This window comes from Pelophylax lessonae (assembly GCF_965119305.1).
Source record: "Pelophylax lessonae genome assembly, chromosome: 11".
NCBI lineage: Eukaryota > Metazoa > Chordata > Amphibia > Anura > Ranidae > Pelophylax > Pelophylax lessonae.
Window position 1 is genome coordinate 38,116,279 of NC_138778.1, and position 72,089 is coordinate 38,188,367.

General features: G+C 44.4%; 1 protein-coding gene across 1 annotated transcript; it reads right to left on the reverse strand.

Annotated features, from left to right (window-relative positions):
* Window positions 1-30,054: 30,054 nt before the first annotated feature.
* On the reverse strand, window positions 30,055-52,281 carry AAR2 (AAR2 splicing factor). Its single transcript, XM_082272323.1, has 5 exons — window positions 52,244-52,281; window positions 45,705-46,248; window positions 42,356-42,573; window positions 32,473-32,702; window positions 30,055-30,447 (listed from the first exon to the last, which is right to left on the reverse strand). The coding sequence occupies exons 1-5, from the start codon at window positions 52,275-52,277 to the stop codon at window positions 30,226-30,228; spliced, it is 1,248 nt and encodes a 415-aa protein (XP_082128449.1). The 5' UTR covers window positions 52,278-52,281; the 3' UTR covers window positions 30,055-30,225.
* Window positions 52,282-72,089: the final 19,808 nt, after the last annotated feature.

A 72,089-nucleotide genomic window follows, 5' to 3' on the forward strand; every position in this document is an offset into this window, starting at 1 on the left:
CGAGTGCAGGAGACAGGGGTGTGTAACTCAGTGTAGGGGTAAGGAAAGGGCAAAATTCCTCCCACATACAAGAGATGGTCAGAGACTACAGACATGATAAAGGAGATGGTCAGAGACCGTGGAAATAATACAAGAGATGGTCAGAGACTACAGACATGATACAAGATATGGTCAGAGACTGCAGACATAGTACAAGATATGGTCAGAGACTGCAGACATGATACAAGAGATGGTCAGAGACTGCAGACATGATACAGGAGATGGTCAGAGACTGCAGACATGGTACAAGAGACTGCGGACATGATACAAGAGACTATCAGAGACTGTGGACATGATACAAGAGACTGTCAGAGACTGAGGACAAGATACAAGAGACTGTCAGAGACTGTGGACATGATACAAGAGACTGTCAGAGACTGAGGACATGATACAAGAGACTGTGGACATGATACAAGAGACTGTCAGAGACTGCGGACATGATACAAGAGACTTTCAGAGACTGCGGAAATGATACAAGAGAATTTTAGAGACTGCGGACATTATACAAGAGACTTTTAGAAACTGCGGACATTATACAGGAGATGGTCAGAGACTGCAGACATAGTACAGGAGATGGTCCGACACTGCAGACATAGTACAGGAGATGGTCAGACACTGCAGACCTAGTACAGGAGATGGTCAGAGACTGTGGAAATAATACAGGAGATGGTCAGAGACTGTGGAAATAATACAGGAGATGGTTAGAGACTGTGGACATAGTACAGGGGTAGTCGGAGACTGCGGACATAGTACAGGGGTTGTTGGAGACTGCGGACATAGTACAGGGGTGGTCGGAGACTGTGGACATAGTACAGGGGTGGTCGGAGACTGCGGACATAGTACAGGGGTTGTCAGAGACTGCGGACATAGTACAGGGGTTGTCAGAGACTGCGGACATAGTACAGGGGTTGAAAAAAGTCTGGTGCGCTAAATTGTTACTATCAAGTGTTATGTGATACCAAAACTTGACCTTATTAAACAATTGTGATGATTACAAAAAATAAAATACAGAGTGAATAAATATTCCTTGAAAGAATATTACTTAAAACAAAATTATGCAATTGTCACACAGAATAAAAAGTCCAAATGTGAAAAGTGACGACAATCGCGATACAAATGGGATATGAAGGTTTCCCACCACCTCACAGATTTGCTTCTTACCAGAATTGGGTTGGTAAAGGGCAGATAGCAGAAAAATTGGTCCAAATGCAGGGGGTGGGAATGCCACTTACCTCTCTGCACATGGACAGGATTAAGATATGACGGTCAACTTCCAACTACCTACACTTCTCATTGTCTCCTATGTACCAGATCTCCGTCTACCGCTGGTATTTGACATTTCTAGGTAATTCAAATACTGACTTCCCCACCAGGCAAAATGGCTCCTTCCACTGATCCTACATCAAGAAGTAAAAGGACCTCGGATTGAGCTATATGCCAGGAGCGCCAGGCTTTCAATACACCATTTTTTTTTATCCTGATCCCTACATATGAAGATTTTATTACCAAGCATGTGGCCCCTGTACATGTTACATTTATTGATATTGCTCCCTCAGTTCCCGGTTGGACAATTTTTGGACATCTTCAGATACCGTGAAACCTTCACATCCCATTCAATTTCCTGAGCTGGCACTGCAAGGTAAACCTTTAGTAAGGGTTCAGACTGATCTGGTCGGGCTTGTCCCTCCTGGACCTCCCCTCCCTCCCCCTACTTATGCATGAGTCCTCTATCACACACATTTTTAGCAACATTGTTTATTGTTAACATGCTTTTATACTTCTTACAGACCCCTGTTGACATTTGCTCTTGAAAAAGTGGAAAGTGTCCAATGAAACGCGTCGAGCACACAGAATGCAACCCCCTACTCAGTGTCATGCTAGCATGTGTTGTCATTCATTATGTGATCTTGCCGCCTCCAGTTCTTCATTATAAAGCCCATGCTGTTCATGTACTATTGTTATGACTTCTTTTATTGTGATGTATGACTTTGTATTTATCATCATGCAATTTGCAAGTTTTACACTGATGTGATGTTGTTTGTAATAAACACTGTTGGTATTATCCATCATCTTTTGTTGCCTCAATTGGGGTGGTTACCCACCACACCCTGCTCTGGTTCACTAACACACCTCATCTAAAGTCCCAACTACCCTCTTTTTATTTTTACAGATGCTCAATAGGGTTTAGGTCTGGAGACATGCTTGGCCAGTCCATCACCTTTGCCCTCAGCTTCTTTAGCAAGGCAGTGGTTGTCTTGGTGGTTGTGTTTGGGGTTGTAATCATGTTGGAATACTGCCCTGTGGCCCAGTCTCCAAAGTGAGGGGATCATGCTCTGCTTCAGTATGTCACAGTACATGTTGGCATTCATGGTTCTCTCAATGAACTATAGCTCCCCAGTGCCGGCAGCACTAATGCAGCCCCAGACCATGACACTCCCACCACCATGCTTGACTGTAGGCAAGACACACTTGTCCTTGTACTTCTCACCTGGTTGCTACCACACACGCTTGACACCATATAAACCAAATAATGTCTTTGTCAGACCACAGGAGATGGTTCCAGTTATCCATGTTCTTAGTCTGCTTGTCTTCAGAAAACTGTTTGTGGCCTTTAATGTGCATCATCTTTAGAAGAGGCTTCCATCTGGGACGACAGCCATGCAGACCAATTTGATGCAGTTTGCGGCTTATGGTCTGAGCACTGACAAGCTGACCCCCCACCCCCTCAACCTCTGAAGCAATGCTGGCAGCACTCATACCTCTATTTTCCAAAGACAATCTCTGGATATGACGCTGAGCACGTGCACTCAACTTCTTCGGTCGACCATGGCGAGACCTGTTCTGAGTGGAACCTGTCCTGTTAAACCGCTGTATGGTCTTGGCCACCGTACTGCAGCTCAGTTTCAGGGTCTTGTCAATCTTCTTATAGCCTAGGCCATCTTTATGTAGAGCAACAATGTTTTTTTCAGATCCTCAGAGAGTTCTTTGGCATGAGGTGCCATGTTGAACTTTCACTGACCAGTATGAGAGAGTGAGAGCTATAACACCAAATTTAACACACCTGCTCCCCATTCACACCTGAGGCCTTGTAACACTAACGAGTCACTTGACACCGGGGAGGGAAAATGGCTAATTGGGCCCAATTTGGACATTTTTACTCACTTTTCTGAGATACTGTGTACAAATATATATAAATATATAGTGTGGTGACCTGCGATGCGTACATGCCCCCCAATGACGTCAGTTACCTGGTTCTAGGAATAGAAGGGAAGCCTTCCAAAGGGAACACCTGTCCAGTAACAGGGATTTTGCCTGTTGTTGGAGAGATTTCCTCTCACTTCCTGTTTCGTATTCAGACAGGAAATAAGCAAAATCTTCCCAACAGCACACAGACCAGAAAAAAAAAAAACTGCCGGGTGTTTCAACCAATACCTACACTAAATTAGGCCTTTTGCCTTTTGCAATCCAACTCATCAGAATGGCGGTGTTATACTTTGGGATTCATTTACATGTGTCAAACTAGAAGCGAGTTTGCAGCACAGAGCACTGGCTGGAGTACAGTTTCAGTATACTGCATGTCATTGTAGAGACAGCCTCTTCTAAAGGGATTTTCACTTGCCAATTTCAAACTCTCCCAAGAGAAACCTAATGCTTGTTGGTTAAGCCTTGAAGACAGATAGCCTGTTTAAAATTAGATTAGACAGATTGACATATTAAAATTAGATGAGATCAAGCCGGAAAGCTGGGTGGACATGTTACACCAGTATTTCTGAACTTTATTACAGCATGTACCCCCATATTACAACAAATAATACCACGTTCCCCTATAGTGTGTGCATGGGTTGCCAATACCACATCAGGGGGGCTCACTGATTTCCAGGCAATCACTTCTACTTCTAAGATAATAAAAAATAGTCATCCAGTTTATTTTGGGTAAAAATGAATTCACTAGATTTTAAAATGAGTATATTACATTAAATATAATAAGCATGTTATACTCAGGATAATCTTGCAACATTTTCAGAGATAGATAGCGTGACATGGGGTAGTTAGCTGTCATGGAACTATATTTAACTGCCTGCCGAACCACATAACCCCGTTATATGGCAGCAAAATGGCTCTCTTGTGCTGGATCTCGTACTGTATCTAGTACATGATCCGGATTTCCCGGGTAGGGGGTGCACCACTTGTGCTGTAATTAGTCATAGCACAAGCCGATCAGCAGATGCCGGCCAATGGATAACCGCCAGCACCCACTGATCGGTGAGGAGAAAGACAGAACAGAGCTCTGACTATGTAAACAAGGTAGGGCTCTGTCATGTCATCGGAGATGTTCTGGATTTTGTTTCCCTGGAAAGCAGGGAATAAAATCCAGTGCATCCCTTAGTGAAAACACCATATAGTAAACACAAAACCACTGGTTAGGCACACATTTAACCCTTAACCCTTAATTTAGTACAGTCACAGTGTATATTTTTTAGCACTGATCACCAGTGGCGGCCCGTTCATTTGGGGCGCAGGGGCACCGCCCCCTATCCATGCATCCGGCCCCCTAATCTACATGCAGGGTGTCAGATGCATGGATTGCAGAGGCTCTAATAGGCTTCAAAAAAGAGTGGGCTCGGGGCGCAGTACTGCGCCCTGAGCCCACCCAGTTGTATGACAATAGCGAATAAATATTCACTATTATCACACTGATTCTCCTCCCAGCCAATCAGAAAGCGGGTCTTGAGACCCCTTTCCTGATTGGCTGAAAAGAGAAGCGATTTTACTGGCCATTGGCCAGGGAGAGGGAGGAGACGCATGGACAGAGGAAGTAAGAATGCTGGCTGTCCGGCCGGCCAGCCGTCCGTCCCGCTGGGGGGAGGGGTGATGTATTAGCCTGCCGGCCAGCCCTTCGGGTCTGGTATGGAATTTGAGGGTAGCCCCACGCCGAAAAAACGGCGTGGGGTCCCCCCCAAAATCCATACCAGACCCTTATCCGAGCATGCAGCCCGGCAGGCCAGGAAAGGGGAGGGGACGAGCGAGCGGCCCCACCCCCCCTGGACCACACCAGGCCACATGCCCTCAACATGGGGGGTGTTGGTGCTTTGGGGCAGGGGGAGCTCTGCACCCCCCACCTCAAAGCACCTTGCCCCCATGTTGATGAGGACAAGGGCCTCATCCCCACAACCCTGGCCGGTGGTTGTGGGGGTCTGCGGGCAGGGGGCTCATTGGAATCTGGAAGCCTCCTTTAACAAGGGGGCCCACCAGATCCCGGACCCCTCCCTATGTGTATGGGTATGGGGTACACTGTACCCCTACTTATTCACCACATAAAAGGCAGTGTATGGAAATAACGACAGGAGACGTTTTGGAAAGTTTATTAAAAATCTTCATCCGGCTCTTCGGGGTCTTCTCCTCTCCGGGGGTCTTCTGCTCTTTTGCTGTCCGCTCTTCTTGTGTTCTCCTCTCCGGGGTCTTCTGCTGTCCTCTCTTCTTCTCTTCTTCTCTCCGATCTTCTGCTCTTCTTCCTCCGGTCCTCCTCCGACATCGTCTCCGGTAATTATGTCGGTCTCCGGTCTCTGCAGCTTATTATATAGCCATTAGGGGGCGTGGCCCCGATGATGTAATCGGGAGGCCCCGCCCCCTCGTGTCACAGATTACGTCATCTGTGACACGAGGGGGCGGGGCCTCCGATGACGTCATCGGGGCCACGCCCCTAATGGCTATATAATAAGCTGCAGAGACCGGAGACTGGCATAATTACCGGAGACGTCGTCGGAGGAGGACCGGAGGAAGAAGAAGAGCCGACAGCAAAAGAGCAGAAGACCGGAGAGGAGAAGAAAAGAAGAGAGGACAGCAGAAGACCCCGGAGAGCAAAAGAGCAGAAGACCCCGGAGAGGAGAAGATTGCGCTCCCGCTTGGTCCTGACGATGTGGGGTCCCCTCACAGTGGGTGCTCTGGTGCATTTGGGTGCTCCACACTTGCATGCATTGATGCATATGTATGTATAAATTTGTACTAATGACTGTTTGTTGTATTACACAGGCTAACTAAGGCATATCCTGTGCATAACGTGCTTTACACCCCTGAAGAAGCGGACCCTTAGTGCCCGCGAAACATGTCGGGAATTGTCTGATGTTTCACATTGGACTTGATTCATTATACATTATTGCCTTATGCCTACATGTCTCTCACACATCTAGTTTTTTATATGGGTTATTTGTCATGTAATGTGTATCTATAATTTTTGTATTGCCTACCCTGCTTTTAACATGTATTAATAAATATTTCATGTTTTTACAAATTAGGTTTTTCATTTTTCAAACATGGTACCTTAAAAATCCCACCAGCCCTCAATATTTCTCTGACTGCTTCTCTTCTTTTTTTCTTTCTGTTTTTCCCCTTTCTTTTCCCCACTTTCCCTTTTCTTTGCTTTTCTTTCTTCCCTCCCTTTCCGCCCTTCTTCTGCGTCCTCTCCGTCTCTTTTCTTTTCTATTCTGTTTATTTGTTCTTGTCCTCTCTCCCTCCCTTTCCCCTCCCGGTTCCCCCAATTGTTTGTCTTCTTCCCTTTTTCCCCTTTCTCCGTCTTTTCCTCCTCCCTCCTTTTCCTCCCCTCCCCTTCCCCTATTATATTTCCTTCTCTCTTTTTTTCTTCTACCCAGGCCGAGGCCTTTACACCTTAGGCCCCGCCTTGGGTGTACTTTGGGATTATTTCCCATTTTTACATTATACATCCCCAGGGATGCGGTACCCTTCTTTAAGTCTATTACAAACATAATCTCTTGTATACGTTAGAATACAGATACTGTCAGTAATTTTTTATCTGGGACACCAATGTTCTATGATGAAGGACAGGTCCATAAAGGTAACACTATACTCCCTGTAAAGTCTTTCTAATTACATTTATCTAAATGGATCAGAAGACTGGAATCTAGGGCAATCAGCATTCTGGGTTAAGGAGGACCTGTCACGAGTACATAACTATGCACTAGATTTTTTTTCCTATTCTCTAACCCAAGCTTTCTCAACGAGTATGCCATGACACCCTGGGGTGCCTCCTGCATTCATCAGAAGTGTTGTCTTTAATTATGTATGTGGCATCAAGATCTGTTTTCCGAGGTGCCACACAAGCGTTTGTGAAGTTAGCACGCTCAACTGAGCACCCATCGTACGGAGACTGACCTGTCACTGACAGGTTCTGATCTCAGAGAGCTGGCAAGCCTGGCTTTCGATCGCGAGATCACTTGTGGTAGATCCTGCCCCGTACTGTTTTTTCCTTTTTTGTAAAGAGAAAATGTAAAAAAAAAAAACTGTTAAAAAACCAGGGGTGAATTCCTCCACCCCAAACTCACTCATCCATGTCTTTATGGACCTTGCTTTTTGCACTGGTTCAAACATTTGGTGGAGGGGGGATAATGGTGTGGGGTTGTTTTTCCAGGGGTTGGGTTTGGCCCCCTAGTTCCAGTGAAAGGAACTCTTAGGCCCCTTTCACACAGGCGGATCTGAACGGTTGCCCCATGCATCTCTATGGGGCATCGGATGTCAGCGGAGACATGTCCGCTGACATCTGATCCGATCTGTCAAATCTGGATGGATGGAAACCCTATTTTCCATTTTCGTCCAGGGGATCGGATCGGATGAGAACGGACCGACGGTCCGTTCCCATCCGATTCCCCTATAGAGATGCATGGGGAACTGACAGCTGTGTCTGCGCACACACCACGGAGAACAGCTGTCATCCTCCTGCTCAGCGGGGGATCGGCGGATCGGCGGATTGATCACCTGCTGATATAAACGGAGTCCGTTTGACAGACTCCTAGTGTGAAAGAGCCCTTAAGGCATCAGCATACCAAGACATTTTGGACAATTTCATGCTCCCAACTTTGTGAGAACAGTTTGGGGATGGCCCCTTCCTGTTCCAACATGACTGCGCACCAGAGCACAAAGCAAGGTCCATAAAGACATGGATGAGGGAGTTTGGGGTGGAGGAACTTGACTGGCCTGCACAGAGTCCTGACCTCAACCCAATAGAACACCTTTGGGATGAATTATAGCGGAGACTGCGAGCCAGGCCTTCTCTCCAACATCAGTGCCTGACCTCACAAATGTGCTTCTGGAAAAATGCTCAAACATTCCCATAGACACACCTAAACCTTGTGGACAGTCTTCCCAGAGGCTGTTAGAGCTGCAAAGGGTGGGACAACTTAATATTACTAAAACTGAGATGCCCTTAAAGCTCATGTGCCTGTATAGGCAGGCGTCCTAATACTTTTGGTATTGTGGTGTACATCTAAGCTTAAAAAAAATTATATTTTGTTACTATTTCTATTTTGGGCTAGTTAATAACAAAATTCAAGCAATGTACATTAACAATAGCACCAATTGAAGACCCAATGGAGTTCATTTAATAAAACTGGAGCACCTAGAATCTGGTGCAGCTCTGCATAGTAGCCAATCAGCTTCTATTTTCAATTTGTTCAATTTAGGTTATAATAAAGTGTTTTTGTTTTTGTTTTTTTAAATAACAAACTTGTTATACTTACCTGCTCTGTGCAGTTGGTTTTGCACAGGGCAGCCCGGATCCTCCTCTTCTCGGGTCCCTTGCTGGCGCTCCTGGCCTCTCCTTCCTGCTGAGTGACCCCACAGCAAGCAGCTTGGTATGGGGGCACCCGAGCCGAGCCACAGCTCTCTGTGTCCATTCAGACATGGAGCTTTCGGTTTACCCCCTGCCCCTCTCTCTCCTCATTGGCTGTCTGACTGATTAGCAGCAGCGGGAGACAATGGCGCCAACTGCTGTCTAAGCCAATAAGGAGGGAGAGTCTTGAGCAGCCAAGACTAATGATGCAATATCACTGGATTGAGATAGAGATCAGGTAAGTATTAGGAGGGCTGAGAGGGGCTGCTGCACACAGAAGACTTTTTCTCTTACTGCATAGAATTCAGGAGGATAAAAAACATTCTGCCTTTAGAACCACTTTAAGCTTTGATAAGAGAACCTGGAAGCTGATTGGTTTCTCTTCACAGCTGCACCAGATTTTGCACTCTCCAGTTTTAGTAAATCACCCCCCTAATTGACCTGAAAAATAAGGTATTATTAACCTTGAGATTTTGCATACTTTTAAAGGTCAGTCGAAAAAAGCCAAAGTAATGCCACTCTAGCTGAGTGATCAACTTTCACATTCTGTAAACTGGAACCCAGGGTGCTGCACAGCTCGTCTGTGAGGTTCAGCAACATGTATAAGTCGGGAATCTTGCTGTACTCCTTGATTTATTTTTTGAAGCATTAAAATTACATCACAGGTATGACAGGAACATGTTCCTTTCATAGTTGTTATGTAATTTTAATGCTTCAATATTCCAGACTTATGATGGTCGAAAATAGACCAAGAAATGCAGCTCTAAGGCATCATGAAAACTGGACGTTTAGACCCGCTGCATGAGTCTCTGGTGGAAGGCACGGGCGCACTGTCCAGCCCCACTGCTGGCAGCCTGTAAATGTCTATGAGAGGCTGACAGATGTTGCAGCTGAACAGGGCACTACATTCTTCTACTGTTTAGGGCATTATGCACCTGGGACACATGCTTGACTGCTGACCTTCTAGGCATTTGTCCCTGGGCGCATACTAAACTTTAGTAGCACTCGGTGAACCATCCAGATGCAGCAGCTGTCAGCCTCTCATAGAGTTTTGTAGGCTGTCAGCCTTGGGGCTGTACAATCCATCCGCACCTAATCACTGCTGTCTCATGCATTGGGGCTAAACCTGGAACAAACCAGTACTGCCATGACCAATACAGGTATCATATCACTGACAGTCTAAAACAGTGGTCTCCAAACTATGGCCCGAGGGTTGCATGCAGGCGTTTGCTTGCCTTTATCCGGCCCTTGGGGCACTTTTCCTTCCACTGATAAAAGACACTATTCTTCTCAATGACACCATCATTTGGACACTATTCCACTGACACCAACAATGGGGTATTATTCCTGCTACTGACATTAACGATGGGACACTATTTCTCCCATTGACACCAACGATGGGGCACTATTCCACAAATTGACAACAACAATAGGGAACTATTTCTCCTACTGACACCAATGATGAGGCACCATTTCTCCTACTGACACCAATGATGGGGCACCATTTCTCCTCCTGACATCAATGATGGGGCACTATTCCTCACATTGACATCAATGATGGGGCACAATTCCTCAAACAGACAACAAAGATGGGGCACTATTCCTCAGACAACAACAATAGGGAACTATTTCTCCCACTGACACCAATGATGGGGCACCATTTCTCCCACTGACACCAATGATGGGGCAATTTGTAGAGTCCAAATAGGAAAAAGACCGCTCCAGGTGAGATGTTGTCAGGTGCTGGTCGGATCCGTAATCCAAGTACTATTTCATCAAAGGAAAGAAAGTGACAACACTCCGAGGTGAAATCAAAGCAGGAGTATATTTATTCGCAACTTGGTAATGAGTAAGCGACATTTCCAGTCGTGAAACGCGTCTACCTGCTGTCCTATGTCTCACAGTGTGGATTTTTGATGCCTATTTTTGGTGTGGAATAAATATACTCCTGTTTTGATTTCACCTCGGAGTGCGGTCACTTTCTTTCCTTTGATGAACCAATGATGGGGCACCATTTCTTCCACTGACACCAATGATGGGGCACCATTTCTCCTACTGACATCAATGATGGGGCACCATTTCTCCTACTGACATCAATGATGGGGCACTATTCCTCACATTGACATCAATGATGGGGCACAATTCCTCAAACAGACATCAAAGATGGGGCACTATTCCTCACATTGACATCAATGATGGGGCACAATTCCTCAAACAGACATCAAAGATGGGGCACTATTCCTCAAACAGACAACAACAATAGGGAACTATTTCTCCCACTGACACCAATGATGGGGCGCCATTTCTCCCACTGACACCAATGATGGGGCACCATTTCTCCTACTGACATCAATGATGGGGCACTATTCCTCACATTGACATCAATGATGGGGCACTATTCCTCAAACAGACAACAACAATGAGGCACTATTCCTCAAACAGACAACAATAGGGAACTATTTCTCCCACTGACACCAATGATGGGGCACCATTTCTCCTACTGACACCAATGATGGGGCACCATTTCTCCCACTGACACCAATGATGGGGCACCATTTCTCCCACTGACACCAATGATGGGGCATCATTTCTCCTACTGACACCAATGATGGGGCACTATTCCTCACATTGACACCAATTATGGTGCACTATTCCTCAAACAGACAACAACAATAGGGAACTATTTCTCCCACTGACACCAATGATGGTGCACCATTTCTCCTAATGACACCAATGATGGGGCACCATTTCTCCTACTGACACCAAAGATGGGGCACTATTCCTTACATTGACACCAATGATGGGGCACTATTATTCCCCCTAATACTAAAGATGCATTGTTTACTCCCACTGATGCCAGGACAATTTCTACTCACAGTGGCCATAGTCTGACCCCCTAAAGTCTAGAGGACAGTAAATTGGCTTTTTCTTTAGGAAGTTTGGAAACCCCTGGCCTAAAAAATAGCATGAGTGGAAGGTGAACTCCCCCCTCCCCATCAGCTCCTAGAAGGAGCTATATGTGTCTGTGTTACTATACCTCTGAAAAGCTGCCGTGAGAAGAGAGACAGAGCATCAGCTAGAAATCAAGGAGGGAGACGAGAACAGAGGCAAAGTATGGCAACTTCACATCAGTTACTTTCTCAGTGATATCTCTGCATCACACTAACAAGACCAGACACCATAGTCACACAATGCAGGCCAAGGCTGAAAGAGACTGTCTGCCTATTCTGCATCACTACTCCTAGAACTAATGAGTAGAAGAGCAAGGAAAATGTACCCGTCTTCTCTAGTTCCAGACATACAAACCCAGACTGAGTTAACTGTAATAGACATTAGACCAGGGGTCTCCAAACATTCCAAACAATGGGCCAGTTTATCGTCCTTCAGACTTTAGGGGGGGCAGACTGTGGCCAACAGGAATGGAAATTTTCCTGGCATCAGTGGGAGAAAACATCACCACATTTGTTACTATGGGGAGAAATAGATGCCCTATTGTTGGTATCATTGGGAGGAATAGAGCCCCATTGTGGGTGTCAGTAGGAGAAATGGTGCCCCATTGTTGATGTTTGTGGGCAGACTAGTTTAAAATTGTAGATGGGCTAACTTCATCAATATTTGACCAATTTTTTACATATTTGGTCAAATATTGGTGGAATTAGCGCATCTACAGTTTTAATCTGGTGTCAGTGTTTGTATTCAGGCACATTGTGGATAACTTTTTTAAAGAACATATAGTACATCCTCGTACTTTGTGGATTGTGGCTTTCTCATTTATTTTATTACATTTATTCTGGTCACTTTTATTTCAATTTATTAGTTCAAGCGGTAGTATCCCGCTTTTTTACACTTTTACCTACAGGTAAGCCTATAATAAGGCTTACCTGTAGGTACAAATAATATCTCCTAAACCGGCATGGTTTAGGAGATATTTACAGTGCATGCAGCCGCTCGCGCGAGCGGTGCATGCGCTCTGAAGGTCCGTGGGGACCTTCAAACTATTTGCCGGGAGCTTGCCGGAAAATCACTCCCACGTGCATGCGCGGGAGTGACGTCATCGCGGCTCCGGCCAATCATCGCGCCGGAGCCGTCTCTTCCAGCCAATCACCGCGCCGGAGCCGCCGAACCCGGAAGAGACGGCGAGGGATCATGGCAGCGCCCGCAGCGATGTCCGGGGGTCCGTGTCGGGGCTTCGTTCTAAGGTAAGTTACACATAATGGGCTAGTATGCATGCATACTAGCTCATTATGCCTTTGTCTTGCAGGTTTTTTTTTTTTTTTTTTTTTGTTCTTTGGGTTTACAACCGCTTTCAGAAATGGTTAAACTAATAAGTTGAAATAAAAGTGACCAGAATAAATAGAATAAAATAAATGAGAAAGCCACAATCCACAAAGTACGAGGATGTATGTTCTTTACAAAGTTATTTTCTGGACCGAAAGGCTTTCCCCCTTAATGACCAGGCCATTTTTTTTTTCGATTCGGCACTGCGTTATTTTACCTGACAATTGCGCAATCCTGCGATGCTGTACCCAAATAAATTTGATGTCCTTTTTTCCCACAAATAGAGCTTTCTTTTGGTGGTATTTGATCACCTCTGCAATTTGTATTTTTTGCGCTATAAACAAAAAAAGAGTGACAATTCTGGGGAAAAAAAACAATGTTTTTCACTTTCTGCTATAAAACAATCCCAAAAAAAAAAAAAAATGTAAAAATCAACTTTTTTCATCATTTTTGGCCAATTTGTATTCTACTACATATTTTTGGTAAAAAAAAATCTCAATAAGTATATATTGAATTGTTTGCGCAAAAGTTATCGTATCTACAAACTAGGGAAAAGATTTACGTCATTTTTATTTATTTATTACTAGTAATGGCGGCGATCAGTGATTTTTAGCGGGACTGCGACATTGCGGCAGACAGATCGGACACCTAACTGACATTTTTGGGGGGGACCAGTTTCATTACTACAGTAATCAGTGCTAAAAATATTCACTGTTACTGTACTGACACTGGCAGGGAAGGGGTTAACACCAGGGGCAATTAAAAGGGTTAAATGTGTCCCTAGGGGGTGCTTTCTAACTGTGATGTGGATGGGCTTATGGAACGATCACAGGGACCGGTGTTCCTAAATAGGATGAACACAGGATCCCTGTTTTCATTACTGACAGAACAGCGGTCTGCCGTGTTTACAATGGCAGACTGCCGTTCTGTCTCCACGGGGAGCGATCACGGGTGCCCTGTGGCATCGGGGCTGCTGGCCCCGCAGATCAGCTTCCCCTGTGGTGAATGGGGGCGCGCGCCGTCCCACAAAGCGACGTACAGGTACGTCATTTCATGGGACAGAGCCGACCTGCCGCAGTATATGTACTGCTGGCATTCGGCACCTGGTTAAATCAGTGGTCTCCAAACTGCAGGCCTTTTGCTAGCCTTTATTTGGCCTCTGGGGCACTATTGTTCCCACTGACACCAGTAGTGGAGCATAATTCCTGCCAATGACACCCTCAATGGGGCACTATTCTTCCAACAGGATATCAATGATGAGGCACTATTCCTTCTACTGACCACAGGCACTAAGTAATCTCTGCTACTCCCTCTGACTACAAAGCCTGTGTCATTGTTTATTCCCACTGAATCCAGGATAGTTTCTACCCCCACTGGTCACAATCAAGCCCCACTAAAGGATAGTAAACTGGCCCTTCATTTATAACGCTTGGATACCTCTGGTTTAAACACATATTTATGCATAAGAGTAGGCAGAATAGTGTCTCGAATAATAGGAAGAAATAGTGCACCAAGGGCTTGATAAAGGCAAACAAAGGGCCGAATTTTGAAGACCACTGCATTAGACTAATACACAAACAGGAACTCAAATTATGCAGGGTCAATGAGAACCCACACAGACTGCACTGGCAGGTAGGGAAGGTGTTTCAGCTCCAACATACAAAGACATTTTAGACATTTGTGCTCTCCCCCCCAGCCTTGCAGCAACAGTTTGTGGAAGGCCATTTCTGTTCCAGTATGAGCAAGCTTTTGTGCATACAGCCAGCTCCATAAAGACATGGTATGATGAGTCCAGTGTGGAAGAACTCGAGACACTTGCTCGAGAGATTTGCTTAGACTTCCTCCCACATAATTTGGCACATCATACAGTAAGTCCTTTCTATCGAACTCTGTCAGCTGTGGCCAATTCAATCTCGTACTTTGATGGCTTTCTGGTCTGTTTTAATGGTGGACTGCCAGGTTGTCGGTGGTCTTCCTCGTTTTGGCTTTCTTCGAGGTGGTGAAGTCCAGCAAATTTCAGTTTTGGATTTGCTTGATTGGGTAAACACAGGAAATCTCCGGCCAGCCATAGTCTCTGATCTGTGACAATATCGTCTAGTTTCTGCATACCACTGCATTTCAAAATTTGCTTATTTGTGATACAGTCACTATATGTGATGCTTAGAATTTTCTGTAGGCATCTCTAGTAAAATTTGTTCAGTTTTTGACAGATTTTTTGTGATCTTCTAAATTTTGCTGCTGTATAAGTCTGTGGAAATAACAATCATAGTGTACAGGCACACCGGTTGTAGCGAGAGAAGGTATAAATGGATTTTTGTAAAATCTTACCGTAAAATCCTTTTCTCTTAGCTCATCGACAGACGTAGTCCTCGGTGATACACCACCTTCGGGTTATGTTACCTCCGCAGGAGCAGGACTAGACAGGAAATTAAAAAGCTCTGGCCACACCCTAGGGGCAGTCCCAGAGGGTATATCCTCTCTCTCTCTGCCTCAGCAAATCAGTTATGTGAAAAAGCAGTGCTTAGAGAATTTAACCCAACCCAACTCCAAAACAGAGGGGCGGGGACTACGTCTGTCGATGAGCTAAGAGAAAAGGATTTTACGGTAAGATTTTACAAAAATCCATTTTTCTCTAGCGCTCATCGACAGACGTAGTCCTCGGTGATACACCACCTTCGGGACGTCCCAGAGCAGTATCACAACTGAGGGGTGGGAAAATGGAAATCAAATCCCAATCTAGAAGGCCCAACCGGTGCCAACTAGAAGTTTACAATGCTCATCCTTAATGATGAGACTCAACAAAAAAAATTTTCAAACAGAAAAAAAACCCTCGAGGTAGACCACCGGTCTCCTCAAATTGCGGCCTGCAAAACCTTGCGGCCAAATGAGGCATCCGCCGATGCCGTCACATCAATTTTATAGAATTTAGTAAAGGTATGTACCGACGACCAAGTGGCCGCCTTACATACCTGGACCACTGACGCCTGATGGCGAAAGGCCCAGGAAGTACTGAGCGCTCGAGTGGAGTGCGCCCTAACAGGGAACGGAGGACTCTGACCCTTAATAGAATAAGCCTGTACCACCGTTTGTCTAATCCATTTGGCAATGGTCGCGGCAGATGCAGGCAAACCCTTTCTGGGGCCATCCGTGATCACAAAAAGTGAATCCGTCTTACGGAATGATTCCGTAGCTTTCAGGTATACCCTGATTGCCCGAACCACATCCAAGGAATGCAACGCATGTTCCCGATGATGCTTGGGCTGAGGACACAAGGAAGGTAGTACAATATCTTCATTCAGATGAAAATCTGAAACCACCTTAGGAAGAAAAGATGGCTTAGGATGAAGTACTACCTTATCCCTATGAATCACTAGGTATGGGGACTGGCATGATAATGCAGCCAGTTCTGACACCCTGCGAGCAGAAGTAATAGCCACCAAGAAGACCACCTTCTGGGATAAAGTAAGCAAGGGAATCTCCCTGATGTTTTCAAAGGGAGGTTTCTGTAGAACCGACAAAACCAAATTAAGATCCCAGGGCGGTAAGGGCGCGCGGACTGGAGGAGCCAGGTGCCGCACCCCCTGGATGAAATTCCGCACCAAGGATTTGGTAGCTAAAGGTTTCTGAAAGAAGATTGCTAATGCTGAAACTTGACCCTTGATGGTGCTCAAGGCTAGCTTCTGCTCAACCCCTTGTTGCAAAAAGGCCAATATTCGAGACACCGAATAGGTACGTGGAGGAAATCCTAAAGATTCGCACCACGCAATATAAGTCTTCCATGTGTGATAATAGACTTTGCTGGAAGTCGCTTTCCTTGCTTTAATAAGGGTAGGAATGACTGAAGTAGACAAACCTCTGTCCTTCAGTACTTGGGTCTCAATGGCCAGGCCATTAAAACCAGCGACTGTAAAGCACGAAGGTAAATAGGTCCTTGAGACTACAGACACTCCCTGAGACGAAGTTCCCACGGAACGTCTGCGACTAACATGTCCAAGTCGGCCAGGCCGGCTTGAAGAGGCCAGCCTAGAATTTCTAGGACCACTGGCGCTGATTGGATCTGAACCAGGCGTCCCTAGAGCTATCTGGCCCCGACCATCCGAGAAAGTCTGGTCGTTTTCTGTTCCCACACATTTATCAGATACCTGATAGTTATCAGGAAAGGTGATCTTTTCTGGTTGAACCTCAGGGACCGAAGTCACCCGACTAGAGGCTACTTGGCCTATCTGGTCAATCAGATCCGATTCCTGTGAGGTATCGGGACTAATCTTAGGAAAAGGTAAAGGAAAAGATCTATACAGGGAACGGTAACTACCGCTTCCTGTACTTAAATGTTGGAAGGGAAGAATCGCACCGGTAGTAGTGGTTGATGCTCGATCTAATGTCCTGAATACCGGTGAAAACGTCCCCCCACCCTGAAATCGGGTGGGGGCGCACCTTCAGGCTGTGTACTCCTTTACTTCGGGTTTGGCTGGGTTGGTCCTCTGCTTGTCCGACCAGCCCTTCTTGAACCCTCCTGGAGGAGTCTTGCCTTTCCCGGAAGTACCAGCCGGGCGCCCTTTATGGGCGGTAAAGAAAGGTCCTCGCTTGTTGCGAGGTTCCTTAGCTTTTGCAGCCTGTGGCAAAAAAGTACTCTTGCCCCCGGTGGCATCCTTAATGATTTCATCTAGGTTGGCTCCAAATAGACGATTCCCCTGGAAAGGGAGATTGGTCAAAGTCTTTTTGGAACCTAGGTCAGCTGACCAGCATTTTAACCACAGCACACGTCTGAGGATCACTGCTAACTTAGATGCATGCCCTAACAAGGGAGTAGTGTCCAAGGCTGCGTCACAGATAAACCGTAGCCCTTGTATGATCTGTTCTATCAAATCAGATGTCTCCTGGGGAATATCTTTTCCCCTAAGATCTTGGCGTACCATTTTCGCCCATTCTGTAAGTGTCTGGGAAACTAGACCAATAACAATTACTGGTCTAAATGCTGACCCTATCAGAGAAAAGATAGTGCGGGACTCCGCTTCTATCTTTCGATCCACCGGATCCTTAAAGGACGAAGTGTCCTCCACTGGAATAACCGTGGCTTTATTCAGCCTGGAAATAGGCGGATCCACGACTGGTGGTACCGTCCATTTCTTAATGATGGATTCCTCAAACGGATAGCGTCTAGCAATACGCTTGGAAATAGTAAAGGTACGTTTAGAATGTTCCCATTCTCCTTTAATCTGATTTCCAAAACATTTAGGTACAGGAAAAGCCTTCGCCGTCTTGATGGGCTTATTAGTCCCAAAAGGCCTCTCTGTTTCAGTTGCCTCTGCCGGTAAAGCCTCAAGTTTTAAGGTTTCTTGCACTGCCACAACTAGTGCGTCCACCAATGCTTCTTCCTGAATTATAGCAGGAGAAGAAGCGTCCTCCTCACTGTCTGAGGGGGCTTTACCTGGGATAGCAGCCCTTGCAGAGGAACCTGCAACTGCAGTGACCATCTCTGAATCAGAGTCAGAGGTGTCAGATAGTATAGGGGTAGGCGGGGGTCGCTTCCTTGACCCCCGTCCCTGACAGGCCGCCTCCACCCGAGCCACCATAGACTCCAAAATTGCTGTAAATGACTCTATACTCTGTACACCGGCGGGTCCCGAGGCCCCCTCGAGGGAAACAGGTGGGGGAATATGTGTGGCAGGGTCCATAATAACTCCAGTTACTTCCTGGATGATATAATTCAAAGTAAAGAAAAAACTTTTTTTTTTTTTTTTTTTTTTTTTTTTTGACCCTCAGCGCCACAAAAAAAAACCCCTTAGTGTTACCTGCTAGGGATCCCTATCGATCGAGAGAGAGAGAGATAGACCCCCAGGCTCACCACTTGATGTTCAGAGTTGAACTGCAACAGCTTACAGCGCTGTCTTAGACAAACAGGAAGTCTTTTGGCTGGCTGCCCAGGAAGAAAGGAGGCGGCTCCGCCCCTCTGCACGCCTTCCGGCGCCTCCCCCAAGCTCCACGAGGTGTAGAATCACCTAAAACATGGCCGCCCCCATGCTGGAGACACAAGGCTACGCCAAAATGGCGGCTCGTGCGATCCAGCAAAAAAAATGGCGGCGGCCTGTGCTGACTAGCGGTGTGCTGCAGGCACACAACACTCTCTCTGCATGGGGATATGGCGTGGTTGGCGGTACCGGCCCTGGCGGACCGCATGGCCATTCGGGAGGCCTGCTATTAGCTGGAGATCTGACTTGGAAGGCAGTCTACATGTCCATGGCTTCTGACTGGTAGGTAGCTTATACTTAACCCATAAGATTCCCAGAATGCCACAGATTACATCTTTAAAAACATGTATACAATAGATTGTTAGCTCCCAAACCAAGCCTCCTGGCCTTTGCACACATAAAATCACACTCAAAGTAGGAGGATTTGTGACATGTTATAGGATAGAAAGAAACTCTTTCTTACCATACAGAGAGGGGCCCGCGTTCACCACAAAACCCGTCAGGGAAAAAGGGGGAACATACTACTCACCATACCGGAACCAGGCGGGCACCAACTCCTGACAGTACCCCTCTCCACCGGGGCGGGAGGGCTGTCGACCGATACGGACGCCGTGACTCATGGTCTTTGGCGTTTCAGCGAGACGTTTAACTCGCGGGTTCAGTCCTTTAAATGGGACTTTGACGCGGCCGACCCAGCGCGGAGCTATGGCCTGCACGCGCTCGTAGGCTGAACTGGGGTGACCACCGGATCTCAACATCCAGCCCGTCGCCCAGTTCAGCTTTCTTGCTTGAAGATCTCACAGGAACACTGGAGAAAAAAAGCTGTCCAAAAATCTTTTTAGAAAAAAATTCTTGCCAGGACCTAAGATCCCAGCAAGGTATCTAGGTCCTTACTCCTAACTAGACAGAAAATAACTGATTTGCTGAGGCAGAGAGAGAGAGGATATACCCTCTGGGACTGCCCCTAGGGTGTGGCCAGAGCTTTTTAATTTCCTGTCTAGTCCTGCTCCTGCGGAGGTAACATAACCCGAAGGTGGTGTATCACCGAGGACTACGTCTGTCGATGAACGCTAGAGAAAGACCACATTTGACATAAACTTTTGACATAAAAACAATACGCCACTGGACATCTTTCTCTATACATCCATTGCATCAAGATATAACATATCCAAGATAGGTGAAGCACAGAGCCCTGATCTCAACCCAACTGAACCCCGTTGGGATTAATGGAGGAATTGAGAGCAAAGTCTTCTCCTCCAACACAGTTGCAAACTACCTAAGGGGAACTCCATAAAAAAAGCCCATGGAATAGGATGTCCACCAAGCTCATCCAACCCTCAGTACCTGACCTCATAAAAGCTCTTCTGGCTGAATGGGCACACATTTCTACAAAAACACTCCAAAATCTTTTGGAACCCTTCCCAGTGGAGACGGTTATAGCTACAAGGGGTAAGCCAACTCTATAATAGAGGAGTCCAAAAAAGTTTGACCATATAGTGTATAAGCAGTAAAGTACATTATCATTTATTTACTGTTGTAGCCATATAAAAGGAAAGCGTGTATGGTCTCGTTTTCTACTCTTTATTCTCTTTAAGTTGATTTTATAATAAAAGCATAAAAAACAGCTGATCATAAAAAAAAAAGTCAAGCATGCAGCTTCCTGCTCATCGGCTGCCTGGTTACCCCGGGTACCACACTCCTGCATCTTGGACGTCTTTCTCCAAGCTGCAGATGTATCAGGGACCACTACCAACTCATGTTACACACGTGATATTCCACACACTTGAGTAAGTTGTCACTTTTCATGTGCTGAATCCACCTCTCCACCCTTACTGACCTTAGTTTGGCACCCTTGCTGTTTCTCTCAGCCACGACAGGTGTCACCAGGACTCTAGTACATTCATTGTGACAACTTCGTTGGTGCCCTCCCCAGCTGAGAATCCCATTCGAGAATGATGATAAGCAAATTATTTTTATTTTTTTATTCAAGGTGAGTTACCAAATGTCGCAATACCCACTACACTTAGTCCATGTTCACACTGGTGCGATGCGTGAAACCCTGCGATTCAGTGTCAGTTCCTGCATCACACCAGAATCGCACAGTGGTTCACCCTGAGATCTGCGAATTACGGGGGGTGTCAATGTAAATTTAACATCCCCCAGATTGGTTCGCAGATCGCAGTGCGAGCTATGAAATGGACCAACCAATGCGAACACCAATGCGATCCAATTCCAGTGCGAACTAAAAAAGGTCCTGCACCATTTTGGTGTGCATGCAATGTAATTTCAGCCATACATATTGTATGGCTGAAATCGCATTGCACCGACGTTGCATGTGATCTGCAATGCAGTGCAAATCACATGCGATGTCTGGCATCGCACTACTGTGAACTGGCACTAAGTCTGCACACTCTGCTCTCTCTATTTGTATGCCATTACAGAAATTCCTTGAGTCCCGGTTCACACTATAGCGATGACAGGCATCGCATGTGAATCGGAGCGCACTGCTCTGAAAATCACATGCGACATCTGTGTGATGAGAATTCAACCATACAGATTGCATGGCTGAATTCACATTGGATTCGGACAGAACACCAATGCGATCCAATTCATGTCCTAACTGTCCGAACTGTCAGTTCACACTGCGATATGCGAACTGATCTAGGGGTGTTGTTAACTTTGTATTGACACCCCCAGCGATTCACAGATGGCAGTGTGAACTGCCTGCGATTTGAATGCGATGCGGGAACCCGCAGTGGATTCGCAGGGTTCCGCGCATATATGTCAACCGGCACTAAGTCTCTTCAAAGTGCTGCGTAAAGTGTGCTGAATTGATTCATCAGTGGATCTAGGGTTATCACCTTTTCTTCAAGCCAACCCCGAACACTTTAGTGGCACACGGCACTTTTTTGTAGTAGTATACATTATAAAAGATTAAAACAAACTAATTCTCCTGCCCTCAAAAGGGATGTGGTGTCGGTGAACCTCTATGGCTCTGGGTATATGCACAGACTTTGCTGCCCTCCTAGGGTCAGGAGGAACCCAATGGAAACACTGTAAAAAGAACAAAAAGAGGGCGCACCAACCTTGTGCATTACCCAAGTGATGTTTTATTGAAAAAAGGGGAAAGGAAATATACTCACACACACAAGTCTTAAAAGTGTATCCAGTCCACAATGGGCACAAAGCAACCAGGTCACCGGGACAATGTCCAGCACGCCGGAGGACCTTCCAAATTACTGACGCGTTTCAAGGAGAGATTCCCCTTTTCCTCAGAGTGTCTATAATAATGATTATTTAGCTGCTGGTGGTCTGTCCTGACAGGTGCCTGCTGTTTTTGGGCTGTCTGAATAATGTGTCCAGGTGTCTGTCAGTCTGAAACCTGGACACATGATGCAAAAACCTGACTGTCTGGGTTAATCCTGGACAGGTGGCAACCCTAAGTGGATCCTAAAGCCAAAAGTCTTGTGCTAAGGTTTTTTTTACCATAACTGTCCCCCTCTCCCTCCATCCTTAGACACCTAGTTTGCTCTAACCAGGTTTAAACCCATCGCAACCATATTGATCATTATTTATCATAATAAAATATTGCTGGCATTTGCTTAAAAACTGCAGCTTTCTGGGCGCTTTAATCACGTAGCGCAGCGATTCGTGCCCTCTAAGCACACTATTTTCCATACTACATTGGAAACTGCCTGTCTTTTTATTGTTAATCCTTTTTTAATTGTACAAGAGCAATGGGGCCTAAATACACATTGGGTTTCATGATGCCACTTTATATTGTAAATAGGGCAAATATGTTTCTGCTGCCTTATACAGGTCATGAGAAAGTCTTTCACTTTCTAGGCACACCAGCGCCCTCTGGTGAATTGGAAAAGAAAAAGCATGTTTTTTTTTTTTTCCGACTATATATAATTCAGGAGCAAGGATTAAGAATTTCTGGAGCAGAGTCATAGCACATTCCCTGGCAGAATGAAGGTCAATACATGATGTGATTATGCTCTTGGTATAAAGCATAATGTCAGCTATACAAATTTTGGTACAAGAGTGTTCTGTGTAAGAGCAATAACATAAAAAGAAAATTTATACTGCTTACTGTATGTGCCAATTTTATTTTAGCTTTTATTTATTTAATCACTTGACCTCCGGAAGATTTATCCCCCTTTATGACCAGATAGTTTTTTGCGATACGGCACTGAGTTACTTTAACTTGACAATTTACCTTGGACAATTGCGCTGTCGTGCGACGCTGTACACAAATAAAACTTATGTCCTTTTTTTCCCACAAATAGAACTTTCCTTTGGTGGTATTTGATCACCTTTGCGTTTTTTTTATTTTTTGCACTATAAACAAAAAAAAGTAAATTTTGAAAAGAAACAAGAAAAAAACAATATTTTTTCAAATCTGTAATTTGAGGAATTTGTGATTATTTCAGGAAAACTAATATTTCGAGAAACTTGTACTTCATGCACACATGGCATCTATAAAACTTAAAAAAAAAAAAAAAAAAACTAGAAAAAAAAAACGAATTTCTTCATAAATTTAGGTCAATGTGTATTCTTCATATTTTTGGTAAAAAAAATCCCAATAGGCGTAAATTTATTGGTTTGCGCAGAAAGTTGTAGCTATGGGATATTTTTATTTTACTAGTATTGCCGGCGATCAGTGACTTATAGCGAGACTGCGATATTGCGGCAGACATTCTGACACTTTTTGGGAACCAGTTACACTAATACAGTGATCAGTGCTAAAAATATGCACTGTCACTGTACTAATGTCACTGGCTGGGAAGTGGTTTACATCAGGGGAAATCAAAGGGTTAGCTGTATGCCTAACCAGTGTTTTACTATACTGTGTGAGATGCTTTACTAGGGGAAGAGATTAAATGTATTCACTGCTTTGCAGGGACACAAATTCCACTCCTTCCCTACTGTCAGAACGGCAATGCTAAAGAAGTTGCAAAGCGAGTTGCCGGCAGCGCACATAAGAACCCCCACCTGGAAGTGTCAGATCACATATAGATTATATATATATCTATTATATATACACACATGATCTGGCGCAAAGGTGCCACCCTGTAGTGGTTAAAGGAGTGTAAACCTCAGACATGAAATACAAACAAAGCAGTGGCGGCTGGTCATACGGGGCGCAGGGGCCTGTGATTGACAGCCTCAGCCTTGTTCTTGTGTGCTGTGTGAAGGGAGTGTGTCCCATCCCTCCAATCAGCTCAAAGAACTCTTCTCACTTAGCTCTGTAGTGTGTGACTTCAGCTCTTCATTCCCCTTTTTTCTGACAGCTCAGACAAGCTTTATAACGTCTGAACTTTGAACAGATATAAAGGAGAAATGGATGCAGATAAACAGGTACAAGTTATGTAGGCGGATTCGTTTAATCTCTGTGTATCACCTGAGGCCAGTCACTTCACTGGGTATATGTAAGGGTTTTCAACCCCTTGAAGTGTATCACAAGCCAAAACTTAATTTTTTTTAACTTCGGATAGTGGAAAGGGTGAGAACCTCTGTCAGTATTTACTGCTTGGTTTCCTTTTGGAATTGTATCAACAAATGAGGGAAAACCTCAAATTGGGACGAAGACAGCAATGAAAAGCTTAAGGGGTGCCTTTCCTTGGCTACATTCACACCAGTAAAATTAGCCCGGTGGGAATTGTAGTGGCAGGAATCTTTTGATTCCTGCTGCTGCTGTGAGCTGGTAGATGAAGCTGCTGGACTGGTTCACTATAGTGACAGCTTTTCATAACTGTCCGCAGAGCCAGCGATTACCTGCCATGATTGCTGCTGGACATGTGTGTGCACCCAGCAGCGAGCACAACAGAGAGGTGGTGAATAGCTGCGGCTGCAGGAAACCTGTCATTGTCTTGGAAGGTCGAACCTAGCAACTCACAACAGCAGCACACTGTTGTGAGATTCCTGCTGCTGCAATTCACGCGAGCCTAAATTGCCAGCTTGAATGTACCCATATTCTAGTTGTAGTCTGTGTCACAGTTTTTCCTCCAAAACAAAACAAACATTTGGCTGGAGTTACATGTCTGGTTTAAAAAATAAACATTTTATACAGGATACAGAATTCCCAGAGCACTACAGATTAGCTGATGAGAGAGCAACAGAAGCAGGATTTGTCTGATTAAAACCTTGTACTAAGCTGTCTGATAAAGGATGCCTCGCCCCTCCCACTTATTTAGTTGGCAATAAAAAACAGACTTCTTGCAGCAGAACTGAAATAGATGGCCATATGAAGAGCAGAGCTCCACCTACTGGCTGGATACAAAATGACAAACTATTAATATACTATGTATACAAAACAATGTATGCTTGCTTATGTATACATTTGTCCTCCAAATGTGCACATCATCACTGGTCTTCATTAGCAGCATCAATGGGTATTTTGTGTGGCTTTGCAGAGGGGTCTGAGACAAAAATCAAAGAAAAGCTTTATACTGTTTGTCCTTTCGGACATCTATAGCAAAAAATTGTATTTTTAATGGTATTGTCTCTCAAAGAAATTTGTACAAACACAATCCAATTGGAAGAGGTTGCAGAGACATGTTGGCACTTCTATATTTTTCTGACGCTGGGTTTACACTAGCTGCGGTCACGGCTCACAGCAGGGGGTCTGGTGAGTCCCTGTTCTCCATTTCAGGTATAAATCAGTCCTGAATTATTGGCACCTGAAACGGACCAGAAGACGCACAAGACCCTTTTCCAGTGCAGACCGCAGCCACCCTTGGGCTGTGTGAACCTATTTAGTTGAGAGCTGGTACCACTCTCCTGTCATGTGAATTGAATGCAGGGAAACCCGCATCAGTGTGAATCCAGCCTAAAGGTTACATGGGGGACTGTATGTGTGTGCCACAGTGATCCCATTGACATTCCCCTTGGGGCTTGTTTGTCCTTTAGTACAGTGTTGGCTTGTAGAAGGGTCTCCATTTTAAATGAGCCTATGATTCATGTCTCGCCACTGCTCCTTACCTATCCTGGAGCAAATGTGTCACCAAAGACGTTCAGGTCACTTTTTTTTTAACATCTTGGGTACCCCACTTCCTGAACAAGTAACAAGCCAAAACAGGTTGAGAAAGGGGCCTCATCCATAACCTTAATACCTTTGAGCTATATATATATATACATATATATATATATTAGTTATCCCTATACTGGACATTTTGGGCAGTCACAAGGAGTTATGCCCGTAGGGCACTACTGGTTAAGTTACAGATAGGCCACTAGAGGGTGCTGATCCCTGTGGGGATGTATATATGTGATTTTTATACATACAATTTTAAATCTTCTGTATACAGTATGTGGATCAATAAAATATTGTGATTTTAGTTGGATTGTGTTTGTACATATTTCTTTGAGAGACTACACTGGTAAAATCCAATTTTTTGCTACAGATGTCCCTAGGGACATATAATGTGTTACTATATACCAGGTGGTGGGGTTTGATTTTTCACTGACACTCATTACTAATTAGAACTAATTCATGAAAATCATAGGAACCCAATTTAGGGGATAACATTTCCTTCTGCTTTTTAATGCAGCAAGGTGTACTTTAATGCTGGTCCCACTGGCTGCTTATACTTGCCGTACGTTGATTCCCTTCAGCCTCATATGCTTGCTGGAAGTTAAGTGAGGAAGCATTGAGTAAACTGCATTTCACAACCTGGAGGTTAACACAGGGCTAAGGGCTCTCTGGTTGCCCCTAATATGAGACAGTAAGGAGTACATTCACTGAGCACCAGCACTGTCCTGTGGGAGGAAACCGAGCATCAGAGGAGCAAACAGGGAGTGAAGGGAACGTCAGTGTGCGCTGATAGGACTAGGCTCACCATTAAGTGGATCAAAAAAGCAAAGGGATTTCCAGTCACTGCTTACCAACCAGCCAAATCAACCTGTCTAACAGTATGCGTTAAAAACAGGGGTTTGGTTGAACACATTTGCAAATACATGCGTAAGCTGCAGGCCGCGCCAAGGCACCCTGATATCTGTAGTTCCTAACTCTACCTTTAAAGAGTCTCCACAATGGAAGCACATGCATTCTGATGAGATAATACCGTATAACATTTATATTGGTCAGGCAACGCACTGACACCTTTGCTGCCATTGTGCTATGTGCTGGGTGTTCAGTGTGACCCTGCGCCTTTAAGGAGGGGTGGGCTCCCTCCAGTCACCTGTCCTCCATCTATCTCATCAGAATGCATGTGCTTCCATTGTGGAGACTCTTTAAAGGTAGAGTTAGGGACTGCAGATATCAGGGTGCCTTGGCGCGGCCTGCAGCTTACGCATGTATTTGCAAATGTGTTCAACTAAACCCCTGTTTTTAACGCATACTGTTAGACAGGTTAATTTGGCTGGTTGGTAAGTAGTGACTGGAAATCCCTTTGCTTTTTTGATCACCATTAAGTGGATCTGTTTTCTTGTCCTGCGAGGGCAAAGTTCAGGTTCATTTTAGGTTAATATTTCGGTATTTTATGGTAAATTTAAGGTTTATAGAAAAAAAGTGGCGTGTCTTTATGCTAGTTATAACAGCTTAGTTCTACAATGATTTATGTAAAATAACCTTTATAATGATCAGTTAGAAATGTTTTAGGACATTCTTAGATTTTAAATATGCCTAAAAGCTGTACTGAAATGCAGGTAGGATCTAAAAATGCTAGTTGTCTGGCTTTCATGCTGACCCTCCGACTTGAATAATAAAGGGAAGGCTGAAAACAGAGACAGCTAGGTAACTAGTATTTTTAGACTGAAAGCATTGGAAGGCGATTGTATGAAACCGTGCTCTTCATTTCTTGAAATCCTCAGTCAGCAGATCAAAGATATAAAAGCAATTTATCAGTATAAGTTCTCCTTTAGGCTCTGTTCACACTAGTGCCACTCCAAAGTCGTGCAATTTCACGTGCGACTTTACACTCTTTGGCACTCAAGTCACATCAAAGTAGTGCGCATAGATTGGAACGAGTGCCATTAAAATCAATGGGTTGTGACTTGTCATGTGACTGTGTGTCCAAAGTCACATGAAAAGTTGCATTAGTGTGTACGGAGCCTTATACCAAGCAAGACCATCTTCAAAACATCATCCACTAGACACCTATACATTTGAATGCACTTACCAGTGATTAATGATCACATGTAATGCCCTTTTTCACATTTATGCAAACTAAAAGTGGCGCGATTTTTGCCTGGACATGGAGCAATGCCTATGTATTTGGACCTCAAAACGCATTTAAAAATCGACCCAAAGTAATGCAGGGACTACTTTAAAGTCGTTGCGACTTGAAGTCGTACAGATATGAACGGTACTCATTGGAAATCATCTTTGCAGTCCCAAGTGGCACAAGTGTGAAAGGGGCCTAATAGGTTGGGAAAAGTAGTTTCAAATCTCTATTTCAGCCTACCCTGACCTACATGTTACATGCGGTTAAATTAGATGTAAACTACAACTGAATGACATTTTCTAAAGCATGATCTACCATAATTACCATTTTATTTAAGAAAACACGATTTTCACCTTTTTTTCATCTGTTATTAGGGCTGCACGATATTGGGGAAAAAAAATCACATTGCGATATTTTTTCCCCAACGATATATATTGCGATATTTATACCCGCCTCTTCCTGGTGTACATGGTACAGTCGCCTCCCCTCCATATTTGGTACCTTCTTGGCAGCCTCGGCCCACGTGCGTTCCCTCCGCCTCTTCTGTTTGTCCCTCATGATCGGGCTGTGAAGTCGGTTCTCCCGGAGGGAGGGGGAATCTCTCTGGCTGGGGGCAGACGGAAACGCGGGAAGTGTGAGTAACGCTGGGAGTTGTAGTCCTCTCCACCAGGCAGCTCCTTCGCACCGGAAGCACACTCCCAGTCCCCACAATACACTTCGGGCCCCACAGCACAGGGAACCAATCACGCCGTGAGTAGCGGCACAGTGAACCAATTAGGTGTGCAGGCACGCGTGATTGGTTCCCTGTGCCGCTGCTCACTGCTCGGTCAGGAGAGCTGCAGGACGGACTTAACATGTGGGACGGATGTCGGGCTGTATTCTTCTGCCTTCACTGTGAGTCCCCAATATCGCATGATCCGGCGATGTGACTATCGCCTACGCCCGCAGCACGATATTCGATGTTACATCGAATATCGTTCAGCCCTATCTGTTATTGCTTCCCAATGCTGCTGATCTTCTGCAGTGATGGCTGCATGGCATTTCTAAGGGTTGGTTTCCTGATGGTAACAGTGGACCATGCCTGCATAATGTGTTGAAACATTCATAGGGTAAAACTGCAGGAGTGCAATACGGGCTCATGCACACAGGGTGTTGTATTTTCTCCTCTGTATGCCTTTTACTCCTAGCAGGAAAAAGATCTTTAAAAAACCTGCCTAAATTTGCATATTGCATATGGGGCTTAGACGTCAAGCATTTGAGTGTTGGATTCCATTGGCCAGAATATTAAATTTATCCTGGCCATTGGAATTACCAATCAAGTGCTAAACGCAACCGCTGAAAATGTTCTCTCCTGAATGCGCTGGTGATGGATTTTTTTTTTCCTGCCTGTAAACACTCCTCTTCTAATATGTGTGTAAACGCCCATGTGTACATAAACACATAGGCCAGCATAGAGTCGCTTTTACAGGCTAAAAAATCCATACGCTTGTAAAAGTGAAGTTTTTTTTTTTTACAGCTCTGCATGCATGAGCCCTTAGTAGACACTGACAGTGACAGACAGTGGTCACCATATAATAGGAAGTGCCTGAACAAGGACTTTCATGGCAGGATCAACATATTTTTTCCAATGAAAGCTGCTTATTTATACATATTAAATCATTTTTTAATTGCAGTAACATGAAAAGAGTGTGCGTTTTACATATACTTTAATGACTGCAGGTAAGTGCACTCACCTGTGTGTGTACTACAGGATATGGGAAAGCTGCATGGCTTGGTATCGAGTGCAGGAGGAGTTTTCAGACTTTTAAGAATAATTTAGACAGGATGCAATAGATTAGCCACAAGTTAAAGAACAGAATGGACATATTTAATATAAGGTGACATCAAAAGTCGGTGTGCCATTGTCCAGCAATCCCAAAAAATTGTTACCCAATATACAGTATTGCCACCATAACAGCAGATCTTGTGGCCCCAGTCACATGTTAAACACCTCTGCCAAAGATCGCAGTCGACCACTGATCAGTTTCTATGTACGCTGTCATTCCATCTGTGCATTCCTACAGAAGCCATGTATTGCTTTACTGCATAGAACTTGTACAACCAATCATCAGTCTTGTGTCGTCATGTCTTGGTTCACTAAAATTACAGGCTATGAAGGGAGGGCGGTCTCGTTGTTTTCCTCTGGGGTTGCGTTTTGTACTTTAATCTCACTTTCCCAACCCTCGGGGAGCTGGACAACAACAGGAGCGTAGTCCAGAGGATCCTCTTCAAAGTCCCACTGAAATTTCTTGGTCAGATGGGCTCGGAATCGGATGGCTCTTCGCTTGAGGTCTTTATTCGTAGACTGAGAACACAGGAATGAGAAAAGAACCTGGAAAGAGAGGCACAAACTATAGGTAAACATTACTTTAAAAATGTTCAGCATTGCAGCCCTATGTGTGATGACCCATATGCTATACCATGTCATTGTTAAAGAAGAAGTTCACCTTTCTGAACATAATTTAGGGTATAACATGTTAAGCATCTAACCCATCTCTCCCCGACAACCCCTGCCTTGTGAGGGTGAACCGGAGATCTTTTCTGGCACTTGCTGTCACAATTCAAAAAGAGCGCAGCTGTGCTCCACCCACACAGCCGCTTCATTGATTCACAGATCCCTGGTGAGCTGCCATAACCCTGGTATTTTTTTCAAACTGCGGCGGTCGGCTTTCAGATAAGGGTGGTCCCAGCGGAGGATTTGCAGCGGGATCACCCTTACGGTGTGGCGGAAAAGGTGCAGCCCCCCCTCCCGCAGCGTCCCAGCCGTTTTCCCCACTTACCAGACCCGCCGGCAGCGGGGAAAACGATCCGGTCCTGGATCCTTTGAGACATCTTGCCCTCACTTGACTCTTTGGTCTTGGAGGACCGGAGCGACGCTAAACGTCATTGCCTAGCAACCGGTTTAAAGGGCCAATTTTTTAACAACTTTTTTTTTTTTTTTCCTTTTTTAGTGTAGTTGTGAGGTGTGAGGTCTTTTTGACCCCAGATCTCACAATAAAGAGGACCTGTCATGCCAATTTGTTTACATTCCTTGTAATAGGAATAAAAATTATCAAATTTTTTTTTTTTTTTTTAAACGGTGTAAAAAAAAAATATAAATAAATAAAAAATAATAAATAAAATAAATAGGAAAAAAAAAATTAAAGCGCCCTGTCCCCGTTAGCTCGCCCGCAGAAGCGAACGCATACAAAGTCCTGCCCACATATGTAAACGGTGTTCAAACCACACATGTGAGGTATCCCCGCGATCGTTAGAGCGAGAGCAATAATTTGAGCCCTAGACCTCCTCTGTAACTCTAAGTTGGTAACCTATAGAAATGTTTACAATGTCGCCTATGGGATTTTTAAGTACCAAAGTTTGTAGCCATTCCGTGAGCATGCCCAATTTTTAACATGTTGGGTATCTATTTACTCGGCGTAACATTATCTTTCACATTATGAAAAAAAAATTGGGCTAACTTTACTGTTTTCTTATTTTTTAATTCAAAAAAATATTTTTTTTCCAAAAAAATTGCGTTTGAAAGACCGCTGCGCAAAAAATATTGCAATAATGTCCATTTTATTCTCTAGGGTCTCTGCTAAAAAAAAAATATATAAAGTTTGGGGGTTCCAAGTAGTAGCAAAAAAAAAAAAAAAGATTTTAGCTTGTAAACACCAAGTGTGAAAAATAGGCCCAGTCTTAAAGCAGAGTTCCACCGTATTTTTGCACTTTACATCGTCAGTTAGATTAAAACATCCTGAAAATGAATTGGATAATTATTATTATTTTTTTTTTGTTTCACTTACCTTATTTTTAATGAAAATTAACTTACCTTCCTTCCACTTCCTCCTTATGCGGCCACGGCCCCCGACGTCACTTCCTCCTTTGCATCGACTCCTCAAAGATGAGCTTCATCAATCCCAGGAGTCAATGCGCCTGCACCGGTGTCCCTCGTCACTTCCGGTTCAGGCGCGTCATTCCCTGCTGAATGAATTAGAACAGCTACCGGGCATGCGCAGAACCAGCTGCGGGATGACGCGCCTGCACCGGAAGTGACGAGCACGGCCTTCTGGGACTCCGACATCCAGGAAGAGGGACGCTACGGCTACAGCTGCCCACACCGCAGATGGCAGCGATGGACAAGAAATTTTCAGGGTAAGTTTTTCTAAGCAGGGGAAGTTCAGAGGTTATCGTTGCTTAAATTCACTAGCCCCTAGGGGTATTTTTATAAAAAAAATAAATTTGGGCCGGAACTCCGCTTTAAAAGTGGTTAATCTAAGTCAGTACTGAGACAGCCATGGTTTTGGCATTTCAGAAGGTTTTTGAGCAATGACAGCCTTTCACTACAGGAATACCATATAATGAAGAAGACATTTACCTGCAAAGTGCTGGTCAGGAAGTTGTTCTGGGACACAATGTCTATGAAGAAGTCTGTGGGCACCTGGGCCAACTGGTGATACAGGACAGAGATGAGCTCGTTGTACAGATCTGGGTGCTGCATGGAGTAGGTCTCTGCTCGACACAGAAGGTTCAGCAAACTCTTCCACTGCTCAAACCCTTCATATACATTCCCCAGGAGGAAACACACAAAGGCAAACTGCAGTTCAGCTGTGGAAAAAAAAAAAAAAAACATGAAAAAAAAAAATAAAAATAAAAAAGATTATTGCTGAGTTCTGGGAGGTAAGGGTACAACTGGACTTTTATGTCTGCAACTGCACTTTTATGAACTGTTACATCTATGATCTCCCTGCCTCAATCCTGTATGGGACAATATTGAGGTATGTAATTTCAATGGATGGCCCTATATTACATCGTATGAGTCGCATATATATACACCTCTATATACACTTAATTCCTAATATTAGCCCCTTTTCTCACCCCCATGGTATATGGAACATCTATAATGATACCTTCCCTATCCCTCCAGTATATATCTCCATTCCGCTGGCACTTACCACATTTGATATGAGGGGTAGCATTCGGATGAGCGCTTTCTAAGGCTACTTTAGCCTGCTACAAAATTAATGAGGTGGGTATACCTATAACCTTATGTCCAATTGCTATAATAATAGCCTGTGGACTGTATGGTATTCGATTTGCTACATATAGGAAAGTCACAAACGTATGGATGTATGGAGAAGTATCTAACCATCCGAGGATCAAATAAATATAACTGTTGGTACTGGTAACCGCCACTTGAACCCTGCACCTTGATATAGGGACCCTATGTTCTATCCTGCCACTCTTATCTTTGCGCGCAGCTAGGTCAGTATGAGTCACATATACAGGATTTACATAGGCACTGGTCTTATAGTACGATATAAGTAGATGTGTTTAAGAGCCGGTTGACACTAAGGCGACACGACTCCTTACTACTTCGGGGGCGACTTGTGCATTACAATGCACCACGACTTCGGAGCGACTTGCAGGGACTTCACATAATGGAAGTCTATGCAAGTCGCTCCGAGGTCGCCCCAAAGTAGTACAGGACCCTTTTTCTAAGTCGGAGCGACTTGTGTCGCTCCTATTAGAACGGGTCCTGTAGCGGTCAATGGACCGCGAGGGAGCGCGACTTGTCAGGCTGACAAGTCGCGCTAGTGTGAACCGACTAACAATTATGTTATGTATTATGTTACTTTTTGAATAATATTTTGTTTTCTGTGTCTGTTATATATATAAAAAAATAAATAAAAAAAAGTGTTGGGGATCTTATCTGTAGGACTTTGAATGTTCTGAAGGCATGGCCGGAAAACAGCTAGTGGGCATGTGTGATTCCATAATTAGCCCAACATGTCCCTTCTGGGATCTTGTATATTTTGATTAGCTGAGAGTTATGTCAAAGAGGAGCATTGTTATTACACATATGAAAAATTCTATGAGAAAGTTTAAGAACATCAGCCCTGTTTTCGGGATATGGGCCATTTCTGTATAATCTGTTAATTAGTGCTTCATATGAGTGAACTAGTGCAGCCTGAGTGGCCACAGAAGCAATATCCAAGCTCGGGAAAAACCACCAGTGTACAAGAGTTAATTGGGACGATAAATAGTAACACTGGAGATTTGGTAAAGCCAAGCCCCCAACTTGTATAGGCAAGTGTAACGTATCAAGGGAGATCCTAGGCGGCCTAGATCCCAAAAGAAATGAGGAGAGTAATGTGTTTATTTCTGTAAATCGTTTCTTAGGGATATAAATTGAGGCATGCCAGAACAGATAGAGAAATCTGGGAAGATAAATCATTTTAAATAGGATGATTCTGCCTAGGAGATTGAGAGGTAGCTTGGACCAAGTCTGTAAATTATCCTTCAGCCAAGTCATCAGGGGAGAGAGGATATTTAGAGATGTATGTACTCAGCAGCAGCTAAATCTCAACCCCCATGGTACCTGAATCTGGTGACCACCTGCAGTGGAATATCCAGGGGCCGGCTCGGTGTATACTCATGGTCAAAGGGAAAAACGATTGACTTACTCCAGTTAAAGAGGTTGTAAACCCAAACTTTTTTTTTTTTTTTTTTTAACCTGAAAGAGAAACGCATAATGAGCTAGTATGCATCGCATACTAGCTCGTTATGAAATACCTTAGAATGACCCTCCGCCGTGCCGTCCGCTTACCTCTATGACGGGCGACATGTTCAGTTGCCCGTCTTCCGAGATCGCGGCATCCGGCCATCTGATTGGCCGGAGCCACGGTGACGTCACTCCCGCACACGTGCGCGCAGGGGAGGACTGGGCCAGGGGGGCAATTGCCCCCTGGGCTGCTCTGATGCCCCATAAAAAGGCTGCACCGCTTCTGCCACAGACATGCCTAAAGGATTCCTGGTGAAGAAAAGTAAAAAGTCCCCACTGCTGACCTACTGAGTGAGGGATGAAGATAAGGACAGAGCGCAGGCCTCCCCCAGCATGGATGGTGTAAACTGTGTCTGAGCAGAGGCCGAGTTCCATGCCCCACTTGAGACTCTCCTCCCCGGCCAAACCCAACCGAGCTGTCCCAGCTCCAACCAACCACCCCATGCTGGCCAGGTCAGGAACCCAGATTTAGCTGGTAAGTAGAGTACCTGGAGCAGGGCTTCAGCCTGGAATGGGGGTCAGGAGGACAGAAAGAGGGAGAGTGGGAGGGGGGCCGAGTTGCTGCCCCATGGGCCTCTGGTTTTTACTTGCCCCCTGGGCCGAAAGTTGCCAGTCTGCCCCTGCGCACGCGGGAGCCGAAGGTCACGGCACGGGGCTCTGAAGGAACGGCATCAGCGGCCGTTTCTTCAGAGCACATGCGCCAGTGATGTCACTGGCTGCATCTAAGGTAAATATCTCCTAAACTGTGCATCTTTAGGAGATATTTACAGTACCTATAAGTAAGCCTTATCATAGGCTTACCTATAGGTAAAAGTTGCAGAGGAGGGTTTACTTCCTCTAACTTTCAACCCAGAGTAAGCACCAAAACTTGAAATTCTGTTTAAGGCCGTGACCAAAGGCCTCTCCGCTTCTGCTAAATATAAGAGTGTATTAGAGTATTAATCCAACATCCCTTAACAGCAACATCCACCCTCAACAGAGCTGCCAATGGCTCTATAGCGAAGGCAAACAGCAGGGGCGACAACGGGCACCCCTGCCTATTTCAAAAGTATCGGTAATAGTATTTATAACCCGCAAGTGTGTCAGAGGCTTAGCATATAATAGTTTTAACCAAGCAATAAATTTAGACCCAAAACCCAACCGCACAAGGACTGCCAACAAATAGGGCCACTCAATGGAATCAAAGGCCTTGCTATACCCCTCAGACTGCAATATCATGAACAGACAGCATAGATTTATACGTCAATTGCATTGGTATAAAGCTAGTCTAAATTATTGATAGAGGCCATCGCCTTGTTTAGCCATTTGGCAAGAAGTTTGGCTAATATTTTAGCGTCCACATTAATCAAAGAAGTTGGTCGATAGGATTCACAAAAGTTGTGGTCCTTGTGTGGTTTGGGAATCCGCACAATTAGCGATTCCTGACGAGAATCAGGGAGCACACCTCTATCAAAAACATCAGTATAAACTTCAAGTAATTTTGGTGCTAGAAACTATTTAGGTGCTGTACCACTCCACCGGGTACCCATCCAGCCCAGGGGTCTTGTTGGGGCTAAGGGAAAGCATTGCAGCCATTATTTCGTCTGTAGTAAGGGGGAGATATCTGCTGCGAGATGGATTGATGCAAGTATTGATGAACCTCCTCCTCTCCATAACTTACCCGAGAGGAATATAGGTCAAAGTAAAACTCAACAAAAGGCACTGGCTATACAATTCTGGGAAGTACGGAGAGCTTGCTCTGCATAATAAATACGAGGAATAGAGGCAGGAGCGTGCTGGGAGTGGGCCAAATATGCTAATAGCTTACCTTTTTTTTATCCCCAAATTCAAAAATACGTTGCATCACTATTATTAAAATAATAGTGATGTTCTTTCTAGCCCTGATGGAAGGGGCACTTAGACCCCTGAAATGCGAAGGCTATTTCTTAACCTGTACCCCTGACCATTAATGGATTAAAGTTGTATCTGGACCTCATAGCAGTGGTATGACGCTTAAATTTCAAACCTTCTTACATCACACATCAAGCCAAGGAGACTGAAGATCCTCTGGGGTGTAGAAGCCAGCTGCCCAGGAACCAGATCATTGTCACTAACATTAATACCTTAAAGTGGAGTTCCACCTAAAAGTGGAACTTCCGCTCATTTGTTTCCTCCCCCCCCCCTCCGGTGCCACATTTGGCACCTTTCAGGGGGGAGTGGGGAACGGGTACCTGTTTTTGACAGGTACCCTTCCCCACTTCCAGGAGATGGCGCTGTGGCGCTGTCCATCTGAAGTTTGACCCCCTCCTCCCTCCCCCGAGCCAATCTGAATGCGCATTAGGGACCCGCCCGTGAAGCCACAAGGCTTCACAGCCGGGTTCCCTCACCGGTAATGGTGGCGGCAGCACCCAACAGCCGATGGAAACATCGGCTGCGGTGCCGACATCGCTGGACTCTAGGACAGGTAAGTGTCCTAATATTAAAAGTCAGCAGCTACAGTATGTGTAGCTGCTGACTTTTAAATTTTGGAGGGGGAGAGGGGAGGCTGGAACACCGCTTTAAGATAACAATACCAGTAAAATAAACCTACGGGTCCAGCGTTATCTTTCCATTTTCCTCAACTGATCTAGATCATGGTATAGTTATTAGTATGCATGCGATCTCTCAGGCTGCTAGGAAATGTAGTCCTGTACCTGCTGCTATGAGTGCTGGCTGGGAAGGAGCCCACCCACGCTCTAGACAATCACAGATGAGAGCAAAAGATCCCAGGAGCCACACATCAGAACAAGACCTGCTGTGTGTAGACAAGTGGCAGTCTCAGCCTGGACCCCTGCCAGGCCACTCCCCCAATGTGTTTCACTCCGCCCACTGGAGCCTTCTCATGGGGATACTCCCCAGTGGGTGGCGTGAAATGTGTTGGGGGAGTGGCCTGGCAGGGGTCCAGGCTGAGACTGCCACTTGTCTACACACAGCAGGTCTTGTTCTGATGTGCGGCTCCCGGGATCTTCTGCTCTCATCTGTCATAGTTATTAGTAACTAGTCACATTTACCAGGACTTGTTTTCTAATACAGGGAGTGCAGAATTATTAGGCAAATGAGTATTTTTGAGGATTCATTTTATTATTGAACAACCACCATGTTCTCAATGAACCCAAAAAACTCATTAATATCAAAGCTGACTATTTTTGGAAGTAGTTTTTAGTTTGTTTTTAGTTTTAGCTATTTTAGGGGGATATCTGTGTGTGCAGGTGACTATTACTGTGCATAATTATTAGGCAACTTAACAAAAATCAAATATACAGTATACCCATTTCAATTATTTATTTTTACCAGTGAAACCAATATAACATCTCAACATTCACAAATATACATTTCTGACATTCAAAAACAAAACAAAAACAAATCAGTGACCAATATAGCCACCTTTCTTTGCAAGGACACTCAAAAGCCTGCCATCCATGGATTCTGTCAGTGTTTTGATCTGTTCACCATCAATATTGCGTGCAGCAGCAACAACAGCCTCCCAGACACTGTTCAGAGAGGTGTACTGTTTTCCCTCCTTGTAAATCTCATTTGATGATGGACCACAGGTTCTCAATGGGGTTCAGATCAGGTGAACAAGGAGGCCATGTCATTAGCTTTTCTTCTTTTATACCCTTTCTTGCCAGCCACGCTGTGGAGTACTTGGGACGCGTGTGATGAGCATTGTCCTGCATGAAAATCATGTTTTTCTTGAAGGATGCAGACTTCTTCCTGTACCACTGCTTGAAGAAGGTTTCTTCCAGAAACTGGCAGTAGGACTGGGAGTTGAGCTTGACTCCATCCTCAACCCGAAAAGGCCCCACAAGCTCATCTTTGATGATACCAGCCCAAACCAGTACTCCACCTCCACCTTGCTGGCGTCTGAGTCGGACTGGAGCTCTCTGCCCTTTACCAATTCAGCCACGGGCCCATCCATCTGGCCCATCAAGACTCACTCTCATTTCATCAGTCCATAAAACCTTTGAAAAATCAGTCTTGAGATATTTCTTGGCCCAGTCTTGACGTTTCAGCTTGTGTGTCTTGTTCAGTGGTGGTCGTCTTTCAGCCTTTCTTACCTTGGCCATGTCTCTGAGTATTGCACACCTTGTGCTTTTGGGCACAACAGTGATGTTGCAGCTCTGAAATATGGCCAAACTGGTGGCAAGTGGCATCTTGGCAGCTGCACGCTTGACTTTTCTCAGTTCATGGGCTGTTATTTTGCGCCTTGGTTTTTCCACACTCTTCTTGCGACCCTGTTGACAATTTTGAATGAAATGCTTGATTGTTCGATGATCACGCTTCAGAAGCTTTGCAATTTTAAGAGTGCTGCATCCCTCTGCAAGATATCTCACTATTTTTGACTTTTCTGAGCCTGTCCAGTCCTTCTTTTGACCCATTTTGTCCAAGGAAAGGAAGTTGCCTAATAATTATGCACACCTGATATAGGGTGTTGATGTCATTAGACCACACCCCTTCTCATTACAGAGATGCACATCACCTAATATGCTTAATTGGTAGTAGGCTTTCGAGCCTATACAGCTTGGAGTAAGACAACATGCATAAAGAGGATGATGTGGTCAAAATACTCATTTGCCTAATAATTCTGCACTCCCTGTATTGGGGACATTCAACATTACAGAAGCTATGAATCTTCTTTAGCATTACAGAACAAGTCCAGCTCAATCTGAAAACTACTACTAGCCATATGTTAATATAGAACACATACAGAGCTATCATTTCCTTCTTTTGAATCTAACAGGACTTTAGCTATAATGAGGCGATATGCAAAGTGCAGTAAACCATAGCATCCAGTCAGCAATCATCTTTAATTGCTCAGATGGTTGTAGACGGGTGAGAGTGGTAATCAGGCTGGTTAATACGCATCACTACACTCACACTGTATTACCAATACAGAAGAAGGTTTTCCGCCTTTGAAGCTTAAGCGTAAATTCATCTTCGCCCCTCATGGCTTGGCTAAAATGTTGTTAGGCTTTTCTCACCCCAACACATATTAGCCATGCTGCTTCAGAGTACTGGATTTCTAAGGTCAGATTTCACTGGGCTTAAAGAGTAAATAGCAAATGCTGAAACTGATCAGCGGAGCTTCAAAGAAGGAAATACCAAGAAAATCAGAAATAAGGGGCAAAAGCTCATATATTTGCGGCAAAAGCTGTGAAAATGTGACTTTTCAGAGGAACTGGTCCTGCTAGTATTATATTGCTAAAAAAAAAAAAAAAAAAAAAAAAAAAGAAAAAAAAGGGCTATATGTGCCACTTTTCACATGAGCGGCAGTCTCTGCTGCCCTCTGTAAAGCAAGCTACGGTGCACTGCAGTCACACTTCGCGTAGGGGGGGGGGGGAGTTCCAGCTCGCAATTTTGTGTGGGCGATTTTCACACGTCACGCATAGGGCAGCCTATTCACTTCAATGGACTGACTTTGTGTGTTTGTCACACAAAAAAAGTCCCTGCTCCTTTTAAAGTGACAAGCTTCACGTGATTTTTAAAGTCGTGTTTTGCTGCAATTGCAGTGCCAAAATCATGTCAAAATCGCAGAGTTTGGGGGGCCTTTTAAAATTAATAACACCCAAACGCACATTTTGCACCGACTGCCATGCGAATTGGAATTGCGGGCAGAACTGTGGCAAATCCACCTGCGGTTCCAAGTCATCAAGTGTGAACGGGGCCTTAGGAGACCACCTCCTGAATGTGCGGTTTTTTTAGGCTGTTCTTTTTTTTTAACCTGCTCCAAATCTATGGCTTACAGCTGGAGCACAGAACAATTGACCTCAATAGACGATAGGTGTTTGATAGGTGGGGTCATCTGTCAAACTTGGCAAGTCATGTTAGTGGAAGTAAACCCTCCTATCGTTTTTAGCCAAGGAAGCTGCCATCTCGGCCCCTGTTTATTCTTCAACTGCCCTGATGCTGCACATGTGATCAGTTATGACACCAGCCATTGGATGGTTTGACAGTTTGTTTGAGAGCACAACTAATATGACAGTTACATTCCTGGCACGTGCCGGGAATGTAACGGTTTTTTGAAAACGTTAAATCAATACGTTTACGTCTGCTTAAAGCGGAGTTTCACCCAAAAGTGGAACTTCCGCTTTAGGTGGTTCTAACCTCCGACATGCCACATTTGGCATGTCATTTTTTTTGGGGGGGGGGGGGGGGGGAGCGGGTACCTAGTTTTGACAGGTACCCGCTCCCACTTCCACTCGGAGCGCCGCGGTGCCCTGATCGGAAGTTCTCCTCTCCCCCCTCCCCCTCCCTCCCTGCAATCTTCTGGGACATGTCAGCGGTCCCAGAAGATTGCCGGCCAATCACGACGCGTAGCGCAACTCACGCATGCGCAGTGCGTACCCGGCTGTGAAGAAGCAAACTGTCACAGCCGGGTGCCCACACCAGTGATGCCGGCGCCGCAGAGCAGAGAGGGAGAAGAGCGAGGCTTCGGGCGGCCGCATTGCTGGACCGTTGGACAGGTGAGTGTGTGAGGCTGGAACTCTGCTTTAAATTTGCCCTGGCCAGAAAGCATCGCTGGCGCTGTAGGTGTATCATCTCCCAAAAGCTGCCATGATAGGTTTTAGGTGTGTGGTCAGTAAAAACGCAGAACAAACACCTGTTTTTACTACCCCTTTGTAGTGTGTGTGAAAGGAGCCAAAGGTCTTACTATTAAAGGGCTATCACAGAATATTGATTCTAATGCTGGCCATACAAGCACAGAATTTTGGCCGAAAATGGTCGTTTTAGGAAAGATCATTCGAAAATCGGGCCGTTGGTGAACACAAGTTTACTGACAATTTAGATTGTGGGCCCCGGATAATGTCGATGGATCCATAGCGAAAACTTTTATAGTTTCTACAAAAGTTTTTACGTGTATGGAAAAATTTAAACGAAAATAATATTCTGACTCATATTGTGCATGTTATCGAACGATCATTATGATCATGAAAACGATTATGTAAAAGAGTTTATGCTGTAAGTTAGTGGCCAATTCGCTTTCGACCGACGAATAATCGTTCAGTCTGCAAACGGCCGAAATTCTGTGCGGGTATGGCCAGCATAAGGCCCCTTTCACACACTCTGTCCGTCGTACGGAGTCCTGAGGAGGAGGATGACAGCTGTTTTCCGCACTGTGTGCGGAGACACAGCTGTCAGAGCCCCATATATCTCTATGGGGGAAATCGGATGGGAACGGACCATCGGTCCGTTCTCATCCGATCCGATGGACGGATGGAAAATAGGGTTTCCATCCGTCCAGATTTGACGGATCGGATCGGATGTCAGCGGACATGTCTCCGCTGACATCCGATGCCCCATAGGGATGCATGGGGGGACCGTTCAGATCCGCCAAAAAAACGGACAGGCGGATCTGAACGGTCCGCCTGTGTGAAAGAGTTATTTAATTCCCTTTGAGGAAAAGGAATGGGGTTTTTTTGCCTTTCTCTGGGTTAACTGTAGGTTTAGGTTTTTATTTTTTTTTTTTTTAATTTCATGGACTTGTGACTTTTTCAACCTGTAAAAGTGCACCCCCTTGAGCTGGGGGCTGCATGGAAGGCCTCTAGATGTAACAGGTTTGCCAGCAATTTAACGGCCCAATGTATGCAAGTCTGAACAAAAGAGACACGAACAGCACATCTAATGGGCAAGGGTGTAAAGGGCAAACTCTGCAGACACATAAAACATTTTCACTGACCTAGTATATCCAAAGGCTTTTCTGGGTAGTATTCATCTAACAGCTGCCCCAGGGCATAGGACAGGTCCATGCTGTGCTGTGTGACTTCAGCCGGAGTAGCATTCTCTGGGTACATTTTCTCTGGAACCGTGCTAAAGCGGATCTCTGTTCCTTCTTTTTGTTTCATCTGTGGAAGTCTTGCCAAGCCCTCCTTATAGTTCTGACACATCGTGTCATATCTAAACATTGAGCAAATATATCAGTGCAATCACATGACCCTATATACATAGCCGCAAAATGCTGAACCAACAAACCATGAGACATCCTTTCAGGTCTATGCTGTTGCAAAAGGAGGCCATATCTTTTTTACCTTTTCACTGCTGGACCTGTTTTTTTTTTTTTTTAATTTTGTGCATACATTAAAATGCACATTTTAGACCTGAAGATTACGTGCACAATTTAATTTTTATCTTTAAAGATGAGCTTGCATCAAGAAAATGGGTATCAAATATGCCAAATCTAAAAAGTATGTGCGCCCATGAAATGGCAAAAAAAAAAAAATCAGTACCCAGAGTTGTCCATAAGTGTTTCTTTAACAATGAATGATGGCCCTAGAATTATTCCTTGCACTTCAATGCATGTAGCGATACAATTGTCGTTTTGGACGTGTGCATGTGGGTGCAGGGGTTTTTTTTTTTCTTGCATTATTTAAGAAATAGTACCAGGTAACAATAGAATTAGCGGAGCACTGAATTGAAAGTTTCAGTGCCAAAAGCAAAAATTTAGGATGCACTTGGCTGAAAACCGAAATGGAAAGTAAATAATGTGGCGGACATTGCAGTCAGCAGGGGGGGGGCGTTGCTGCATTGCAGTCAGCAGGGGGGGGCGTTGCTGCATTGCAGTCAGCAGGGGGGGGCGTTGCTGCATTGCAGTCAGCAGGGGGGGGCGTTGCTGCATTGCAGTCAGCAGAGGGACGTTGCCGCATTGCAGTCAGCAGGGGGACGTTGCCGCATTGCAGTCAGCAGGGGGGCGTTGCCGCATTGCAGTCAGCAGGGGGGCGTTGCCGCATTGCAGTCAATAAGATGCAATTTAGCATGGCGATCAAAGGGATGCAGCATGCAATTATTGGCACTTTTTTTTTTTTCTCTATCAGTAAAATGCTGAGAACCCTATGTTTGCCTGTTAATTTGCAGCTGTCAATATATCTGTGCATTCCTAATTACAATATACATACAGCAGATCCGTGGTCAAAAAGCACAATTCGAGAAGTGACAAGTAAAGTCATATGTAAATATTCAAATCAAACAGAAAAAATTATCCCATTATTGCAAGGCCACTGCACATGGTATATCACATGTCAAGAAAGCAGATGCAGACCACCACCAGGGTGCCAACCCAAAAAATTGGGATGGTGCCTGATAATGGAGTTTTGATGGTACAAAAAGCTGGGGGGGGGGGGGAATAAGGCTGATACACCCTTATGTGATAGCATAGTGCAGGTTCTCTTTAAGCAGGCCCCTAATGTCACAGACTATGCTCTTTCCCAGCCAGAGGGGCAGGAAATAGACAGCATTGAACCATGAAGTGTTCAAAGCTGAGTGCTTCCAGGTTCATTCCTCACAGATGAGATTAGCACTTTTTGCAGATTTAAGCCACTTGAATCACTTCTACTAAATAGCCAGCAACCAGGAAAAAAATGCCAAAGCGCATTTAGCAGCTGGAAGTCTGTTTTAATGCTGGCTCTGCCCCCAATGTAATCATTTAATTAGCAGCAGCAAAAGGTTTATGGATTTTACCTAAACACATTTCAATAAAGTTACTGAGTGCAGGGCAAAGCAACGTGCACTTAAAAATATAAGTCCAGAAAACTTGAGTTTATTTTATTTTTTTTCAGTTTTGGATACAGTGGAAAATTAAAACCCGTGTTGTGTTTTTACTGTTCTCTAGGAATTTCCCTTTACATATTATATCTACCTTTTTTCACTCAGCCATTGGGAGCAAACAAAGGTAGCAGCCAGTCTTTAAAGGAGTTGTAAAGTCAAAAGGTTTTTCATCTTAAAACATTCTATGCATTAGGATAAAAACCTTCTGTGTGCAGCAGCCCCCCTCATACTTACCTGAGCCCATCTCTAGCCAACGATGTCCACGAGTGTCTCATCTGTCCAGGACTCTTCCCCCGGATTGGCTGAGACACAGCAGCAGCACCACTGGCTGCTGCTGTCGTCAATCAAAGTCAGCTAGCCATGAGAAAGAGAGAGAGAGAGAGAGAGAGAGAGAGAGAAAGAGAGAAAGAGAGAAAGAGAGAAAGAGAGAAAGAGAGAAAGAGAGAAAGAGAGAAAGAGAAGAGCTGGGTCAGTCGGGGCTCCATGTCTGAATGGACACAGGGAGCTGGGACTCGGCCCGGTTGCCCCCATAGCAAGTTGCTTGTGGTGGGGGCACTGAACAGGAGAGAGGAGCCATGATCACAGAAGAGGGACCCGAGAAAAGAAGGATCTGGGCTGCTCAGTGCAAAACCACTGCAACAATGCAGATAAGTATAACATGCTTGTTAATTTTATAGGACAAATGAAGACTTTACAATTACTTTAAGCTACAAGAGGTAGGTCAGGATAGTGGCAGACCACAGAGTTGGTATGAGCAGGCAATTTTGTGGTGTAAATGCTGGGGCTTATGTATTTAATACAGTGAATAGTCCCCTTATCCTTTGATCATCATACTGATAATCAGGAGAGAGAGAGAGAGAGAAAAAAAAAAAAAAAAAAGGCCATATTCTCAATAGGTAGGCATAACAAACAGCTCTTACTACTGTTACCCGAAAGATATGAGAGTTAATTTATCTCAGACAATATTTGGGTTAAAAATGACTTTGAATGAAAGCTTTAACACAGCAATTATATATATATATATATATATATATATATATATATATATATATATATATATATATATATATATATATATATATATATGGTATATAGTTTGAAAGCCTATATTAATTTTACAACAATCTAACTATTGTACATACTACAAAATGTAAAATCAAAACTCAATATCTCGTACATGTATATATATATATATTTACATTAATATTACAATTACTGATGGAGATTTATACATAACTCATCACAACACGGTAAGGGAGATTACGCCTAAACTCATAAGGCAACACTACAGAAAATGAGAACTGAAGCCAAGATCAGCCCTATTTTGAATTGAAAGCTGGACCAAAGAAGTTAAGATCAAGGAGTCAATATCCAACAGTATTGAGATTCAACTGCAATTCTGATTGATTAGGTGAGCATGAAAAAAAAAACCAGACATTGGACCCAGCTAGGCCAAGCTCCATAACCTCCCATGCTTTCATATTTACCTGGGCAAGTTGTGTTTAGCCCGATCCTCGGTGTGGGTCATCTTCTCAGTAGGAAGGACCTCTGGGAAGGAGCATATTGTCCCACAGGCAGGCTGCAACCTTAGCATGGCCTCTTTAGTAATGCGGTTAGTTAAGGATACCCAGTGACGCAGGCTGTCATAGGGGTATGGCCCCAGGAATGGATCCAGGGAAGGAAGCTGTTCTCGTAGATTGTCAGCCTCCTCTTGGGATGTACTATCCATCTCCTCTCTTTGAGCATCGAATTGCAGGAGGTGGATGTCTCTCTGCTCCAGAAAGAAGAACATACCAGAACGTGGCCCAGTTTCCCCAGCAGCTCCCCTCAGTCTCTTCACACTATAGTGTATAAAGTGAAGTCCTGGAGGCACCATTTTCACCCCTCGGAAACGAGGACCAACTTCCCAGCTGTTTAAGTCTATACCGAATTCTGAGCCTTCTGGAACACCCAAAATCACAAGTGTGGCCCCTTCAAAGAACAGTTGCCGGGCCAGATCAGGATCCATTTCTGTAGATGAGCTTGCCATTTCTTCAAAATAACAAAAAAATGATTGGTAAATAAGAGAAAAATGATGGTAAATTACTATGCAAGACAAGGTCGTGCCACTCAAGTTCTTCTATTTAAAGGCTCAATAAACATTAAAGGGGATTTTCACTCGCCCCACCCTGTATTATGTTCATCATTTTTTTTAACAACCCCTGCTTACCTGCCGGTGTGTTTAGAACATTTCAGATACTCACCCATATGGCTAGGTCCCCCGGCACCATGTTTGACTGTGATGTCATGGATAGGCTGCCGGCTTTTCCAGGTTCGGTTATCATGCCTCCAAATGACGCACTGTCCCCCTCCCCTCCCCTCCTCCTTTCCTGAAAGAATGGCTACGTCTTCTGGGATATGTGACATGCATATCCCAGGAGGTAAAGGGAGCACAGAGCATGTCATGTAAAGCTCGCTATACATGTAAAGGACCGGAGGAAGGGTGGAGAGGAGGGACAAAGTTTTTTGAAGAAGGGTGAAGAGCTGCTTTAACCACTTGCCGACCGCCGCAAGTACATATACTGCGGCGGTCAGCCCCTCACAGGCAAAGTGACGTGTATATATACGTCACTAGCCTGTGAGGGTCTAGGGAGTGGGCGCGGTCACGGACCCCCCCCCGCGCGTGTGACCGGCGGACCCGATGTCTGGCGATCATCGGGGGAGAGGGAGAAAGGCAGGCGGCTAGTGTAAATAAGCCACCTGTCATTCTCCCCTGTGTAGAAACAATGATCATACGGTTCTACTATGTAGGACCGTTGATCATTGTTCCTACAGCTCAAGCCACAGCCAATCACAGTTAGAATCACGCCCCTAGGGACACACACAGCCCCTCCCTCTCAAATAAAGTTAACCCCTTCACTGCCAGTGTAATTTTACAGTAACAGTGCATATGTATAGCACTGATTACTGTAGTAATGTCACTGGTAACCCCAAAATTGTCAAATGTCAGTCAAGGGTCCGATCTGTCCACCGCAATGTCGCAAAAAAAAAAAAAAAAATCGCAGATCGCCGCCATTACGCGTTAAAAAAAAACAACAACAAAAATTACAAAAATCTTTCCCTTTGTTAGTAACGCGATAACTTTTGCGCAAGCCAAACAAAATACGCTTTTTGCGATTTTTTTTTTACCAAACATATGTAGCATAAAACAAATTGGCCGAAAATGTTAAAGAATTTTGATTTTTAAATTTTTTTTGGGGAATTTCATATAAAAAATGTGAAAAATATTTTTATTTTTGCAAAATTGACGCTTTTTTTTGTTTATAGCGCAAGATCAAAAAAAAAAAAAAATCACACAGGTGATCAAATACCACCAAAAGAAAGCTCTGTTTGTGGGAAAAAAAGGACATCGATTTTGTTTAGGTACAGCGTCGCACGACCGCGCAATTGTCCGTTAAAGTCACGCAGTGCCGAATCGCAAAATACCCCCTGGTCAGGAAGGGGGTAAAATTTTCCGGGGCTTAAGTGGTTATTTTGATTAATTTTCTAACCTTTACTATAAAAATTAAGGAAGGAAGTATTGTTTCTTTCCTCCAATGTTAAAGTTAACCTAGAATCAGATCCTTTTTCTATGTTAAGCATGCATCAAATGTGTAACACTTTTAGGTGGGCACACACAGATACAAGACCCTAGTTTACACAGTGACCTAGATATATCCCCATAGATTCATTTATGTCCCAGAACTTTTGGGATCCTTAGACCATTCTCTTGTTCCGGAGACAGGGTAGACTCCCCATTCCCCTTTACTTCGGATTACCCAACTTCCCTGGTTTTCCACCAGGTTCTCATCCATATCCCCAACCTTCTTCTTTCATGACCTTTATTAGTTGATGTAAGGCCCCCGGCCTAAATTCAACCAAATTATCCTCAATAAACGTATGTCTCATGTCTCTTTCTTTTCTACTTCTTTTGTAAAGGGGACACAGAATTTTCTTTGTTGCCTGTTGTCCTATTATGCTGTGTACCTTGAAATCCTTAAATAAAGAGTTATTTGAAAAAAAAAAAAGACCATCATTTTGGCAGAAATCAAAAACACATGCTTGTGATTATTTAATTAAAACGCTGGAAGCAGCAAAGTGCAGCATTGTGGAAACCAAACCATCTTCTACTGGTCGACCTTCAATAATGTAAAAATCCAGTTTGTTGTTACGAGTTGCTATACTTTGCTCCTTGTACTTACAAAAGCATATATTTTGGAAAATAACAGCATACATCAGCAAGCAAGGAATACAGCAAGGAAACTGACTGCCTATATTTGCTTTATATACTAACCGAATCACTGACCTGGGAAAAGCATGCAGCCAGAGAAGCTGTAAAAATATTGCAACTCCAATCTGCAATGCTTGTTTCTTTGTTCAGAGACTCTTTAGTGTTCTTTCAGAAGGAAAAGTAAGCAATGGCAGACTGCTTATTTGATGAGTAAAAAAAAAAGTCCTTAACCACTTTAAGACCGGAAGGATTTGCCCCCTTAATGACCAGGCCCTATTTTGCGATTCGGCACTGCGTTAATTTAATGGACAATTGCGCGGTCGTGCGACTCTGTACCCAAATAAAATTGATGTCCTTTTTTTCCCCACAAATAGAGCTTTGTTTTGGTGGTATTTGATCACCTGTGCGATTTTTATTTTTTGCGCTATAGAGCGACAATTTTGAAAAAAGAAACAATATTTTTCACATTCTGCTATATGACATTCTCAAAAAAAAAAAAAATGTAAAAAATCTAAATTTTTTAACACTTTAGGCCAATTTGTTTTCTGCTACATATTTTTGGTAAAAAAATAAATAAAAATTTGCAATAAGAGTATTTTGATTGCTTTGCGCAAAAGTTATCGTGCCTACTAACTACGGGAAAGATTTATGTCATTTTTAATTTTTTTTTTTTTTTTACTAGTATTGGCGGCGATCTGCGATTTTTTGCGGGACTGCGACATTGCGGCGGACAGATCGGACCCTTAACTGGCCGTTTTTTTTAACACTTTTGGTGGGACCAGTGACATTACTACAGTAATCAGTGCTAAAAATATGCACTGTTACTGTAATAATGACATTGGCAGGGAAGGGGTTAACAGTATAGGTGATCAAGGGGTTAAATTTGAGCCTAGAGGAGTGATTCTAACTGTGAGGGAGCATGGTTTCTGAAATGATCATAAAGACATGTGATCCTATATAGAAGGATCACAGGGGCTCTATGATCATCCCAGGGAGAAGAACGGTCAGCTGTGTTTACAACAGCCGACCGTCCTCTTTTCTCTGCGAGGAGCGAAAGCAAACTGAGCCGCCTGACACCGGCATCGGCTTCCCCGCTGATGATCGGGGGCAGGAGCGCAGCGGCGGCACGCGCTCGCCCCCTAGCTCCTCACAGGCGAGCGACGTAGATTTACTAGCCTGCCGCAGTAAATATACAGGAGCTGGTCGGCAACTGGTTAAAGCCCAACTCTGGGAGTTAAAGAGGAAGTAAACCCGTTTAAAAAATGTGAAAAAAAAAAACCTGTAAAGACAAAGGCATAATGAGCTAGTATGCATTGCATACTAGCTCATTATGAAGTACTTACCTAAAAACGAAGCCCCCTCAGTGACGACAGGACAGCCGACATGTCCGGCTGTCCTGCATCCTGGATCTCGTCCTCCGGCCATCTGATTGGCTGGGGGCGCGATTACATCACTCCCGCGCATGCGCGCGGGAGCCGCCGTTCACGGCACTGGTATCTGAAGGAATGGCACGGGTGGGCGTTCCTTCAGAGCGCATGCGCCGATGATGTCATCGTCTGCATGCACTGCAAATATCTCCTAAACGGTGCAAGTTTAGGAGATATTTATAGCACCTATAGGTAAGCCTTAATGTAGGCCTACTTATAGGTAAATGTAAACAAAAGGGGTTTACAACCTCTAACAAACAAAAAAAATTACCACCCTCGCAGTGCCTTACCCCCCACCCAAAAACATGCACACACGTTTGTTAACTAGGGGATAAGGAGTAAAGTGTAATCGCTCTCCAGAGCTCTCGTCTGCTGCGAGATGTGGGCAGGCCATTCTTGAGGATGACCCACCCTCAAACTGATTAATGGATTTCAAAAACAATCTAAATTTGGGGGTATCCTGAAGCTGCAGTCCTGAGCCTTCTTTTCTCTCCGGTTTACATCTAAGGGGGTTCTTCTTCTGATGTCCACATCAATGCCTGTGTCACATGGACAGTTCCTATTGGTTGCAGCAACAGGGTTCTCTCTGGATTCGGAAGGAGTGACATCTGCGTGAGTTGACAGCATTACTGGATTACTGGTTCCCTGCACCTGGAAGTGATGGAGTCAAGGGACCTGAAAAAGCGTACTGAGGGAAGTATAATTTGCTTCAACAGGTACAAAAAAAAAAACCTTGCAGGATGGGGTTTCCATATCTTGCCTGGAACGGGGCCTCAGCGGTGTAAGCGGACTACAAATAGGCATCTACTGGTGCGGTGGTAGTAACCACCTCAGCTCTGAAAGGTTTTACCTCCTTCACGACAGGCAATTTTTTGCTATTTAGTACTGCGCTAATTTAACTTGTAATTGCACAGTCATGCAACGCTCTACCCAAACAAAATTTATATAATTTTTTTCACACAAATAGAGATTTCTTTTGGTGGTATTTAATCACCACTGGGTTTTTAATTTTTATTATATAAATGAAAAAAAAGACCCAATATTTTTTACTTTCTGCTATAAAACGTATCCAATAAAAAAAAAAAAATTGAATTTCTTGATAAATTTAAGCCTAAACATAGTCTGCTACATGTCTTTGGTAAAAAAAAAAAAAAAATCCCAATAGGCGTAAATGGATTAGTGTGCGTGAAAGTCAAAGCGTCTACAAACTATGGTATATATACAAATTGGAATTTCAATGTTCACACACACATACATACATATATATATATATATATATATACATATATATATATATATATATATATATATACACACATATATATATATATATATATATATATATATATATATATACACACACACACACACTCAGCCGCATTGGTTGTCACTACAAGAAAGCCGACCGTCAGCTCTAAAAACGGTACCTGTAGCTGCAGGCATCACTCTGTTACAGCCACTTAAAGCAATATCGGTCATATCGGCAAGTTTGTGACCGATATTTCAAAAAAAGTGAATATCGGCCGATCCCTACTATGCATTGCCGGCTTCCTGGCAGGGTCAGGCAGGTGGGATCCCGAACATGCCCGAGCCCATCTCTAGCAATAGGCTGCATAGCTGATCTGTGTATTCTGAAAGCATAGCAGTCTTTATGCATTCAAAATACAAAGACACAGTGGGGAGGATTCCCCCCATCCACCTTAAGACTGGGTTCACACTTCTGCGATGATAGACATCGCATATGAGTCGCACTGCATTGCTGTGCCGATCACATGCGATGCCTGTGCAATGTGATTTAAGCCATACAAACCAAAATGGTGCAGGACCACACTGGAATCAGATCGCATGGGTGTTTTCCGATTCCTGAACCATTTCACAGTTCGCAGTGTGAACCGATCTGGGGATGTCTTTATATTCACATTGACACCCCCAGTGGTTTGCGGATCTCAGTGTGAACCAGTGTGCAATTCAGAAACTGGCACTGAATTGCAGGGTTTCCAGCATTGCACCAGTGTGAACCAGGGCTAAATGTGTGCATGGGGAAATCAGGTCTTTTTTATTCAACGCACTGGTAGAACGATAAAAAAACTAACTCACCTATGGCTAGCTTTAGAGTGGTGATAAATGTTTGTGAATAGAGCCTATTGGATGGCAGAGAACACATCATACACAAGACCCCACAGCAGTGCAGAGAAGACATTGAGGAGGTTCTCCATCTGTTAGAGGACTCTCCTCTCCCTCTCTATATAACAAACACACAGAGGATAGTCTACTGCCTGAACTCTGCCCTATACCTGGGTGCAGAATCATTCTCAAAACACATGGAGCTAATATACACAGCACTTCTTACCTGCAGCTGCAGAACCACTTCCTGTGTCCCGCATAACCCTTCCCTCTAGAAACAGAGTACGGAATTTCCGGGTTCCGCCTCTCCTCTGCCCTGTAACTGTGTGTTGGTGCCATGGAGAGCTTATGCCCCATACACACGTGCAGATTATCTGCAGACTTTTGTCTGCAGACTTACCAAAACCATATAATATGAGGTCAAACCTAAACACTTTCAATTTGTATGCAATCCGGCAGGCCCTTGCACTACATAGAAAAGGTAAGTCTGCAGACAAAAGTCTTCAGATAATCTGCACATGTGTACGGGGCATTACACTGACACAGAATATGTGATGAAAATAATAGGGTCAGAGTGTGTCAAGAAGAAATAAAGATTAGCTCTATATATATGTATATATATATATATATATATATATATATATATATATATATATATATATATATAGTCTTTATTTCCTCTTGAAACACTCTGACCCTATTATTTTCATCACATATTCAGTGTCAGTGTAAGCTCTCCATGGCACCAACACACAGTATATATATATATATATATATATATATATATATATATATATATATATATATATATATATATATATATATATAATAGAAAAAATATCCGTGCTATGGACTGATGATAAGAAATAGTGTAATAAAGCTGCTGCCTCCACTTAAACAGCTACCTAGATAAATGTTATATATGTGATAGAGAAAGTTGGTGGGTGTAGTATATGGTAGTATATGGTGTGTATATATATATATATATATATGGGTGGGTGTAGTATATGGTGTATATGGGTATATATATACACCAAATCAATAACTGATATGCAGTGTTGGGGGTAACTAGTTACAAAGTAACGGATTACAGTTACTACATTACTTTTTTTGGTAACGAAGTAACGTAACTAGTTAATATACTAATATTGGTAACTACACTACTTTACTAGGCTATAGGAGGTAACTACACTACTTTACTATGTGTAAAGTGCAAAGAGAGGTTGTAAACGGCGCTACCTTTGTGCAATTAAAAGAGATAAAGTGCATACATTCACTGTTAAAGAATTATAAAAAGGGAGTGTCCCATAAAATATATGTGCTATATATCAAGTGGGTTCAAGTCATAAAAGATCAAGATATCCTAGTCTGTGATAAAATAAAACCCAAAAAGTGCTGAAGTGCAATAAATAAATTTAATACCATAGACAGTGTTTTTATTGTGATGTACAAATAATAAAAATCAATCCAGTGTAGAAATAAAGTCAGATGTTAGTGATATTTCGGGCACTGTTTATTGCTGAAAGTGCACCATGCCCGCAGAAAAACAAATCAGTGAAGTGAAAGTGATAAAGGTTACCGGGGAAAAAATCCCTAAAAAATAAAAAAGAAATAATGAAATGAAAATGCCAGCTGCAATCACCCGTGTGACCACTAGGTGTCGCGCTGTAAATACAACCTGCCCTGCACGGAAGCTTTAGGCAAGGATGGATCTCCAGGGGTCCCCCTCCACAGTCAAAGCACCAGTTGGCGTGTTTCCATATGGAGAGAAAGAAGAGGGGAGCCTCATGAAGTATCAGATCGTATAAATAAAGAAGAAACGTAGCATCCACTCACTGTGTGAAACCGTGATAGCTGCCTCAGATCAGTAGTACTCGCCAGGAAGCTTCCGCGTTCCACGGCGGTGGAATCTCAAAACCGGAAGTGACGCTGTGACGCAATGGACCCGCCCTACGCGTTTCGTCATCGACGTCTGCTGGAGCGGCCTATGTTACACTCAGAAGCGCTTGCAAGCTTACACCATTTTAAGTGTTTTTTTGATCTTGTCTGTGTGTCGAATCGATCTTATGAAGGAAAGTACCAAAGGCAAGTGACCAAACCCCTACCCTACTTCAGTGAGTGGATGCTACGTTTCTTCTTTATTTATACGATCTGATACTTCATGAGGCTCCCCTCTTCTTTCTCTCCATATGGAAACACGCCAACTGGTGCTTTGACTGTGGAGGGGGACCCCTGGAGATCCATCCTTGCCTAAAGCTTCCGTGCAGGGCAGGTTGTATTTACAGCGCGACACCTAGTGGTCACACGGGTGATTGCAGCTGGCATTTTCATTTCATTATTTCTTTTTTATTTTTTAGGGATTTTTTCCCCGGTAACCTTTATCACTTTCACTTCACTGATTTGTTTTTCTGCGGGCATGGTGCACTTTCAGCAATAAACAGTGCCCGAAATATCACTAACATCTGACTTTATTTCTACACTGGATTGATTTTTATTATTTGTACATCACAATAAAAACACTGTCTATGGTATTAAATTTATTTATTGCACTTCAGCACTTTTTGGGTTTTATTTTATCACAGACTAGGATATCTTGATCTTTTATGACTTGAACCCACTTGATATATAGCACATATATTTTATGGGACACTCCCTTTTTATAATTCTTTAACAGTGAATGTATGCACTTTATCTCTTTTAATTGCACAAAGGTAGCGCCGTTTACAACCTCTCTTTGCACTTTACACATATCCTGACCCCTTTTAGGGTTTGGTTGTTGGCTGCTTACACCTGTCAGTCTCTCACGCTTCACCGCACACTCCATAGCGCTGGTCATCTCTTGCCTTTACACTACTTTACTAGGCTATAGGAACGCACTTTCCTGCGTTACCCAAGCCGTGCGATACAATCGTTATTTCGAAGAATAGAGAGGGATGAAGTTTATGACTTTTTGTTGCACTTTATGTTTTATTCTGTTTTTTCAGGTTTTGTTCTCATGTTTCCCAAAGCCTGTGTTTATACAATAAACTCTATGCAGAAAGAGTGTCATGTCTCTTCTTCTACACGGTCAATTAAGAAAGAGGAAAGTAAAGTAATAAGTAGTGAAGTTACTTTTCAAATGCAGTAACTAGTAAAGTAATCTCATTACAATTTACAGAAGTAACTAGTAACTAGTTGCATTTTTTGAGTAACTACCCCAACACTGCTGATATGTGCTATACATAAAAAATTGATAGTTTAACCACTTCTAGACCGGAAAGGATTTGCCCCCTTAATGACCAGGACATTTTTTGCGATTCGGCACTGCGAAACTTTAACGGACAATTGCGTGATCGTGCGACACTGTACCTGAATAAAATTTATGTCTTTCCCCCCCCCCCCCCCCCCACAAATAGCCCTTTCTTTTGGTGGTATTTGATCCCCTCTGCGATTTTTATTTTCTATAAACAAAAAAAGTAGCAACAATTCTGAAAAAAATAATAATAATTTTCACATTCTGCTATATAACATTCCCCCCCAAAAAAATTTAAAATCAATTTTTTTTTTACATTTTAGGGCAGTTTTTTTTCTGCTACATATTTTTGGTAAAAAAAAATTGCAATAAGCGTATTTTAGATGGTTTGCGCAAAAGTTATCGCGTCTACAAACTACAGGAAAGATTTATGTCATTTTTCTTGTTTTTTTTTTTTTTTAACTAGTAATGGCGGCGATTTGCATTTTTTCTAGCGTGACTGCGACACTTGACAAAATTGTATTCAGAAACAGAATTAACCTGAACTAATTATGTAGCTATCTGGACAGAATACACTTCCCACCTCAATACACAAACAATAGGGAGAGCCTGTCTGACATTGAAGTACAATACACATTAGAATCACTTGTAAATATAGACCCTATTTAAAGCAATCCAAACCATTAGTCTTTCACTCCCAGTAATGGGTAATACCGTCACATATCTTCCCCCCAAAGGTAGACTAACCAGGTACCAGACCTCCAACTGGTCTGTGCCCGAGTTAGTCGGGTAACAAGTCACAAAGAGTCAATCCATCATGGCAGCTTCCTTGACAAAGTTCCACATAGTTTGTAAGTTTGTCCTGGCAAGGCGCATGGAGCTCTCATAGCCGATCAGACTGTGGAAGTCTGGTTTGGGCAGGCCAGACTGGACTTCTTGGTCACCCTGTGTCCCTAATAGACACAGGGTGACTTAGACAGAAGAGGGGCTTTCCAACCTCTCTAAGGTAGGCTGTGTTCAACGGGCCCTCCCAATGTCTGCACCCACCCAGTACCCCAAACAAATTGTCTGGAAAACATCGTTACTCACCCAGCCTGCCTCTCTCGTAGAACATACCCACCATTGTGGATAAGCATGGACTGGCCCTTCTCCTGGGAGTCCTTTCAGCCGCTGGAGAGGAGACTGGGTGGTGGGGCTCACTTCATCAGGCTGTTGGGGATCTGGGCCGACTGTCCAGCTTCCCTGGGGTATACAAGTGAAAACTGTAGTCCCATCCAGTACCACAGGAACTCCATCTTTTGTATGTTGAGGGCAGAGGCCAGCTGCACTCTGCTCTGTTGCCAGCTCTTCTGCTGGGTTGGTGTCATCATTCTGGGGCACCAACTGCTGCTGGGAAGTGGAGTCAGCTGCTCCATCTTCCTTACCCTCATCTGGCGGTTGGGACAACCTTTCTCTGGTACTGTCTCCCAGATGTACAGATCCTGGCTGGGGAGGGAAGGCAGTTTCCTCCGCTCTGACTGACTGTTGGGGAGGGAGGACAGCCACCTCCTCTCCCTTCTCACCCTGGGTCTCCGGAACTGCCACAGGTGTGGGGCAGAGGTCGTTGACTCTGTCTGGCTGCCAGCGCTTCAGCTGGGTGTAGAAGCTTCGCTTCATCAGCTTGTTGCTGGGGCAAGGGGCCGATTTCCCCAGCTTCCTGGAACTCTATAGCTTTTGCGGGTGCTGGGCAAACGTTGGTAGCACTCTGCCCTGTTGCCAGCTGTTCTGCAGGAAAGTAAACTGTAAAGTCAGTGGCCTTGCACACATCTTCCTGGGTCACCAGTTGTTGCAGGCAGAGGTCAGCAGCAGTAGGCCTGGATGCCCGCTCTTCTGCTGTAGGCTCACTGGGATGTTCCTCCTCAGCAGAAATCTATTAAATCCCCAGTCTCTGGAATTGCTGAAAGTCCAGGGCATGGGCTGGTGACACTTGGGCCCAGTGCCAACACTTTGGCAGGTGACTTATCATCCATATCTTCCTCCGATGAAAAGTCAATTACATCTGTGATCCGTGGTTGGGGAATGAAGATGGCTTCCTCTTCTCCCATACCTTTATCCAGTGGCTGGACAGACGCATTCCTCCATCCACGCTTCCATCCACGCTCGTCCTGTGCCGAAACAGGTTCGTACAGGTGAGTCAGCACTTGCTGCATCCACCATATGACCTCCACATCCAAGACCGTGGGTGCAGGTAAGCAAAGCACACTTTTACTGTGCCATATGGTCGATTCTTCTGGATATTCCCAGGCAAGGGAAGTCCAGCCCTGGCGCTGAGCAGAGTCTAGCAGCTGTCTGTAGGCGATCTCCAGCTCCCATTCCTGAATGGCCAGAAACTCCATATCTTCCAGTGCCCAGAGCACTTCCGAGATGTTCAGAATCCTTTCTCTGTAATCCATAATTTCCTCTAACCGCCACTCCAAATCGCTCCCAAAGTTACGAGTTCCTCTTCCATGGCGGCTGATATCTGTACCTCTCCTCTTCCTATGGGGACGCTGCATGGGTGCTAGCTCGCTCCATAACGTTACCGGTGTCTCCGAGAGCTGCTTCTCCTCGCACTAGGATGCCATCCCACCGCTTGCCACCAATGTAATGGATCAACCGGCACCCCGACTGGGTACCTCCGTTGACGGATGCTTCTAGTGCTTCCCGAGGGCTCCAAGCACTCCACCAGACACCATAACCACCTCAGACCCCAAGAACGGCCACAGCTTGGTTGGGGTTTCGCCGTCCCCTCCCCACCCTGAACCTACGACAAGGCTCCAGGTTCCCGTGGGTGAACCTCTCTTTCCCCAGAGAGTGAAGAAGGAACAAGAACAAGCTCTTACAAGAGCTTAGTGATTATCCAAGGGATAGCAAAGCAGGTTCCCCCAATGAGAGACAGGACTCTAGATTAAGGGTGAAGTAGAACTCTTTATTGAACAAGTAACAGACTTTTATACAGTTTTCCCCCCACAAGGTTACCGCCCAGGCGGACCTTGTGGGGAACAAGGACATGACATTCACAATCCAATAGAAACAGAGTTTTACACACAGTCATTCCCATACAGTGTACAAAATCCCTCCCTTTGGCTGATTACATTATCATATGCAGATGAAATTTTATACAGAAACAGAATTAACCTGAACTATTTATGTAGCTAGTAAATACATGTTCGCCAGCACACCAAGGCTCTCGCAAAAGGCATGCCTGACGAAGGGGTCCTGTGCGGCTCCGAAACGTTGCACCATTTTTTGATGTGATCGTAACTTCAATACATTTTGGACTGCTTTTGCAAGAGCCTTGGTGTGCTGGCGAACATGTATTTACTTGTATCTAATCCAGTTGCCAACTGGTGATCGCTTCAGCACCCAACACATAAGAGCCTACAAACCAGAAAGGTGTGCGATAGGAATATGTACCACACACTATTTATGTAGCTGTCTGGACAGAATACACATCCCACCTCAATACACAAACAATAGGGAGAGCCTGTCTGACATTGAAGTACAATACACATTAGCATCACTTGTAAATACAGACCCCATTTGAAGCAATCCAAACCATCAGTCTTTCACTCCCAGTGACAGGTAATACCGTCACACTCACAAAAGTGAGTACATTCCTCACATTTTTGAAAATATTTTATTACATCTTTTCATGTGACAACACTGAAGAAATGACACTTTTACTATAATATAAAGTAGTGAGTGCACAGCTTGTATAACAGTGTAAATTTGCTGTCCCCTCAAAATAACTCAACACACAGCCATTAATGTCTAAACCACTGGCAACAAAAGTGAGTACACCCCTAAGTGAAAATGTCCAAATTGGGCCCAAAGTGTCAATATTTTGTGTGGCCACCATTATTTTCCAGCACTGCCTTAACCCTCTTGGGCATGGAGTTCACCAGAGCTTCACAGGTTGCCACTGGAGTCCTCTTCCACTCCTCCATGATGACATCACGGAGGTGGTGGATGTTAGAGACCTTGCGCTCGTCCATCTTCTGTTTGAGGAAGCCTCACAGATGCGCAATAGGGTTTAGATCTGGAGACATGCTTGGCCAGTCTATCACCTTTAACCTCAGCTTCTTTAGCAATTCAGTGGTCGTCTTGGAAGTGTGTTTGGTGTCATTATCATGTTGGAATACTGCCCTGTGGCCCAGGAATGTTAAAGAGAGTGCTAGCAGCAGATGGTAGGGACTGGGACTGCCTATTGCCCTACCTCATGTTTGCTGTATGGGAGGTGCTATAAGCCTCCAACAACTTTTCCCCTTTTGAGTTGCTGTATGGCAGACTTCCGAGCAGCCTATTAGATATAGTAAGAGACCTGGGAACAAGAGGCAACCCCACTCAAAAACATAGTTGCTCAAATGCAAGACCGGATTAGAAAAGTCATGCCCATTGTTAAATCCCACTTGCAACAGGCTCAGCAGGCTCAGACTAGAGTCTATAGCCGCTCAGCCAAGATCCGAACCTTTAACCCATGTGACAGAGTTCTTGTTCTGGTACCTACGGTGGAGAGTAAATTTCTGGCGAAATGGCAAGGGCCATACGAGGTTGTAGAACGGGTGGGGGAAGTTAACTATAGAGTACACCAGCCTGGCAAAAGGAAGCCCTACCAAATCTACCATGTCAATTTATTGAAGCCCTGGAAAGGCAGAGAATCCCTTATGGTCCAAGTGCCCTTGGCCATGACTACTGCAGGTCCTTCTACAATGCCTGGGGTAGAGATCATTGAGGCACTGTTAGTAAGCTAAAAACAAGAGACCAAGAAATTTCTGCTAAGAAATAGGGAGTTCTTATCTGATCTTCCAGGGGTAGCTTCAATAATAAAGCATGATATTGTGACCTAGCCTGGAATGATAGTTAACGTAAAACCCTACCGTATCCCAGAAGCTCAGGGCCAAGTATTCTCAGAGGAAATAAGGAGGATGTTGGATCTTGAGGTAATAGAAGAATCCCATAGTGAGTAGTTTAGTCCAATCATCCTTATTCCCAAGCCTGAGGCAGCATTCGATTTTGTAACGATTTCCGAAAGCTAAATGAGGTGTCACAATTTGACGCTTATCCAATGCCCAGGGTAGATGAGCTAATTAAGCATCTGGGACATGCTCGATATATCACCACCCTGGATCTTATGAACGGGTATTGGCAAATACCACTTACGGATCGTGCTAAAGAGAAGACAACTTTTTCTACTCCTGAGGGGCACTGGCAGTATAAGAGGATGCCATGTTGTTGGCCATGGGGCACCGGACACTTTTCAGCGGATGATGGATCGTGTCATTAAGCCCCACCGAGCCTATGCATCTGTATATTTAGATGACATGGTAATTTTTAGTGCAGACTGGGAGAGCCACTTTCCTAAATTGCAGGCTGTTATTAATGCCCTCTGTGGTGAGGGTTTGACTGCTAATCCTAAGAAGTGTGCTGTTGGCTTAGAGCAGGCCCAATATTTGGGGTATATTATTGGCCAGGGGATAGTAAAACCCCAGGTCACAAAAATACATGCCATCCAAAGTTGGCCAAGACCCCTCAATAAAAAACAGGTGAGAGCCTTTTTGGGGTCAATAGGCTATTATAGAAGGTTTGTCTCCAATTTTGCTACCTTACAGATCCTCAGTGGTAACTTGGACCCCAGAAGCTGAGAAAGCTTTCCAGGACCTAAAGACAGCTCTGTGTAATAGCCCTGTCTTAATTACCCCGGATTTTACACAGGAATTTATAGTGCAGATGTATGTGTCAGAAGTGGGAGTAGGTGTAGTGTTATCCAAAGTGGTGAAAGGGGAGGAACACCCCATAGCATTCAAAGTAGAAAATTGACCCCCGCTGAAAAAAGATACGCTATTGTAGAACGGTAATGTCTTGCTATCAAATGGGCTCTGGAGAGTTTAAAATACTATCTGTTAGGGCAACAGTTTAGGCTCTTAACTGACCATGCCCCTCTCAAATGGATAGCCCAAAATAAGGAGAAAAATGCAAGAGTTACCAGATAGTTCTTGGCTCTACAGAATTTCAATTTAAAGTAGAACAGACCAGGTAGCCAACAAGCTAACGCTGATGCCCTCTCCAGAATGTACAGTTTGTACAAGGTGCTCAACCCCCCAATTTTGAGCAGAGGGGGGGATAAGTAGCGGGGTGCCTGTGAAACAGGTTAAAATGGCAGGACAAGTGATTGATGGGATATATGTTCCTCCGTGGATTCTTAGATTTGTAATCTAATGTAATACCAGCAAAGACTTTATGGTAAAGAGAGATAGTTCTTTACCCTTTATTAGTAAAGTCCATTGTGGGGATGGCTTTACTAGGAGTCTGATAGAGCTCTGGGTGGGACAGATTCCCGATTCCGAGGACCACAGTTTTAGGACCTTTTCACATATATGGACCAAAAGGCACTGGGAGACAAGCTTCGGAGGGTTGGTCCCGTCACTATGGCAACATGTTTTGCGCGCCTGCACCTTGTCATGCTATCATAGATAGCAGATCACAGATAGCTTGACAAGGCATAGGCGCGTGAAACATGTTGGCATAGTGACGGGACCAACCCTCCGAAGCTTGCCTCCCAGTGCTTTTCGTCCTCTGATTCTTCCGGTTCCAGGCGCAGTGAGTGATGTCATCACCAAGTGCCCCATCTGTTACAGCCATCCAGTGCGTTCCATGGACGTGGAACGCGATTTTCTTTCCACCTATCCCAGGCACCTGTCCACCGGCTGTCCGGGTTTCTTCACCAGGACTGGTGTGTCCACCTGGCCAGAGCTCCCATTAGCTTGCCCCTCTGTCAGCAAGTGAGGCTATCCATCTCCAATGTTGTGGACAAAGGATGCAGATGAAACCACAGAGGACTTAGGAAGGCTACTATCAAGGCATTACCCCACTCTATCCATTGAACTGTGTTTTAATTTATCTGCAATTCATTTGCAATGTTTACCTGCAGTTCTTGAGATTTTCCCCCCAATAAACATGGATTTTTCCAATACAACCATTGAGGAGTTTCTTCAAGTCCCTATATAGTTCTGGTCAGGATCATCAGTGGATATTCCCTTGTAAGCCTGTCTTTTTAGCGCTGCAGTATACTACATTGCAGATTCTTGTTATTGTCTCTTCCAGAGCAGCTTAGGACATCTCAGGCTACATTATCCTGCCATCTCTTTCTAGCAGGCGCCAGATCTTGAATTGTGAATTAATTGGGAGAGCAGGCTCATCTGACAGCCCTTCTCTTCCATGATCCCACGGAACCCCAGTGTGCCACGGCACACCGGTTGAGAAAGGCTGGTGTAACATCTCACTTTGTGTCATTAAAACTAGTCATATCTGTAGATTTGATGAACGTTTTAATAGGATTTCTTACCTTCATAGACCATACTTCTTGTAAATGCGCAACTGTCCCTGAAGTAGGAGTCAAAATACTTTGGAATGCGTTGGATATGTAATGTGCATTACACAATGTACACAGTTGTATTATGTGCTCTAGCTACATAATTTGGTGTGGTAATATGTACCTCACCCATTTTTACCATGTTATATCATTTTTGAATAACATTTGTATGGTGTTTTTTGTAAATTTACTATGTACAAATTACATTTTGATAAAAATTCTCTTATATCAATTTGCACGTCTTTCTATGCCTTCAAAGTCCCATATAGAGGGGGAAACCTTGTCTCTCCTTTCAGAGCACATGCGCCAGTGACGTCACAGGCTGCCGCTCACTGGAATAGCGCCCGAGCAGCGCACGTTTCGGAGATATTCATTTTACCTACAGTATGTTAGGGTTGCACCGATATGGGGCATTTTCACGATTACTCGTACTTGTAAAAATACTCCAATACCCGAATCTGATACTTTTACGATGTGAGTTAAGTCCATAAAAATGAATGGGCTCAAATCACACTGTAAAGAATAGCATGCGATTTGAACATTAATACAGTGTGATTTTCCCCCCACGGCTCTAGTGTGCACCTAGAAGCAGAAATGGCAGAAGTGTGTGTCCCCTCCTTCCCCTCTGTAACTGACCACTGCTGGGCTCCCCAGGGAGGTAGTGCTGGGGAACTTCCCTGGGTGGGCTGGAGGGGTCCTGGTGGGGGGTGTGAGCTGGGTGCCATGGACTGTGTGTGTGTGTGTGTGTGTGTGTGTGTGTGTGTCCGTCCTCAGGCTGGTAAATGACAGACCTAGGATGTGCATGTCACCCCATCTCAATACATTAACCCCTTACTGCACCTGCACCATCTCCATCCAGTAACCCCTTACTGCCCATCACCCCATCTCAATACATTAACCCCTTACTGCACCTGCACCATCTCCATCCAGTAACCCCTTACTGCCCATCACCCCATCTCAATACATTAACCCCTTACTGAACCCACACCATCTCCATCCTGTAACCCCTTACTGCCCATCACCCCATCTCTATACACTACCCCTTACTGAACCCACACCATCTCCATCCAGTAACCCCTTACTGCCCATCACCCCGTCCCAATACATTAACCCCTTACTGAACCCACACTATCTCCATCCAGTAACCCCCTACTGCCCATCATCCCATCTCTATACACTACCCCTTACTGAACCCACACCATCTCCATCCAGTAACCCCTTACTGCCCATCACCCCATCTCAATACATTAACCCCTTACTGAACCCACACCATTTCCATCCAGTAACCCCTTACTGCCCATCACAATACATTAACTCCTTACTGCATCCAAACCATCTCCATCCAGTAACCCCTTACTGCCCCTCCCTTATACATTAACTCCTTACTGCACCCACTCCTTCCAGTAACCCCTTCCTGCCCATCACCCCCATCTCAATACATTAACCCGGTAATGCACCGGCACCATCTCCATCCAGTAACCCCTTTCTGCCCATCACCCTATCTCTATACATTAACCCCTTACTGTTCCCACCCCATCTCCATCCAGTAACCCCACTGCTCCTCTCTCCATCTCTATACATTAACCCCTTATTGCTCCCACCCAATCTCCATCCAGAAACCCCTTACTGCCCATCACTCCATCTCTATAAAATAACCCCTTACTGCACCCACACCATCTCCATACATTAACCCCTTACTGCTCCTACCCAATTACCATCCAGAAACCCCTTACTGCCCATCACCCATCTCTATACATTAACCCCTTACTGCACCCACACCATCTTCATCCAGTAACCCCTTACTGCTCATCACACCATCTCTATTCATTAACCCTTATTGCACCTCCCCAGCTCTAAACAGTAACTCCTTATTGCACCTTCCCATCTCCATATGCATGCTTACACTTTAGTGATCCCTTACATCACACCTCCCCCACCAATCACCATTTACACCCCTCCTCCCCCTTTTGCCATACATTGACCCCTTACTGCACTCCCCCATCTCGAAGCATCATTAACCTGTTATTGTACCTCCCCATCTCCATATGCATCATTAACCCCTTACTGCCCCCACCCCCCAATCTCCATGTGTCATTAACCTGTTCCTGCAGTGCTCCTTTGATCTCCATATTCAGTGCTGGGGGATCAAAGTGGAGGAATTTATAATTTATAATAGTAATTTATAGTAGAATGTGAAGCAGAGTGCTGTCAGAGCAGGGACTGGCCTGTGATCTGGAACTATTTGGGAAGAAGTAAATCAGGACTGATGGTGTCTCGTGCTCCAATGCTAAAAACCAATACCTGCCTGCACCTTTTTCGTGCAGTGTGGTACGGTTTGAGCCCATTCAAAATGAATGGTCTCAAATCGCACTGCAAAGAATCACATGTGATTTGAACAGGAATGCTGTGCTATTCCTGTCTGAATCACATGGGGTTCTCAGCACTGCATCAGTGTGAACCTAGGCTCAAGTAATAACTTTTCATTAGTCAAAAAAAAATGGTCACATAACACTGAAAACGCTTATTGGAATCTGGAAGCTCCATTTAACATTAGGGGGGTCAACAGATATGTGATTGCCCCCTGCTACATGAATGCGTAAGGCGTACAGAGTACCTCAGGGTGCACATTCACAAAACAAACACCACACCTTAGAAAAAAACCCTATGTTAAAACATTTAAGGCACTGTTAAAATTTTCTTTATTGGACAAAAACAAAAATCCCTCTATTTAAAAAAAAAAAAAGTCCAGCAATGCACATCCTCTCAGTAATCATAGACAAACAGAGGCGCCTCTAAGTGTGTAATGCAACAGGTTTAATGAATAAAATTATGCACTCACGTTAGTAAGCATATATTCATGCCCATAAAACAAGGTTCCAGTGTGGAGAAGTGTACATCATCCGGTCATGGACATCCGTCCTGCTGGAGCCGAAATCCTTTTGCCGTGGCCGGCTTGTACAGCAAGGTTAGAACCAGGAAGTAGGCTCGGTGTATTTGCTTGACAGCGAGGCTTGGTGGATAGTCGAACCTGGATGATGTCATCTGCATGCGACGCGTTTCCGAGCGTGCTTGCTGCCTGGGGGAGGGCAGCCGCGCTCCTTCTTCACGGCAAGTTGCATGCAGATGACATCATCCAGGTTCGACTATCTTCTGAAGCAAAAAGGCAGGTATTTATTGTAGAACTATAGGCAATTTTTTTTTTTTTTTTTTCATTTTGGATAGAGCAAGGAAGGGTTATAACCCCTGTCAGATTTTTTTTTTTTTGCCATCTGTGTCCCCTTGTGGAGATTTCCCATAGCCAAACAGGAAGTGAGAGGTAATTCCTGCAAATGAAGGGAATTCCTTGGGGACCTCCAGGTCACCAGAACTAGTGTCCCCATTGGAAAATTTCCCCTCTTACTTTTCTGGGGACAATCCAAAATGTAGGATGTTCCTTTACTTTCACTTTCAATGATAATGGTAAACAGGACAAATACAGAGGGTGAATCTCCTTACAGGGGGCACAGACAGAGATAAAATTGGACAAGCATTTTAATCCTCCACTCTATCCAAAGCTAAAAAAAAGTTTTGCTTTTAGTTATACTTTAATTTTTCTTTACAAGAAGTCCTTATTTTCATGTATTAGCTTTAGTGACAGACCCTTGAACAGTGTTACTTGAAGTTTAATGCAGCTTCTTTTGACCAGACATACTAACAATTCGTAGCTGCTTAGGCAAGGATTGCAGTTGCATTACAGCAGCAAATCTGTAGTATATTGCTTCAGAAAATAACCAAAGAGACCTGTAACTGCAACACATCTACAAAGTTGCTGGTATGAAAGGGCCCTCAGAGCAGGGCTCAACAAATCCCAGGCACCAGGTCAACATGGCAACTAGAAATTGTGTCCTGGTTCCTAGGCTTTTGTTAGCCCATACCTGTTGGTGGATGCACTATCCACCTTCTTTCCCGTCAGGAGCCTCCACCCCCCCCCGGTGTCGGCTCGCTCCTCAATAATTTCCCTTGCACTTGCCGGCATTGGTTGCTAGGACCGCTGATGTCCTAGCAACCAATGATGCTTTAGCCCCTGTGTATGCACACATGGGATGCCTGTCAGCCGCACATTCACTTTGGGTCATCTGTGCACCACATTCTGATTGGTCACCCAGCTGGCACAGCTTTACTCTTTCATTGTCTGGAGAGGCAGCAGGGGGCAGCGTGACTAGGGAACGAGTCACGTTATTTAATTGGCTCGAGGCGCAGCGCTGTGTGTTTTACAGAAGACTTCGCCTCCTTACTGGGATTTTCATGCACAACCATCTCTGGGTTTACAGAGAATGAGCCAAGAAAGAGAAAATATCCAGCGAGCGACAGTTGTGTGAAGGAAAATGCCTTGTTGATGTCAGAGGATAATGGGCAGTCTGGTTCGAGCTGATAGGCAACAGTAACCACTCGTTACAACCAAGGTATGCAGAATACCATCTCTGAATGCACAACACATCGAACCTTGAATCAGATGGGCTACAGCAGCAGAAGACCACACTGGGTGCCACTCCTGTCCGCTAAGAGCAGGAAACTGAGGCTTTAATTTGCACAGGCTCTCCAAAATTGGACAGTAGAAGATTGGAAAAAAGTTGCCTGGTCTGATTATCTTGATTTCAGATGTGACATTCAGATGGTAGGCTCAGAATTGTGTGTAAACATTATGAAAGCATGGATCCATCCTGCCTTGTATCAACGGTTAAGACTGGTGGGGGTGGTGTAATGGTGTGGGCGATATTTTCTTGGCACACTTTGTGCCCTTTAGTACCGATTGAGCAAAGTTTAAACGCCACAGCCTACCTGAGTATTGTTGCTGACCATGTCCAACCCTTTATGACTACAGTGTTCCCATCTTCTGATGGCTCCTTCCAGCAGGATAATGCACCATGTCACAAAGCTCAAATCATCTCACCGCTGGTTTCTTGAAAATAACAATGAGATCACTGTACTCCAATGGCCTCCACACTCACCACATCTCAATCCAATAGAGCACCTTTTGGATGTGGTGGAACTGGAGAGTCGCATTATGGACGTGCAGCCAACAAATCTGCAGCAACTGCATGATGCAATCATGTCAATATAGACCAAAATCTCTGAGGAATGTCTCCAACACCTTGTTGAATCTATGCCATGAAGAACTAAGGCAGTTCTGAAGGCAAAAGGGGGTCCATTGCCAACCCGTTTGTAACTGTCCAGTTATTACTTTAAACCCTTGTTCAGCACTGACTGCCACAGGTGGAACCGTTCTGCCTTCCTCTTGTTTCCCTGGGGAATGTTTTGATCATCAGACCACTCCTCCTTTAGTTTTAGAGGCAAAGGCTCTCTGTGACTCAGCATTCAGATGCAAAGCAAGTCAGCAACACCTTGTGGGAGGGAGATTGATATGAGAGGTTTTCTAAAGTTTGCATCCCTTTGCAAGCGGAGGGAGGTATGCAGTAAAAGTGCATTGTCTATAAAAGTATATATGCTCTTAGGCATGAATTGTGTCCAAGCTGTTAGGTAAAAATATGCTGTAGATAATCCAAATCCGTGTACATATAGTCATGTTTCCTTACATGTTTAATGTAATTTAGATATGTGTGCAGACAACTGAAATTGACCTTGCAACCACCTTTTTGGTGATCACTGTAAACCAATGTATTGTATGTCATTTTACAGTTTTCACAGTGCTTATGGTTCATGGTGCTCAAGGTGTTTAAAGAGATTTCCGTTGGTGGTGCTCAACCCTCCTTCTCACCTTTGTTGCAAAAGAATAAAAGTACTGCACCCATCAGAAGCTCTCCTCTCGTTATTTTACTCAATGACAAAGGGGCGGCTACACCGTTACTATCAAGATGTACCCAATAAAGTGGCCGGTGAGTGTGTGCATATAATATATAAAAAAACGAGAATAGTCCTTGGCGCTGGTCCTCCGGATAAACAATTCCTAGGACAATAAGTCCATTGACCACAAATCCATATAACAATAATGATCGTGATGATGATAAAGTTGATATTTGAAAGCACCACTCACAGTGCAGCTAATCCCTGGCATGGGATGTAAATGCAAATGTTTAAGCTAAAAAGAAGGGTGGCGCACAGGAGTGGTATAAATGTACAATCACCCCAAAATGTGAACACAGTCAATAGGGGGTAAACAAATTGGATTTATTCATATTACCGGTTAATAATTTAGAAACAGCGTCTGGTTGTCTGATCTAGGATGTCCATGAAAACGTTGTGAGGGTCCCGGTAGGATCAATAGAGTTGGAGGACCTTATTTGGAGATACCTCTTTGGGGGGTGGACCAACCCTGGAATGGATGGGAAAATCCCTGGTGGAGGAGAGGAGCGGAGCCAGGTGCATGGCTGGCGTGTGTGTCGGCCGGGGCCACGGCAACAAAGAGAAGCTTGAGTTTCACGCTGGTTCCTGCTCTGGGCGTGGCTTCTTGACGACTGCATGACGCCTTTCCCGGAAGTGAAACGGACTGCGGTGGTTATGCGACACAGCCGACACACATGCCAGCCATCCACCTGGCTCCGCTCCTCTCCTCCACCAGGGATTTTCCCATCCATCCCAGGGGTGATCCACCCCCCAAGAGGTATCTCCAAATAGGGTCCTCCAACTCTATTGATCCTTCCGGGACCCTTACAATGCCTTTATGGACATCCTAGAGCAGACAACCAGACGCTGTTTCCTCATTTTTAACTGGTAATATGAATAAATCCAATTTGTTTACCCCTATTGACTATGTTCACATTTTGGGGTGATTGTACATTTATACCACTCCTGTGCGCCACCCTTCTTTTTAGCTTAAAGCGGAGTTCCGGCCTCAAATACCTTTCTTAACTAAAAATACCCCGATAATACTAATCCATTGCCCTTTACAGAACCGCTATTCTCATACTTACAAGGTGTACAGTATTGGATTTTAGTCAAAATCGTACTTTTAAAAACGCTGCCTGGGCGCGGCCATCTTGGATGTGGGCATCTGAAGCCGCAGTGTAATCTGCTGTGTCCTCCTTCCTGATTCCAGGGAGTGTTCTGGGAGTTCTTCCTGATTCCAGCCTCCTGGGAGTGATGACAAACAGCTCCCAGGATGCAATGCAAAGGCGGAAGTGATGTCGGTGGCCGTGGCCCCAGAGGGGGGGAGAAGGAGGAAGTACAATCAAAAATGCCCTGAAAATAAGGTAAGGGACCCCCGAAAAAAAATTGAAAATGCCCAATTGTTGATCAGGATAGCGAGCACTCCAGGAATCACTAAAGTTGCAAAATAGGCTGGAACTCAACGTTAAGCATATAGTTTATAATGTGTGTTATATCACTGACAGCCCATCTACTCCAAATCATATATACAGAGTAAAAAACTGGCTCCTAACTTTTTTAGCTGGCTCCTAGATGCTAAGAAAATTTTGTCAAACCCTGCCATAGTGAACATTCAGTAATAAACATTTAGTAACCAAAGGTCAAATTTAGCACTGTCAGTATGTGTCAGTTAACTAACAATAACTCATTTACACGCGTCATGCAAATTGTGACTTTGTTGGCCTGCATCTCTGCCTCAGCCAATCAAAGGAAGCGTTGTAATCATTCATAGGACCATTTATAGATGAACAGCCATCAGCCTGATTTTGATCTAGGAGTGGGACGAAAAGTTCCCATCCCATTGATGGAACTCAGTGCTATATATTGTATGTACCTGAAGCTTTGGCTACATACAGTTTATATAGCGCTACCAGCGGCTGCAACTGTTACTGAAGGTAATAGTTCATCTGGAGCAGCTTGGCCCAGATGGACTATTCAAAACTTCACTAATCAACTTTAAATCCTACAGTCTTCTGGCTGGTCTGGTGATATCACAGCCCTTTTTTTAGCTTTTTCCTGCTCTGGCAGCATGCAGTCCTTAGTTCTGAACAGCGCAGGGATCAGATAATATGTGAACTAAACTGCGAGCCAAGGCTGGCTTGATGACCCCTGCGTATAACTGTTATGGTCCGGTGCCAGTTCCTTGTATATAGCCACTGCACGGTACTGATCCAGAGCACACACCACCTTGCTGCCCTCTTAGGACTGGGGAAGCCCCGATAGCACTCTGGTTTGGCTCTGAAGAAGAGGGTTCTTCCCTCGAAACCCGTAAGCCAGCTGGGATTCTAAGGGTGTCCTGCCTTGGTTTTGAGTACGCTGGGCAGGTCCAGCAACCTTGAAGCCCATACTTTCTTTGATATGCTATGTTTATCATATGGTTTGCGAGTATGTTTCACTTGGATTATTCATAAATGGTACGTGGGATAATGCACCAGGCTGGTGCGCCCTCTTTTGTGTGATTTTTTTTTTTTTTATGTAGGGGGTGTCCACGACAGCCTGGGCTCACAGGGAGTGAGTCGAATGACACTATGGGGAAGCATTACTAAAACAGGAGCACTAAGAATCGAGTGCAGCTGTGCATGGTAGCCAATCAGCTTCAATCTAAAACGTGTTCAATTACGCTTTGACAATAAAACCCGGAAGCAGATTGGTTTCTATGCAGAGCTGCACCAGATTTTGCATGCTCCAGTTTTAGCAAATCTCCCCTTGGTGTCATACAACCTAGAAAGAAAAGTTGTTGGATGATTCAGTAGGGAGTTTGTGGGTGGTAGCACCAGTGAGGAGGTTTGTTTTGCAGCAAAAGCTGCCTTTTAAATTTTAACACATGCTTGACCACTGTTTGTTATTTTTTATTTTTCATCCATGGTGGAGTTGAGATTTTGATACAATAAAAATATAGAGCCAGTATGTAAAAATGTTAAATTTTACATCAAAGTGTCTTGAAGCAATAATAACTGAAAATACATGATATTTTCCCTTTTAAATGTAACTCTAGGCATCTAATGGCACCACTAATTTCAATGACCAGTTTACTTTAAGGCCCCTTTCACACAGGCGATCCAATGTCAGTTTTTCAGGCGGATCTGATCGGATGCTCCATGCATCCCTATGGGGCAGCGGATGTCAGCGGTGGCATGTCCGCTGACACCTGCTGCTCTCTAATTCGATCCTGTCCGTGAAATCCGTACGGATGGAAACCCTATTTTCCATCCCTCTGTAGGATCGAATCGGATGGGATCGGATGAGAACAGACAGGCGGTCCGTTCTCATCTGATCTCCCCATAGAGGAAAGTGGGGATCTGACAGCTCAGTCTCAGCACACAGAGTGGAGACGGAGCTGTCATCCGCCTGCTTAGCGGGGATGGGCGGATCGATCCCCCTGCTGAGCAGAATGGACTCCGTCGGGCGGTGCACCCGTATGAAAGAGGCCTAAAACATATTGGATGTCCAAAAAGTATATAAGTATGTGTGCTTGTATTTAATAGAGACATCATATTGGAAGCTCCTCTAGGGAGGGAACTGATGCAAATGGTTCTGTGTACTTTGTAAAATGCTGTGCAATACATTGACACTTATTAATACAGGAAA

Excerpts from the sequence above, each read along its gene's own strand:
- AAR2 (XM_082272323.1), bottom strand. The coding sequence starts at position 52,277 with ATGCGGGACACAGGAAGTGGTTCTGCAGCTGCAG. Across the intron at positions 32,703-42,355 it reads AAAGCCTTTGGATATACTAG|CTGAACTGCAGTTTGCCTTT; the intron begins GTCAGTGAAAAT and ends TTTTTTCCACAG. Across the intron at positions 30,448-32,472 it reads TCCTGACCAGCACTTTGCAG|GTTCTTTTCTCATTCCTGTG; the intron begins GTAAATGTCTTC and ends CTCTCTTTCCAG.